This window comes from Siphateles boraxobius, unplaced genomic scaffold (genome assembly GCF_051911475.1).
Source record: "Siphateles boraxobius isolate OS27281-9 unplaced genomic scaffold, OSU_SipBor_1 89, whole genome shotgun sequence".
NCBI classification, from domain to species: Eukaryota; Metazoa; Chordata; class Actinopteri; order Cypriniformes; family Leuciscidae; genus Siphateles; species Siphateles boraxobius.
The window spans coordinates 445,230-516,874 of record NW_027509218.1 but is presented as its reverse complement, the minus strand read 5'-3'; the positions used below and the strand labels follow the sequence as shown (position 1 = coordinate 516,874).

At 42.0% G+C, this 71,645-nt stretch overlaps 3 protein-coding genes and 1 long non-coding RNA gene across 9 annotated transcripts; 2 read left to right on the top strand and 2 right to left on the bottom strand.

Moving 5' to 3' along the window:
* Window positions 1–24,473: 24,473 nt before the first annotated feature.
* On the top strand, window positions 24,474–25,222 carry LOC143731960 (uncharacterized). Its single transcript, XR_013201019.1, has 3 exons — window positions 24,474–24,549; window positions 24,827–24,925; window positions 25,128–25,222. It is a non-coding gene; the product is annotated as an uncharacterized LOC143731960 (long non-coding RNA).
* A 1,097-nt stretch (window positions 25,223–26,319) lies between these two features.
* On the top strand, window positions 26,320–31,947 carry LOC143731969 (uncharacterized). The gene is made up of 14 exons (XM_077222590.1): window positions 26,320–26,406; window positions 26,501–26,679; window positions 26,811–26,907; window positions 27,009–27,118; window positions 27,463–27,588; window positions 27,726–27,840; window positions 28,115–28,177; window positions 29,179–29,233; window positions 29,410–29,501; window positions 29,695–29,812; window positions 29,933–30,040; window positions 30,128–30,285; window positions 30,507–30,671; window positions 31,583–31,947. Exons 1-12 carry the CDS (start codon window positions 26,350–26,352, stop codon window positions 30,244–30,246), a joined length of 1,239 nt encoding a protein of 412 aa, XP_077078705.1. The 5' UTR covers window positions 26,320–26,349; the 3' UTR covers window positions 30,247–30,285; window positions 30,507–30,671; window positions 31,583–31,947.
* Window positions 31,948–45,495: 13,548 nt separating this feature from the next.
* LOC143731966 (uncharacterized) lies at window positions 45,496–63,209 on the bottom strand. 6 transcript variants are annotated; one of them, XM_077222583.1, is made up of 17 exons: window positions 63,048–63,209; window positions 62,742–62,831; window positions 62,521–62,595; window positions 62,178–62,264; window positions 61,731–61,805; window positions 61,496–61,570; window positions 61,265–61,339; window positions 61,034–61,108; window positions 60,800–60,874; window positions 54,418–54,492; window positions 54,184–54,258; window positions 53,953–54,027; window positions 53,721–53,795; window positions 53,594–53,620; window positions 53,279–53,355; window positions 49,366–49,409; window positions 45,496–45,665 (listed from the first exon to the last, which is right to left on the bottom strand). In XM_077222583.1, the coding sequence occupies exons 1-17, from the start codon at window positions 63,058–63,060 to the stop codon at window positions 45,629–45,631; spliced, it is 1,125 nt and encodes a 374-aa protein (XP_077078698.1). In that variant the 5' UTR covers window positions 63,061–63,209; the 3' UTR covers window positions 45,496–45,628. The 6 variants fall into 6 exon arrangements, with proteins under 6 accessions (XP_077078698.1, XP_077078701.1, XP_077078700.1 ...); XM_077222586.1 differs by lacking the exon at window positions 53,721–53,795; XM_077222585.1 differs by lacking the exon at window positions 53,953–54,027.
* Window positions 63,210–65,903: 2,694 nt separating this feature from the next.
* LOC143731953 (sentrin-specific protease 1-like) lies at window positions 65,904–70,608 on the bottom strand. Its single transcript, XM_077222566.1, has 11 exons — window positions 70,275–70,608; window positions 69,148–69,407; window positions 68,358–68,473; window positions 68,170–68,211; window positions 68,024–68,095; window positions 67,870–67,935; window positions 66,935–67,023; window positions 66,741–66,849; window positions 66,544–66,652; window positions 66,136–66,206; window positions 65,904–65,963 (listed from the first exon to the last, which is right to left on the bottom strand). Exons 1-11 carry the CDS (start codon window positions 70,319–70,321, stop codon window positions 65,904–65,906), a joined length of 1,041 nt encoding a protein of 346 aa, XP_077078681.1. The 5' UTR covers window positions 70,322–70,608.
* Window positions 70,609–71,645: the final 1,037 nt, after the last annotated feature.

Here is a 71,645-nt window from a genome sequence, read left to right as displayed (position 1 = left end):
AGATTGCATTTCACATCTCTTAATGCACTACGGAATTAGTTAGTTCTTGAATGCATTGCAATGTAAAAAAGTGCATATCGCTTATATTTTATTCTAACGCTTTTTCATGTAGGCAATGCAGCAGCATTTTTAAGCGTGAATTTTTTCATTGAACAAAGGAATAAGTTAGTCCTTTTATGCACTGGAATGAAACAACAAAAAATTATTAAAACAGCAGATTGCATTGCCCATCTCTTTAATGCACTACAAACTGAGTTAGTTCTTGAATGCATTGCAATGCAAAAAAGTGCATATTGCTTCTAGATTATTCTTCAATGCACAACACATGATCGCATGTGCAATGCAATGCAACAGTAGATTGCATTTCACATCTCTTAATGCACTACGGAATGAGTTAGTTCTTGAATGCATTGCAATGTAAAAAAGTGCCTATCGCTTATATTTTTTTCTAACGCTTTTTCATATAGGCAATGCAACAGCAGTTTTAAGCGTTAGTTTTTTCATTGAACAAAGGAATAAGTTAGTCCTTTTATGCAATGGAATGAAACAACAAAACGTTATTAAAACAGCAGATTGCATTGCCCATCTCTTTAATGCACTACAAACTGAGTTAGTCCTTGAATACATTGCAATGCAATAAAGTGCATATTGCTTATTTACTTAAGTTATTCTTCAATTCACAACGCTTGATCGTATGTGCAATGCAATGCAACAGTAGATTACAATTCACATCTCTTAATCTACTACGTAATGAGTTAGTTCTTGAACGCATTGCAATTTAAAAAATTGCATTTTGCCTATATGTTATTCTAACGCTTTATCATATGTGTGTAAGAATTGATAAATTAGGAAATTCCAGACAGTCTGTTTCGGGGGTGACCAGACACTGAGAGGACAAAAGGACCTCTCTGGAGATTACCATTTGAACTGACCTTCATGCACCATTGAGACGAAAGTCTCACCTCCGAACCAACTTCATCTACATCTCCCCTCACCCCCACCTGAATGCACCCAAGAAAATGTAGTTTTAATGTGAATGATTATCACAGAGTATTTTCATGTTTAGTATTATTTAAAACGTCACAGTGCGACTGGTACAAATGTCCTATTTCCAAATAAGTAAAACAAAGGGTAATAAGGTTTTTGAGATTTTATGGATAACTAGCACACAAGGAGGTGTTGGCCTCTAGACAAAGGCTCTCCCTACACCCAGAGGTGCTACCTCTGAATGCAAATGTCTCACTGTTAGCAAATGGTTACTAGCAGGTAAATTTCCACTGTGAATGATGTTTAGATCTGAAATGAGGTCTGGGTATATAATGAAACGCAGCGAGAGCTCGGGGCCTTTTCTGTACTTCAGATCGGTCCGTGAGGCTGAGAGGAAGACCTCTCAGCCTCATGTTTATTTAAAGTCGGGTTTGCATCTTCTCTCTATTCCAGAGCATTTGATGTTTTGTATCGATTATCTTTGAATTGATTATGAAATTGGCATGATACATTTACCTGACATAATAAATTGTTACATTTGATTATTTTAACTGACTCTGACATTGTTTTCATTGAAGAGTTAAACGGAATAGTCAAACATTCGCTCACTTTTAGTGAGGCACAGATATTATTAAAACCTTTCATTTATGGAGTCAGATGAAGTAACGAGTAAATACATATGAGAAAATGTATTGCATTTAACCAAAAATACTTTGCCACGAGAAAAGACAGTAACACGCAAAGACCTTCACCGCTAATTCGAATACCGCCATTGGATCGAGTTAGACGGCCTTACATGTGCAATGCAATAGCAGTTTAAATGTTAGTTTTTTCATTGCACAAAGGAATAAGTTAGTCCTTTGCAATGGATTGAAACAACAAAACGTTATTAATACAGCAGATTGCATTGCCCATCTCTTTAATGCACTACAAACTGAGTTAGTCATTTAGTTCATTGCAATGCAACAAAGTGCATCTTGCTTATATGTTATTCTTCAATTGAAAATGCTTGATCGTATGTCCAATGCATAGCATTATTAGATTCCATTGCACATATCGTCAGTGCATTACAAACTGAGTTAGTTCTTGAATGCATTGCAATGCACCAAAGTGCATCTTGCTTGTATGTTTTTCTTCTCTGCACAACGCTTTATCGTACGTGCAGATTGCATTGCAATCTCTTTAATGCACTAAGAAATGAGTTAGTTATTGAATGCATTGCAATGCAAAAAAATGCAAAAATCGCTTATATTCTATTCTTTATCATATGTGCAATGCAAAAGCATTTTTTTAAGCGTTAGTTTTGTCATTGCACAAAGGAATAAGTTAATCCTTTTATGCAATGGAATGAAACAACAAAAAGTTATTAAAACAGCAGATTGCATTAATCTCTTTAATGCACTACAAACTGAGTTAGTTCTTGAATGCATTGCATGTTAAGGGCTGAGAGATGGAGGACCAAAAGGCGAGATTCACAATAATACAGTCTTTAATGAAAATGAGGAGAGAATCACTGAATCAATAAGGAACATAAATCTTCTTAGGACTCTCAGGAAACAGTCAAAACAGAAAACGTGGCTTGTAGAAAATAGAACATAAACTGCGAGTAGATTGTCACAGGATCTCCTGATGCGCAGCAACGCGTTAGGCGAAGTTGAGGTCCCAGTGGAGACTGCAGAGGGAGAATAGACCCGCCGAGAGCGAGGGTACCGTCGACTGGATACAACGTCTGGTCAGGAACTCAGCGTCTGAATTGGCAGGGCATAGTGCAGTGAGCGTTCAAGAGTACAGATAAATATACCGGCTCGAGGAGAGGCTTCCACACGAATCTCACAGGACAGGACAAGACAAGACACGACTCGAAGGTAAGAGGAATGTATTCTGCATGAATAGCTTGCAATAAACTGACAAAGAGACAGACAAAGAGAGGGTTAGAAATAGTAAAAGGCATTAGGGGAAAGGAGGAACAGGTGAGCGGAGATTAAGGTAAACGGGAACAGCTGAACCTGATGAGACTAAAGTGATAGTGTAGAGAATGAGTGTGTAATGTGACCACAAGAGGGAGACAGAGAAGGGAGGAACCTGGATCATGACAGTACCCCCTCCTCAACGAGCGCCTCCCGGCGCTCCCGAGGAGGAGGACTGGCGAGAACGGAGGAAATCTTCAATGAGCGAAGAGTCCAAGATGTCCCGGGAGGGTACCCAGCTTCTCTCCTCCGGCCCATACCCCTCCCAATCGACTAAGTATTGGTGACCATGACCCCGGCGGCGCGTGTCAAGGATGTGACGAACCCTGTAGACAGGAGAATCATCAATATGAACAGGTGGACAAACTGGACGAAAGGGCGCGCGAACGACGGGCTTAATATGCGAAACATGGAAAACAGGATGGACCCGACGGAGATAGGATGGAAGGCGAAGCCGTACCGCGACAGGATTAATGATCTTAATAATACGAAATGGCCCGATAAAACGGGGCGACAACTTACGGGACTCAGAATGTAAGGGTAAATTAGCGGTGGAAGGCCACACACGCTGCCCACGAACGTAGCGCGGACTCTTGACCCGACCCTAGATGGACGAAGTGCAGTTCTTACCCTCCTCCAAGTGCTTTAACAACGGCCAATATAGGCTTGGACCGACGGTGAATTGGACGCAGACTCCTGAGACGCAAACAAAGGAGGTTGGTAGCCGAGGTAACAGTGGAAAGGCGAAAGACCTGTAGCAGAGGATGGGAGGGAATTGCAGTAGCACCTCAATGCAGTACATGAGATCCACGGGGAGGAGTCGGATCAAGATCCAAGGGGTGGAGATGGGTAGGATTAGGGTTGGGTTTAGGGATTAGGGGTGTGTTTAGGGATCAAGGGGCGGAGTTGGCTAGGTTTAGGTGTATGTAAGGTGGGAGGAGTTGGATCTGGATCCGACTCCTCCCCGTGGATTTCATGTTCCGCAGTGAGAACCATCTCGGGAATTGTGTGCGTACTCTGCCCAGGCCAGTTGTTCAGACCACGACGTGGGACAACGATGAGCAAGGCTGCGAAGAATGCGGGCAACAATCTGATTGGCGCGCTCGGCTTGCCCATTGGTCCGGGGGTGAAAACCCGATGAGAGGCTGGCAGTGGCCCCAATGAGACGGCAAAATTCTTTCCAGAAAAAGGCGGAGAATTGCGGACCTCTATCAGAAACCACGTCAGTGGGCAGACCATGTATCTTAAAAACATGATCCACCATTATCTGGGCTGTCTCCTTGGCAGAAGGAAGCTTAGAGAGTGGGATGAAACGTGCTGATTTAGAAAAGCGATCAACAACTGTTAGGATAACCGTATTGCCAGCCGACGGAGGAAGCCCGGTAATAAAATCAAGTGCAATATGAGACCAGGGTCGAGCAGGAACAGGTAGTGGTCGAAGCAAACCAGCCGGGGGAGAATTACCGGTCTTGGTTTGTGCGCAGGTTACACAAGAGGCGATAAAGCGACGCGTATCGCGCCCCATAGTGGGCCACCAAAAGCGCTGACGAATAAAAGCAAGAGAGCCCCGCACGCCGGGATGGGCAGACAATTTGGACGAATGTCCCCATTGGAGGACAGCGCGGCGAACGGGCGCGGGAACAAAAAGGAGGTCCCTAGGACAGTTACGCGGCGCGGAAACCTGAGATAGTGCGCGTCTGACCAACCTCTCGACTCCCCACATGGTAGCACCCACGACACGACCGGGAGGAATAATAACCTCAGGGGTTACACCTGCGGTGGGGGAGTCAAAGAGGCGAGAGAGGGCATCAGGCTTGACATTCTTGGAGCTCGGGCGATAAGAGATGGAAAAATCAAAACGCGTAAAAAACAGAGCCCAGCGAGCCTGGCGGGCATTGAGTCTCTTAGCCGAACGTATGTATTATAAATTTCGATGATCTGTCCAAACGACAAAAGGAACGGAGGAGCCCTTCAACCAGTGTCTCCATTCGCCTAGCGCTAAACGAACGGCGAGCAGTTCACGGTTGCCAACATCGTAATTTCGTTCGGCGGGCGCGAGGCGGTGAGAATAAAAAGCGCAGGGATGCACCCTTCCGTCCGTAGAAGAGCGTTGAGAGAGGACGGCCCCGACCCCGACCTCTGAGGCATCGACCTCGACTATAAATTGTTCCGAGACGTCAGGAGAGAGTAAGATAGGAGCGGAAGTAAAAAGAGTCTTTAGCTGAACAAAAGCCGCTTGAGCTGCCTCTGACCATCTAAAGCGGGACTTGACAGACGTCAGCGCAGTGAGGGGCGCAGCAACTTGGCTGAAACCCTGTATGAAACGACGATAAAAATTGGCAAAACCAAGAAAGCGTTGAAGCGCAACCCGAGCGTCAGGAACGGGCCATTCGGTGACCGCTCGGACCTTCGCCGGATCCATACTAATTCCTTCAGCCTAAATGACTGAACCCAAAAACGTAACCGACGGGACATGAAACGAACATTTCTCCGCCTTGACAAAGAGTCGATTCTCTAATAGACGCTGGAGGACTCGACGAACGTGTTGGACATGAACCTGCAGCGAGGGAGAGAAAATGAGAATGTCATCGAGGTAGACAAAAACAAAAATATTAAGCGTAAGACATCATTGATAAGGGCTTGGAACACGGCGGGGGCGTTGACCAAACCGAAGGGGAGGACCCTATATTCAAAGTGACCGAGGGGCGTGTTAAAGGCGGTCTTCCATTCGTCACCCTCTTTAATACGAACTAAATGAGATGCGTTACGAAGATCAAGTTTGGTGAAGATCTTAGCTCCCTGTAGGATCTCAAAGGCTGACGACATTAAAGGCAACGGATAACGGTTCTTGACCGTAATCTCGTTCAGCCCTCGGTAATCAATACAGGGACGTAACGAACCGTCCTTCTTTTTGACAAAAAAAAAACCCTGCTCCGGGGGATGACGAGGAAGGCACAATAGTACCAGCATTGAGAGAATCGGACAGTTAATTCTCCAGCGCCTCCCTTTCGGGAGCCGATAGAGAATATAATCTACCGCGCGGGGGCGTGGTCCCTGGGAAAAGATCGATACTACAATCGTACGGACGATGGGGAGGAAGAGAAGTGGCCCGGGCTCGACTAAAAACCTCCCGCAGATCATGGTAACCCTCCGGGACTCCAGACAAATCACCAGGCTCCTCCTGAAAAACAGACACAGAGGAAACAGGATGAACAGCAGAGGTTAAACACTCAACATGACAGGACAATTTCCATGACAAAATGGATCCGTCGGACCAGTTTATGTGGGGGTTGTGTTGTACTAGCCACGGATGACCAAGCACCACAGGAGAAAAGGGAGAACGAAAAATAAAAAAAGAAATTGTCTCTTTATGGTTTCACGAGACGGTAAGCGTCAGAGGCACCGTCTTTTGCATAATCCTAGGAAGGAAGCTACCATCTAGGGCATAGAGAGGGGTAGAGTCTTTTAAGTCTATGAGGGGAATACCTTGCTTCCGAGTCCACAACTCGTCGAGGAAATTCCCTTCCGCCCCCGAGTCGACCAGAGCTACGCAGAAGACAGATGAGACGGGCCACCGAAGAAGTGCAGGAAGAGTAGTACAGGACTTGGATGGAGAGTTCCTAGACATCGCGCTCGCCAGTAACCCTCCGCCTACTGACGAGCTCTGGCTTTTACCGGACAGTTAGTGACAAAGTGCCTAGCCGAGGCACAATACATTCACAAGCGATTGGCAATGCGTCGCTCACGCTCCTTGGAAGAAATTCGGAGACCACCAAGCTGCATGGGTTCAGGGTCCATGTCAGAAGCATGAGGAGAAGCGACGGTAGAAGAAGTCGGGAACGAAGCGGCTTCGGACCGACGTGCTCTGTGGCGCAAGTCGAACCGCTTCTCAATCCGAATCGCCAAATCGATGAGGGCATCAATTCGAGCAGGCACCTCGCGCATGTAGATCTCGTCCTTGAGGTCAGGATTCAACACCTCCAGAAAGCGTGCAACCAGAGCCGGCTCGTTCCACCCGCAGGACGTGGAAAGGGTGCGACTCAATGGAAAAATCAGTAACAGAACGTCTCCCCTGGCGGAGGGATGAAAGGAGTCGTGAAGCTTCCTCCCCGTGTGCTGACCGGTCAAAGACACGGATCATCTTTTGCTTAAAGAGCGTAAAGTCGAAGACGTAATCACCCTCTGCCTCCCAGTTGGCCGCTCCCCACTCTCGAGCCCGTCCCGCGAGGAGGGAGATTACATAGGCGACCTTGGCTCTGTCCCGAGCGTAAGTAGCAGGCTGTAACGAGAAAACTACCTTGCACTGGGTAAGGAAGGAGTGGCATTGAGTAGGCTCACCGGAATAGACAGGAGGGTTGTTGATACGTGGTCCGGAAACCTCGCGGGTCTCAGAGGTGGGCGGCTCGGGACGAATCTGATGCACCCGATGAGAGAGATCAGCCATCTGGTTAGCGAGTGAGTCGACACCCTGGCGAGCGGTGGAAATCTCCCGCTCGTGTCTGCCCAGCATGGCACCCTGAAGTTCGACTGCCGCTTGAAAGGGATTGCTGCTCGCTTGGTCCATAACTGGTCAGTTTATTCTATTAAGGGCTGAGAGATGGAGGACCAAAAGGCGAGATTCACAATCCACAATTGTGGAATGAAACAACAAAACGTTATTAAAACAACAGATTGCATTGCCCATCTACACTACAAACTGAGTTAGTTCTTGAATGCATTGCAATGCGAAAACAGTGCATATTTCATATCATAAGTCCATATCACTGAACAAAGCTTAATCATATGTACAATGCAATGCAAACAGCAGATTGCATAGCAGATTGCATTGGACATCTCTTCAATCCACTGCTGAATGAGTTAGTTCTTGAATGCATTGTAAAGTAAAAAAGTGCATATTGCTTATATGTTATTCTTCACTGCACAACGCTTTATCATACAATGGAATATAACACCAGACTGCATTGCAATCTCTTCAATGCACTTCGGAAAAAGTTAGTTTTTGAATACATTGCAATGCAACAAAGTGCATATTGCTTAATACTATTCTTCCTTGCAAAACGCTTGAGCTATGCAGTGCAACAGAACGCTGCATTGCACATCTCGTATGTACAAAGGAATGAGTTAGACATTTTATACAATAAATAAAACAACAAAAATAGCATATTGCATTGATCATCTCTTTAATGCACTACAAAATGAGTTAGTTGAGGAGCCTTTTTGACCAGAAAATTATTTTTACTGGCCTACTTGACTTTTAACATCAGAAAGAGCCCATAAGGATACAAAGCTCTTTTGAACCTTTTGAGGAACCTTTTTGACCAGAAAAAATGTTCAAACCAGAAAAAAGGTTCAAACAGTCCGATATGGACTACTGTCTGGCGGAATTGACTTTTAACATCAGACAGAGCCCGTAAGAAGGATACGAAGCTTTTTTTAACCTTTTGAGGAGCCTTTTTGACCAGAAAAAAAAGTTCAAATGGACCCGATATGGGCTACTGTCTGGCGGACGTGACTTTTAACATCAGAAAGAGCCCAAAAGAAGAATACAAAGCTCTTTTGAACCTTTCGAGGAGCCTTTTTGACCAGAAAAAAAGTTCAAATGGACCGATATGGGCAACTGTTTGGTGGACTTGACTTTTAACATCAGAAAGAGCCCATAAGAAGGATACAAAGCTCTTTTGAACCTTTTCAGGAGCCTTTTCGACCAGAAAAAAAAGTGCAAACGGACCCGATATGGGCTACTGTTTGGCGGACTTGACTTTTAACATCAGAAAGAGCCCAGAAGAAGGATACGAAGCTCTTTTGAACATTTTGAGGAGCCTTTTTGACCAGAAAAAAAGTTCAAACCAGAAAAAAGGTTCAAACGGTCCGATATGGACTACTGTCTGGCGGTCTTGACTTTTAACATCAGAAAGAGCCCATTAGCAGGATACGAAGCTCTTTTGCACCTTTTGAGGAGCCTTTTTGACCAGAAAAAAAAGTTCAAACCAGAAAAAAAGTTCAAACGGTCCGAAATGGACTACTGTCTGGCGGACATGACTTTTAACATCATAGAGACCAAAAGAAGGATACGATGCTCCTTTGAACCTTTTGAGGAGCCTTTTGACCAGAAAAAAAAGTTCAAACGGTCCGATATGGGCTACTGCCTGGCAGACTTGACTTTCAACATAAGAAACAGCCCATAAGAAGTATACGAAGCTCTTTTAAACCATTAGTGGAGCCTTTTTGACCAGAAAAAAATTTCAAACGTCTCTCTTTTGAACCTTTTGAGGAGCCTTGTTGACCAGAAAAAAAGTTCAAACGGCCCAATATGGGCTTGCTGTCTGGCTGAGTTGACTTTTAACATCAGAAAGAATCCACAAGAAGGATACGAAGCTCTTTTGAACATTTTGAGGAGCCTTTTTGACCAGACAAAAAAGTTAAAACGGCCCCGGAATGGGCTGCTGTCTGGCGGACTTGACTTTTAACATCAGAAAGAGCCCATAAGAAGGATACAATGCTCCTTTGAACCTTTTGAGAAGCCTTTTTGACCAAAAAAAAAGTTCAAACCAGAAAAAAAGTTCAAACGGTCCGAAATGGACTACTGTCTGGCGGACATGACTTTTAACATCATAGAGCCAACAAGAAGGATACAATGCTCCTTTGAACCTTTTGAGGAGCCTTTTTGACCAGAAAAAAAGTTCAAACTGCCTGATATGGGCTTGCTGTCTGGCTGAGTTGACTTTTAACATCAGAAAGAATCCACAAGAAGGATACCAAGCTCTTTTGAATCTTTTGAGGAGCCTTTATGACTGAAAAAAAGTTCAAACGGCCCCTATATCGGCTACTGTCTGGCTAACTTGACTTTTAACATCAGAAAGAGCCCATAAGCAGGATACGAAGCTCTTTTGCACCTTTTGAGGAGCCTTTTTGACCAGAAAAAAAGTTCAAACGGTCCGAAATGGACTACTGTCTGGCGGACATGACTTTTAACATCATAGAGCACGCAAGAAGGATACAATGCTCCTTTGAACCTTTTGAGGAGCCTTTTTGACCAGAAAAAAAAGTTCAAACTGCCCGATATGGGCTTGCTGTCTGGCTGAGTTGACTTTTAACATCAGAAAGAATCCAAAAGAAGGATACGAAGCTCTTTTGAACATTTTGAGGAGCGTTTTTGACCAAAAAAAAAAAAGTTCAAACGGCCCGATATGGGCTTGCTGTCTGGCTGAGTTGACTTTTAACATCAGAAAGAATCCACAAGAAAGATACGAAGCTCTTTTGAACATTTTGAGGAGCCTTTTTGACCAGAAAAAAAAGTTCAAACCGCCCCGATATGGGCTACTGTCTGGCGGCCTTGACTTTTAACATCAGAAAGAGCCTATAAGAAGGATACAAAGCTCTTTTGAACCTTTTGAGGAGCCTTTTTGACCAGAAAAAAAGTTCAGATGGTCCGATATGGACTACTGTCTGGTGGAATGGACTTTGAACATCAGAAAGAGCCCATAAGAAGGATACAAAGCTCTTTTGAACCTTCTGAGGAGCCTTTTTGACCAGAAAAAAAGTTCAAACCAGAAAAAAAGTTCAAACGGTCCGAAATGGACTACTGTCTGGCGGACATGACTTTTAACATCATAGAGCCCACCAGAAGGATACCGTGCTCCTTTGAACCTTTTGAGGAGCCTTTTTGACCAGAAAAAAAAGTTCAAACTGCCCGAAATGGGCTTGCTGTCTGGCTGTGTTGACTTTTAACATCAGAAAGAATCCACAAGAAGGACACGAAGCTCTTTTGAACATTTTGAGGAGCGTTTTTGACCAAAAAAAAGTTCAAACGGCCCGATATGGGCTTGCTGTCTGGCTGAGTTGACTTTTAACATCAGAAAGAGCCTATAACAAGGATACAAAGCTCTTTTGAACCTTTTGTGGAGCCTTTTTGACCAGAAAAAAAGTTCAGATGGTCCGATATGTACTACTGTCTGGTGGAATGGACTTTTAACATCAGAAAGAGCCCATTAGAAGGATACGAAGCTCTTTTGAACCTTCTGAGGAGCCTTTTTGACCAGAAAAAAAGTTTAAACGGCCCCGATATCGGCTACTGTCTGGTGGACTTGACTTTTAACATCAGAAAGAGCCCATAAGAAGGATACAAAGCTCTTTTGAACCTTTTGAGGAACCTTTTTGACCAGAAAAAATGTTCAAACCAGAAAAAAGGTTCAAACAGTCCGATATGGACTACTGTCTGGCGGACTTGACTTTTAACATCAGACAGAGCCCGTAAGAAGGATACAAAGCTTTTTTGAACCTTTTGAGGAGCCTTTTTGACCAGAAAAAAAAGTTCAAATGGCCCCGATATGGGCTACTGTCTGGCGGACGTGACTTTTAACATCAGAAAGAGCCCAAAAGAAGAATACAAAGCTCTTTTGAACCTTTCGAGGAGCCTTTTTGACCAGAAAAAAAGTTCAAATGGACCGATATGGGCAACTGTTTGGCGGACTTGACTTTTAACATCAGAAAGAGCCCATAAGAAGGATACAAAGCTCTTTTGAACCTTTTCAGGAGCCTTTTCGACCAGAAAAAAAAGTGCAATCGGACCCGATATGGGCTACTGTTTGGCGGACTTGACTTTTAACATCAGAAAGAGCCCATAAGAAGGATACGAAGCTCTTTTGAACATTTTGAGGAGCCTTTTTGACCAGAAAAAAAGTTCAAACCAGAAAAAAGGTTCAAACGGTCCGATATGGACTACTGTCTGGCGGTCTTGACTTTTAACATCAGAAAGAGCCCATTAGCAGGATACGAAGCTCTTTTGCACCTTTTGAGGAGCCTTTTTGACCAGAAAAAAAACTTCAAACCAGAAAAAAAGTTCAAACGGTCCGAAATGGACTACTGTCTGGCGGACATGACTTTTAACATCATAGAGACCAAAAGAAGGATACGATGCTCCTTTGAACCTTTTGAGGAGCCTTTTGACCAGAAAAAAAAGTTCAAACGGTCCGATATGGGCTACTGCCTGGCAGACTTGACTTTCAACATAAGAAACAGCCCATAAGAAGTATACGAAGCTCTTTTAAACCATTAGTGGAGCCTTTTTGACCAGAAAAAAATTTCAAACGTCTCTCTTTTGAACCTTTTGAGGAGCCTTGTTGACCAGAAAAAAAGTTCAAACGGCCCAATATGGGCTTGCTGTCTGGCTGAGTTGACTTTTAACATCAGAAAGAATCCACAAGAAGGATACGAAGCTCTTTTGAACATTTTGAGGAGCCTTTTTGACCAGACAAAAAAGTTCAAACGGCCCCGGTATGGGCTGCTGTCTGGCGGACTTGACTTTTAACATCAGAAAGAGCCCATAAGAAGGAAACAAAGCTCTTTTGAACCTTTTGTGAAGCCTTTTTGACCAAAAAAAAAGTTCAAACCAGAAAAAAAGTTCAAACGGTCCGAAATGGACTACTGTCTGGCGGACATGACCTTTAACATCATAGAGCCAACAAGAAGGATACAATGCTCCTTTGAACCTTTTGAGGAGCCTTTTTGACCAGAAAAAAAAGTTCAAACTGCCCGATATGGGCTTGCTGTCTGGCTGAGTTGACTTTTAACATCAGAAAGAATCCACAAGAAGGATACCAAGCTCTTTTGAATCTTTTGAGGAGCCTTTATGACTGAAAAAAAGTTCAAAGGCCCCGATATGGGCTACTGTCTGGCGGAGTTGACTTTTAACATCAGAAAGAGCCTGTAAGAAGGATACGAGCTCTTTTGAACCTTTTGACTAGCCTTTTTGACCAGAAAAAAAGCTCAAACGGCCCCTATATCGGCTACTGTCTGGCTAACTTGACTTTTAACATCAGAAAGAGCCCATAAGCAGGATACGAAGCTCTTTTGCACCTTTTGAGGAGCCTTTTTGACCAGAAAAAAAGTTCAAACCAGAAAAAAACTTCAAACGGTCCGAAATGGACTACTGTCTGGCGGACATGACTTTTAACATCATAGAGCCCACAAGAAGGATACAATGCTCCTTTGAACCTTTTGAGGAGCCTTTTTGACCAGAAAAAAAAGTTCAAACTGCCCGATATGGGCTTGCTGTCTGGCTGAGTTGACTTTTAACATCAGAAAGAATCCAAAAGAAGGATACGAAGCTCTTTTGAACATTTTGAGGAGCGTTTTTGACCAAAAAAAAAAAGTTCAAACTTCCCGATATGGGCTTGCTGTCTGGCTGTGTTGACTTTTAACATCAGAAAGAATCCACAAGAAGGACACGAAGCTCTTTTGAACATTTTGAGGAGCGTTTTTGACCAAAAAAAAGTTCAAACGGCCCGATATGGGCTTGCTGTCTGGCTGAGTTGACTTTTAACATCAGAAAGAGCCTATAACAAGGATACAAAGCTCTTTTGAACATTTTGAGGAGCGTTTTTGACCAAAAAAAAGTTCAAACGGCCCGATATGGGCTTGCTGTCTGGCTGAGTTGACTTTTAACATCAGAAAGAGCCTATAACAAGGATACAAAGCTCTTTTGAACCTTTTGTGGAGCCTTTTTGACCAGAAAAAAAGTTCAGATGGTCCGATATGTACTACTGTCTGGTGGAATGGACTTTTAACATCAGAAAGAGCCCATAAGAAGGATACGAAGCTCTTTTGAACCTTCTGAGGAGCCTTTTTGACCAGAAAAAAAGTTTAAACGGCCCCGATATCGGCTACTGTCTGGTGGACTTGACTTTTAACATCAGAAAGAGCCCATAAGAAGGATACAAAGCTCTTTTGAACCTTTTGAGGAGCATTTTTTGACCAGATAAAAAAGTTCAAACGGCCCCGATATCGGCTACTCTCTGGCGGACTTGACTTTGAACATCAGAAAGAGCCTATAAGAAGGATACCAAGCTCTTTTGAGCCTTTTGAGGAGCCTTTATGACTGAAAAAAAAGTTCAAAGGCCCCGATATGGGCTACTGTCTGGCGGAGTTGACTTTTAACATCAGAAAGAGCCTATAAGAAGGATACAAAGCTCTATTGAACCTTTTGACTAGCCTTTTGGACCAGAAAAAAAGTTCAAACCAGAAAAAAAGTTCAATGAATTTTAACATCATAGAGCCCACAAGAACGATACGATGCTTCTTTGAACCTTTTGAGGAGCCTTTTTGACCAGAAAAAAAAGTTCAAACGGCCCGAAATGGGCTTGCTGTCTGGCTGAGTTAACTTTTAACATCAGGAAGAATCCACAAGAAGGATACGAAGCTTTTTTGAACATTTTGAGGAGCCTTTTTGACCAGATAAAAAAGTTCAAACGGCCCCGATATGGGCTACTGTCTGGCGGACTTGACTTTTAAAATCAGAAAGAGCCCATAAGAAGGATACAAAGCTCTTTTGAACCTTTTGAGAAGCCTTTTTGAACAGAAAAAAAGTTCAAACCAGAAAAAAGGTTCAAACGGTCCGATATGGACTACTGTCTGGCGGACATGACTTTAAACATCAGAAAGAGCCCATACGAAGCTCTTTTGCACCTTTTGAGGAGCCTTTTTGACCAGAAAAAAAGTTCTAACCAGAAAAAAAGTTCAAACCAGAAAAAAAGTTCAAACGGTCCGAAATGGACTACTGTCTGGCGGACATGAATTTTAACATCATAGAGCCCACAAGAAGGATACGTTGCTCCTTTGAACCTTTTGAGGAGCCTTTTTGACCAAAAAAAAGTTCAAACGGCCCGATATGGGCTTGCTGTCTGGCTGAGTTGACTTTTAACATCAGAAAGAATCCACAAGAAGGATACTAAGCTCTTTTGAACATTTTGAGGAGCCTTTTTGACCAGACAAAAAAGTTCAAACGGCCCCGATATGGGCTATTGTATGGCGGACTTGACTTTTAACATCAGAAAGAGCCCATAAGAAGGAAACAAAGCTCTTTTGAACCTTTTGAGAAGCCTTTTTGACCAAAAAAAAAGTTCAAACCAGAAAAAAGGTTCAAACGGTCCGATATGGACTACTATCTGGCGGACTTGACTTTTAACATCAGAAAGAGCCCATAAGCAGGATACGAAGCTCTTTTGAACCTTTTGAGAAGCCTTTTTGACCAAAAAAAAAGTTCAAACCAGAAGAAAGGTTCAAACGGTCCGATATGGACTACTGTCTGGCGGACTTGACTTTTAACATCAGAAAGAGCCCATAAGCAGGATACGAAGCTCTTTTGCACCTTTTGAGGAGCCTTTTTGACCAGAGAAAAGTTCAAACGGCCCCGATATGGGGTACTCTCTGGCGGACTTGACTTTTAACATCAGAAAGAGCCCATAAGAAGGATACCAAGCTCTTTTGAATCTTTTGAGGAGCCTTTATGACTGAAAAAAAAGTTCGAAAGGCCCCGATATGGGCTACTGTCTGGCGGAGTTGACTTTTAACATCAGAAAGAGCCTGTAAGAAGGATACGAAGCTCTTTTGAACCTTTTGACTAGCCTTTTTGACCAGAAAAAAAGTTTATCGCTTGTATCGCTTTAAATATTCTGAGTTTACTTAAAGTACTTTACTTTAAATATTTAGTTTTAAAGTGATTTTAACTTGCATTGTTCTGTCGTCGTTTGATCGCTAGGATAACGTCTGGTCACCCTGAATTCCGTGACCGTACCACGGAATATTCAATGGTCGCCACAGATTTTTTTCACCTTCACTGGACGAGATTACCTATTGCTGATTTTGACACTTTCAGTAGGCTATTCAAGTTGTCTGTGTTTGTGATGCATGTAGCCTAATTAAACTGTGAACCTCTTATCTCCCCTGACCAGTTTCTATAGCCTTTTGTTTATTGACAAATTCTGTGATGGCACCACGGATTCTTCCGTGACTGGACTACGGAATTCTTCCGTGACCGTACCATGGAATATTCATCGGTCGCCACAGATTGTTTCACCTTCACTGGACGATATAGCCTATTGCTGATTTTGACACTTTAGGCTATTCAAGTTGTCTGTGTTTGCGATGAAATGTAGCCTCATTAAACTGTGAACATATTGTCTCCCCCGATCAGTTTGTAACAGTTTTTACTTATTGTCAAATTCTGTGATGGCACCACGGATTCTTCCGTGACCGTACCACGGAATATTCAGTCGTCGCCACAGATTGTTTCACCTTCACTGGACGATATAGCCTATTGCTGATTTTGACACTTTAGGCTATTAAGTTGTCTGTGTTTGCGATGTTGCCTAATTAAACTGTGAACATATTATCTCCCCCGATCAGTTTGTAACAGTTTTCCTTATTGTCAAATTCTGTGATGTCACAAAGGATTCTTCCGTGACGGGACCACGGAATTCTTCCGTGACCGTACCACGGAATATTCAGTCGTCGCCACAGATTTTTTTCACCTTCACTGGACGAGATTGCCTATTGCTGATTTTGACACTTTCAGTAGGCTATTCAAGTTGTCTGTTTTTGTGATGCATGTAGCCTAATTAAACTGTGAACATATTATCTCCCCTGACCAGTTTCTATAGCCTTTTGCTTATTGACAAATTCTGTGAGGGCACCACGGATTCTTCCGTGACGGGACGATAACTAGAGGCAGGCTTGATCAATCAAACTCCCCATCCATCATCTTGTGTAAATAATATTTGGACTAATTTACATTTTTTTTTATGTTTACTCAATTGACAGATAAGCATATACAGACAACGAAAAAAAATGATAAAGACTAATTATAAATTAATGTTAAATCGGACGAGTCTGTAGCCATGACGGCGACCCCACTTTCGCGGTTTTTCCGTCATTGCGAGGATCCCCTCTACAAATCGGTATAATGGTAAAAATGTATCTCAGACCTGCTACATATTTACTATCTATAAATGTTGACTTATAAGTTTTAATGCGTTTTAGATGGCTTTTATTGTTGATTGCTAAATAGTTGACATGATATCGTGTCTGTAGTTGTTTTTCTCTAAAAAAAAGTATGCATTTTTACATTACAAATATTTAATGTTTTCTCAAAATGAGTTTATTTTTTTTCATCCATCCAGTAACGTTACCAACATCTCATCCTATGTAGCACCATCATGTACACCAAAAAAATATAGAGGAAATCGATTTTTTTCCTCCAGTATTATTTCCTAAGTAATGAAAGCATATAGGCCCTATACTGAAATCCGTCTGATATTTTTTTTCCATCTTGTGTAAACAAAATGAAAAAATAATTTTGCACCTGGCTTTATCATATGCATATGTTCAGATTTATGTTACCGAAAATATAAATGCAAAATTGCACATATTTAATGAGATAATGCCTACTTTGCATAATTAAACATACACATTTCAAAAACTTATAATACACTGTTTTTATATACTTAATTGTGTAATTAATCAACTGAGGAAGTTTCATGGTGATATCGATTATTTTAAAAGTTTACCCTATTCACCTGTAGTGTCTCGCTGTCACGGATCACAGAGGAATCAGACAAGATGGTAAGTTATCAGTGTTTATTTTGCAGAAGGATTGCGGTCGGAGATAACAGGTGAGAAGAAGTAACATAGAAAGTTCAATGAAGCTTAGCTGTGGTATTAAGTCTCTCTCTTTCTTTCCCTCTCTTGCAGGTGGCGTGGCGATGGCTGGTACGGATGGGTTGATCCAAGATGAGTGAAGCGACGGTAAGTAGAAGGTAAGTGATCGAGAAGTCTGTGAGCCATGGAATGACGAGACCAGACAAGTGACTGCAGTGAAGGTGAGTGTTTTATAGTCCATATGGTTGATGGGACACAGGTGACGGTGCTCAGGGGATAATGAACGGGGAAAAGTCTGGTTGGGTGAAAGGGAACAAGTGGGCGGAGATGGTGATCTGGATGATGTAACCTTGACAGTACCCCCCCCTCCCGAGGCGGCTCTTGACGCCTGAGACGGGCGCTGCCGGCGGCGAGGTCGACCACGACCCCTGGGAGCCGGACGATCCGGATGATCACTGTGGAACTGGGTGAGTAGCGTTGGATCCAAGATGTCATCTCGCAGGACCCAGGAACGTTCCTCTGGTCCGTAGTCCTCCCAGTCCACCAGGTACTCCAGCCGAGGACCTCGCCGCCGAGAATCCATGATAGAGCGGACTCGATAAATGGGCTCCTCTTCAGCTGGAACGGGAGGAGGTACGTCAGTGGGAAGGTTATCTGAGGGAACAGGGGTGACAGGGTCAGTGAAGGGTTTAAGTAAGGAAACATGGAATGAAGGAGCAATCCTGAAATGAGGGGGAAGATTGAGCCTGTAGGTCACTTCGTTCAACTGCCTCTGGATGGTGAATGGTCCGATGAATCGAGGACTCAGCTTACGGCAAGGTAGACGGAGACGGATGTCTCGAGTCGACAACCACACCTTTTGACCTAGCTGATACTGAGGGGTGTCGAGTCGGTGACGGTCCGCTTGTTACTTGTGTCTCCGTACTGCCTGCTGTAGATGCACATGAGCTGAGTCCCATACCCCCTCGCTCTGATGGAACCAGAAGTCGACAGCTGGAACCTCCGAGGGCTCACCCGACCAAGGAAAGAGTGGAGGCTGGTAACCAAGGATACACTGGAAGGGGGTGAGCCCGGTGGTGTTCTGCCGCAGAGAGTTTTGGGCATACTCAGCCCATGGGAGGTAACGGTTCCAGCTGTCCTGGTACTGATGGCAGTACGTCCGCAGGTAACGTCCAATCTCCTGAATCTTCCGCTCAGTCTGGCCGTTAGTCTGCGGATGGTAGCCTGAGGAAAGGCTGATGGTGACCCCGAGGAGTTTGAAGAAGGCTTGCCATACTCTTGAGATGAACTGAGGTCCTCGATCCGAGACGATATCCTCTGGGAGGCCGAAGTTCCTAAAGACGTTGTGGAATAGAGCTTCAGCTGCTTGTAACGCAGTGGGAAGACCAGGTAAGGGAATCAGCTTACAACCTTTAGAGAACCTGTCCACAACAACGAATACGCAGGTAAAGCCTTCTGAATTGGGTAGATCAGTCATGAAATCGACACCAATGTGTGACCATGGTCGCCTGGGAAGAGGTAACGGCACGAGCTTGCCTTCTGGGACTCTCCTCGGGGTGTTGGTGATGGCACAGACTGAACAACCGCGGATGAACCTGGAGACATCTATGGAGATGGACGGCCACCAGTACCGTTGACTGAGGAGCGAGAGGGTACGCTTGCTACCCGGATGTCCAGAGCCCGGAAGGGAGTGAGCGGAGTCCAGAAGGGGAGTACGTAGATGTGGAGGTACGAAAATACGCCCTTCTGGACCTCCCGGCGGAGCGGGTTGACGTGTCAGTTCCTGGGCGATCTGTTGGTCAACCTCCCAGACGATTGGACTGAGGATTACGGCTGGAGGGAGGATAGGTTCGGGATGAAGATCTTCAACAGAGGTGTGATGGAGTCGTGAAAGTGCATCAGCCTTGCAATTCTTACTCCCGGGACGATATGACACCACAAAGTTGAAGTGTGTGAAGAATAGAGCCCAGTGGGCTTGTCTAGGGTTCAGTCTTTTAGCCTCCCTTAAGTACTCCAAGTTGCGATGATCGGTGATTACTGTGAATTGATGGTTAGCTCCCTCCAGCCAGTGCCTCCACTCCTCAAGGGCCAGTTTGATGGCCAGCAGCTCTCGGTTACCGACGTCATAGTTCCGCTCCGCCGGGGCTAATTTCTTGGAGAAGAAGGCGCATGGAAGGAGTTTGGGTGGCTCACCCTGCCGCTGAGAGAGAACTGCTCCTACTCCAGTAGATGAGGCATCTACCTCTACCACAAACGGAAGGTCCGGGTTTGGATGAATGAGGATGGGAGCAGTGATGAAAGTTTCCTTTAAACGCTGGAAGGCCTGTACTGCGGAGGGAGATAGGGACAGAGACTTGGGCCGTCCCTTGAGGGAAGAAGTGAGGGGAGCACTGATATGACTGTAGTTCCGGATGAATCGTCTATAGAAGTTCGCGAACCCCAGGAATCGTTGCAGTTCCTTTACGGAGGAGGTTTGTGGCCAGTTCTGGATAGTTTCCACCTTCCTCTGGTCCATTTGGATGCCCTGTTGGTTGATGACATAACCCAGGAAGTGAACGGTAGAGGTGTGAAATTCGCACTTCTCCAGCTTCAGATATAACCTGTGTGCTCTCAGCTTCTCGAGGACCTGGATGACATGTTGATGGTGCTCAGACATAGAAGAAGAGTATATGAGTATATCATCAATGTAGACGATTACAAAACGGTTGAGGAACTCTCGAAGGACTTCATTCATATGACCTTGGAAGACGGCAGGAGCGTTGGACAGTCCGAAAGGCATGACCTGATACTCGTAGTGGCCCGAGGGGGTCACAAAGGCAGTTTTCCACTCATCTCCATGCCGGATTCGGATCAGATTATACGCACTTCTAAGGTCCAGTTTGGAGAAAATGTGTGCACCACGCAGCTGTTCCAGGGCGGCAGGTACCAGAGGAAGGGGATAGCTGAATTCGACAGTCTGAGAGTTAAGATGACGGTAATCGATACAGGGCCGCAAGCCTCCGTCCTTTTTGGCCACAAAGAAGAAGCTCGAAGCGGCAGGGGAGGTAGATGATCGAATAAACTGCTGATGTAAAGCTTCCTTCACATACTCCTCCATGGCCTTCTGTTCCGGGATGGACAGAGGATATATACGACCTTTGCGAAGGGTGGCTCCGGGTAGCAAGTCGATGGCGCAGTCCCATGGCCGGTGTGGAGGTAGTTTGGTTGCCAGTTCCTTACTGAATACGTCCTGGAACGCCTGGTACTCCACTGGGATTTCGCCTTGAACTTGGACTTCAGGGCTTTCCACCGAAGTAGAACAGACAGGAACTCTGGTTTCCCCCGCGGGTGACTTGGAACGGGACGAAGAATGAACCTTCTGGATGGAACTGAGGCAGGATCTATGGCAATCTTCACCCCAACGGAGTACCTCTCCAGTTCCCCAGTGGAGTACCGGCTGATGTTGTACTAACCAGGGACGTCCCAGGATGATATCCGCGGTGGACTCCTCCAGCACCATAAGAGAAATTTCCTCAGAGTGTAAACAGCCGATACGAAGAGTTAGAGTGGGTGTATAATGGCGAATTCGACCACGACCTAATGGCTTGCCTTGTATGGTTTGGACGGGAAGATCTCGGCACAGACGGCGTCGCCGAATATTCAACTTTTGGAGAAACTGGGTGGATATGAAGTTCCCCGCAGACCCGGAGTCAATGAGGGCTTGCGCTGGGAGACAAACACAGGAGGTTAATACATGTACTCTGGTACGTGTGAGAGGCTCAATCGTCGGGGAGAGTTGAATGGCACTTACCGCCTGTCGCGGAGGTCGTACAGGGCAAGAACTGAGGAGATGCTTGTCGGAAGCACAGTATAGACAGAGGGAATGTTGAAATCTGCGCTGGCGTTCAGCTGTAGAAAGGTGGGTGGAGTCTACTTCCATTGGAACTGGTGCTGGAGGAGTGACTGAAGGCGCCGGAGGCGGAGAACTTACAGTGGGTACAAACCTATCACAAGCGGTGAGACGCTGGGCTGTACGGATTGTCTGCTGGATCAGATTCTCTAACCCCATGCTGTCCTCATACACCACCAACAGCTGGCGGACGTTGGAATTCAAACCATGACGAAAGGCGGTGATCAGGGCGGTTTCATTCCAGCCGCTAGCTGCGGCTAGTGTGCGGAACTGAAGCGTATACGAACTCACTGAAGAATTTCCTTGACGGAGGTTATAGAGTTGGTCGTGAATGGACAGTTCTGATATTGTTTGCCCAAAAACCTCTTTAAAGTGCTGTTTAAAACTTGAGAAGGATTTGACCACCGGGGCATCTGAATCCCACAATGACTGTGCCCATCGAAGTGCTTGACCAGATAACAGTGAGATAATGAAAGCCACCCGGGCGGTATCACTACGGAACTGATGCTCATTCATGGAGATATACAAGGATACCTGGAGAAGAAACCCACTGCAGTTCTCCGCCTCACCAGAGTAGGGCGCTGGCCGGGCCATGGGACTCGCAGAGGCAGTGAACGAAGCAGCGGGAGGTTGCGGAAGTGGAGGTGGTGGAAAGAGTGCCGCGGCGACCGGAGGATTAGCCGCTGAGGAATCCTCTTCTAAATCCGATTGATTCTGCATAATTACTCCTTTCTGGGTTCTGGTCTTCTGTCACGGATCACAGAGGAATCAGACAAGATGGTAAGTTATCAGTGTTTATTTTGCAGAAGGATTGCGGTCGGAGATAACAGGTGAGAAGAAGTAACATAGAAAGTTCAATGAAGCTTAGCTGTGGTATTAAATCTCTCTCTTTCTTTCCCTCTCTTGCAGGTGGCGTGGCGATGGCTGGTACGGATGGGTTGATCCAAGATGAGTGAAGCGACGGTAAGTAGAAGGTAAGTGATCGGGAAGTCTGTGAGCCATGGAATGACGAGACCAGACAAGTGACTGCAGTGAAGGTGAGTGTTTTATAGTCCATATGGTTGATGGGACACAGGTGACGGTGATTAGTACTCAGGGGATAATGAACGGGGAAAAGTCTGGTTGGGTGAAAGGGAACGAGTGGGCGGAGATGGTGATCTGGATGATGTAACCCTGACACTCGCATTAATGTGGACATTATATTTTTTTCTCAGAGATACTGTATATCTAATTATGCTTTCTTGTGTGTTCTACAGATTATTTGGTGTTTTACATATTATCTCCATTGCTCTATCTCTATCGTTTAAAAAAACAAAGGCACTTTTAAGAGCCACTCTTTCAATCTCTCTCTCACTCTGTTTCTCTTTTAAGTCTCTCACACTTTCTGTCTCTCTCTCTCTCTCTCTCTCTCTCTCTCTCTCTATCTCCACCCCCTCCTCTCTCTCTCACTCACACACACACACACACACACACACACACACACACACACACACACACACACACACACACACACACACACACACACACACACACACACACACACACACACACACACACACACACATCTTCATATCTGTATTGTGTGTCTATTGTCTGTATTTCTGTATTGTATCTGTGCATGCACCATGTCGGAAAACCACCCAGGATTCTTTGAAGATCCCAATGAGGTCAGGGGCCATATGGCTGCTGAAATTAGCAAGGCTCTTCTCCGTGAGGCCAGGGTGAGAAGTTTTGATAAACTTACACCCATGTCTCTGAAAATCACTATTTACATATTGTTTGTTTGTTGTAGTTGCTGTTGAGGTATGATGTTCTAGACATTTAATGGACATTGGAGTAGTGTAGTATTTTATATCTTGTAGTTTTAGTTTTGTGTTTTTTATTGTTAGTTACTTTGGAAAAAAGCGTCCATCAAACATAACCATAAGTCTGATATTCTATCAGAAAACATTAATATTTTATTTTCATTTAGGCTGCAATGGCAATGGGAAGCCATGTCCCTCAAAAAAGAAAGAGGACTAAGAGAGGGAAAGCAGTCGCAAGCGCAGCGGCCACAAGTAACAGACGTAAGAAACGTCAAAAAGCAGAACGCCGTTCATTAGGTTCGTTGTTTATAGCACTGTTATAGTTTAATAATGAGAATTATCTAAATGTTGGTGAGTGAAAAGATGGTTTGAGCTCACTGAGCCAGATGTATGATGGAATATTGTTAATTTTCTGGACTAAAATATATGATGCTTTACAGTAAGACCCTGATAGAATAGATAACCTATTGTATTGGCCTTTGCAGCTTCTGAAGTTCAAGTGAACACAGTGTCTGAGGAAGTCCCTCAGATCAAAGAAGAGATTACTGCAAGTCTTGGTGAGTATGTCTGTATAATCCCTATAACTACCTTTCCTATTCCTCCATATCAACAACTTTTCTAATGACCCTGTAAACTTTTCCTCGATTCATTGTTGTTGATGTCTCACGCTTCTTCTCCACGCAACTACATTAAAAGTGGTTTGTGTTTGTATTTTGTTGTTGTAGACAGAACATGTGCATTATATTCTAATTTTTTACAATTCTGCACTCATTGCTTTTGCATAGCTTGCTTTTAGAAATTCTTGCCTATTTTGGGAAGTGATAGACACTCCAACTCTTCATTTCAAACTGGTCTATTATCGGAAGCATATTACACGGTTTGTGAGACCATTGTGATACAATGGTTCGTGATACCATGATCCGGTCCATATACAGTACATTAAACCAACATTGAATGGACACTGTCGTGTATGGCTTGGTCAAAGTCAGATTTTAAGTCATAATTATTGTCGTACCATTCAGTATTAAGTCATTTTTATCTATTGTGCCTTCACTCAATCGAAGGGTTGTTTAACAGTTATTTATTTATTTTCATTTATTTTCAGAAACGTGTCTTCAACAGCTGAGGGACACTCTTGACTCAGTTGAGGTTAATGTGGCAGCTGAAAAAACAGCATGGGCACAGCGGCAGCTACACGCTGATACAAGGGCAAAAGCAGCAAGGCCAGCGCTGCTTGATGCTAAACTGTCCGCTGAAAGAGACTTCTACCAAAAATGTTACAAGTGCGGTGCCGGAGAGGCAGTAATTAGGTGCCTGGATTGTGTGCCACTGGACATGGAGTATCTATGTGGAGGATGCGACATGGAGGCTCACAAAAAGAATGTGTTCCACGGCTACCTGGAGCCTATTCCCCCCACAAAGGCTGTGGTGATGGGTGAAAACGGCCAGCCTCACTTTTGTGAGCAGGGTATGTGTTTATTAACAATTTATGTTGACTAGTAAAGGGTAATTACTAATTACACAAATATTCTTTGTTGATATACTTTGTCAATGGAAAAGTTTTAAACTCTTAATTTGAATCACTCTTTGACTGAAAATTTTTTTTTGTTTGTCTTTGACTATGAAACGTGCTATTAGTAAGCAAACAGTGATAATGACATGGTAGAGTTGTCTATTTTCACTGATATGACAAGTGATATACCTTCTCGATTGAGGAAGAATGTAACAACCTCTTTGCATTGCAGTATGTCAGTTGCCATTGCCCGCAAATAGGGCAGTATGTGAGTGCACCCATGAGATTGAGGTCACCTCTGGCAAGCATATTTCTGTGGTCACCATGAATGGTAAGTTTGGAAAGTCCTGCTTTTTGTTTCGTAGTACCGCAGAAGTTAACAATTGCAATCAAGGCAAAGCTTTTCTCTTGAGAAATATACCAATTGCCAAATGTTAATGCCATATCAAATACTACAGTGAATTAATAAGGGACAGTTGAGTTGGAAAAAGTTGATTCTGTGAAACACTTTTAATGTGTCTCTTTTTTCACAGGACGATATGATGTCTGTTTGCCCCGTAAAGTTTGTCCTACCTGCCATGTGGAATGGACCCCAGGGGTGAAAGAGCTCCTCAGGTACCGTTACTGGTAGGGATGGGCATTCGATTAAATTTTCTTAGTCGATCGTCGGGAGAATTAACGATCGACTATCGATTAATCATTAATATTTTTATATTCAAATTCATTATTTATTTAACTTTTTATAAATTAAAAAATGCAATGAAAATACAAACATACAGTGTGTTTTTCCTCGATTAGATCTTTATTACAAGATGATCAACTTGTGGCAGTAAAACTGGATGTTCGGTTAGGCTAAACTTGAAGATATATGCGCGGCGGTGCTCGAAAGCAACGGAACCTGCAGCTGCGAGTTGGCGTTCTTAAACAGAGACCCTCGTTTGTTCCAAAATAATAAATAATAAAAAAAAAATCATGTTAAACAATAACTTAACCAAAAACATAATAATTCTTAGATCTGACAGGTTTTGTCAAAATGTAACTCAAAACTATTCGAGAACGGAGTCGAGAAAGAGGGTGAGAGATTAGCCTACCTACAGTAACAATCAATTAGGCTAGGCTACTTAACAAAGCCTCATAAAAAATAACTAGTAACTCACATACAACTTCTACACCAGTCTACTGATTTTTGTTGAGAAAGATCATTGCATTGCATCATTGATGACATGATCTGGGGTCAGACGCGACCGCAACCTGACCGTCAAGCCTCGTTTACACTTTCGCCTGGCTCTGCAGCGCGAGTCTCCGCAGACTGCTCGCGCACCTCCCCAAACAGACGAGGCGTTTATACTCGACGCGCTCGTCTGTGAAACACCGAATACCGCAATAACGTCATTTTTGCAGCGCTCACCTTCTCGCTCGTGCGGACGCGTCGAGTGTTAACAAGGCTTCAGTCCAGCCGCTGAAAACACCCGGTCTGAGGGGACTGACGTTGCCGGATGCACAGGTACCTCCGCACTAACTTGACCAGCCCGGGGAACACGTTCACTTTCCACTCACACTACGCAACGCAGCAGCATTAGTTTAATGATAATCGATAACAAATTAACCTGATCGACGAAATTCTTAATGATCAATAATCGATCGTCGATTAATCATGCCCATCCCTAGTTACTGGCCAAGCACAACAAACTGCCAGACACTATATAGTTTTGATGTCTTGAAGCTTTTGCTCACATCAAAGTATCGGCTCCTTCGATGTCAAGGCATGCCTTTTTAAAGCTACTGGAGCACCGTTCTGTTCAGGCTGGAAGGGTAAATCTGCTTGAATCATTGTTACACACAATCAAATTACTGTAATATTGTAATATTTCTCTTCTGTAAACACAATTTTTTTTTTATGTCATAGCCGGGGAATGTCTGTGCAGATACGTTCCAGAAATGCTTTTTCGAATATTGTTTTTGCAAGCATACAGAAGAGGTGATGTGTGAAGTAAATGACTTTTATTGTCCAGCATGTCACCCAGACATGTTGGCAGTGTGTTGCGATGGCAATCGCAAACATTATCGCTTCAAAAAATCAAGGGGGTATGTTCATATTACACAGGCATTAATCTCAATATCAAAACCACAGCATTGTCATAGAAATAGTTGCATGTAGAGTCATGTTTGGTCAGTTAAAAGAGGATTTTTTTTTTGTGATCAATTTTAATGGACAGGAATGAGGAACCCTCTCTGTACAAGGGGTTATTTCTTGCCAAAGATGAGGAGGTATCAGCCTTTCTCAACAATGTCAGAGGGAGCAGCATGACAAGAGTATGTCTAATATTGCATATTAAGACAGTATATCTACTGCTTATGTTTGAGTGTCTTTTCTGTTTTGTATTTGTTAAGACGAGTGATATCTGACTTTACAGGCAGATAACAGTGGAACATGTGACGTTTCAAGGTTCAGGGCGAGTAAGGAGACGTCAAAAAAATCATCGTCCAAAATAGATGAAGAGGGGATACAAGTGGCAGTCTGCAGGTATGTGGGTAGATCAGAAGTGTGCAATTGTACAGATGCCATTTGTTACACGTTGTGGAAACTCATTTGTGGATAAATGTATCAGAGTCATGTTTAATTTCCTTATGGGAAGTAAAGTAAATCCCCTTAACAGATTTTTTTCCCTAGAAGATTGTTTTAAAGCTCAGTTAGTCACATATGTAGAGATTGATGGGGAAATGTGTGTGTGTGTGAGAAAGAGAGAGAGAGAGAGAGAGAGAGAGAGAGACTGAGAGGCTTTGAATAGAGGGTTTTGATTAGCTTTGTTTTCCACAGGTCTCATTGTGTAAATTGATCATTAACCATATTGTCCTCTTGTGTATCAGACACGGGATATTGCTGCGAGGACTGAACCACTACCGTGGCGAGGTCTTCGCCTACCCAGTGTTTTTACAGAGGGAATTGTCAGAGAGGGCCAATGTCACTTTCTTCTGCATGGATGTTGTCTGCAGGTAATTTTTCTCTGTCATATTGAAACTCGGTCAACCTACTGTACATTGTGTCAAGTGCCTGTTTTTTTTCAGTTGTTTTATATTGATGGCCAGGCAAAGTGTTGGTTAATGCTTACTAATGCTGTGCTTCTTTTTAGGTACTGGCCATACCTAAGCAAAGTGACTGAAGAATCATCAGATCTTCAACCGCTGATGGAAATGAGGCCATTTCTCAGTGTGATGCATGCCAAAGCTCATACAGCAAAATGCGAGGTACCTCAAATTACTGAAATTCAGATGCAACAGTAGCCAGCAGGCAGCTAATGCGAAAAGCCGAGCAATGATTGTTTTTTATTATTTTAATCTGGTATTAGTGGCAATATACTAAATTGTAAGACTTTGATTATGATATCTTGTGTAGTATATTATGCAGATAAAATATGACACCTTTAATGTGAAAGTGATTTTAATGTGCACATAATCCATGATTGCATAACATTAGATTTTTAAAGTTATGGAATGAAATTAATCCAACACTATGTTGCAGGTGAGATGGGGCGGTAGGAATCAGGATGGAGCAGGGAACTCTGTTGGAGAGGAAGTTGAGCAAGTATGTTATCACCGACATTATTGTAACTATGTAGATATAGGAGACTTCACTGATACATTTATGTGTGAGATAAGCAGAGTGTGAAGGATAAAGTACATCAGGTATTCAAACAAAGATCTATGCTTGCTCGAATGACCATCAGAGCACAACACACATTATGTCACAAGTGCAAAACACATTATGTCTCCTCTGAGTAAAAAGTGAGTAGTGGTGGTGTCTGCATGATACATCACTATTTCAAGTTATGTTCCCTCTGAGCTGCACTATTTAAATATATTATACACTCTTTTGATCCTGTTAGGGAAATTCAGTCTCTGCATTTAACCTATCCGTGAATTAGAGACGCACATACACAGCACACAGTGAGGTCACACACACTAACTCCTAACCAGTAGAGCAGTGGGCAGTCAGCTGATGCGGCGCCCGGGGAGCAGTGAAGGGTTTGGTGCCTTGCTCAAGGGCACCTTAGCCGTGGATGTGGACAGGACAGCGATGTTCAACAACTTTCCCCACCCACTTTCACTTTCTACACAACCACTTTCCTCCTGGTCGGCATTCGAACGAGACACACGCCCAAGGCCCTAACCAGTAGGCCATGGTAGACTTTTTCCAACCTACCAGTAGGACCCCATTTGACACACCAGGCTGGTGACAGTGCAAAATCATCACCCAGTTTCATGGGATTCTATGAAAATGCCGATTGTCACAGCTCTGGCATGTCATTGTGATGTTTTAAAATGTAGACCCAGTTGGCAAGACCCAACTTTGAAAAATTGGGCTTGATCTTTCCTATTTTGCTGTCTATGGCTATGGCTGAAAGGGCTTGGTCGCTTTAGTTTCCATGGCATTCTGAGGTGGAGAGCTAGTTGACGATAAGATATTAGTTCAACAATAAGTATGGCTGCATGTTCACATATACATACAGTATGTTTTTGTTTATTTGTTGTTGTTTTTTGGTAATATAAAATAGGAATACATTAATTTCTGTATTGTTTATCTAGGTAAACAGCTTTCTCTCCAGGGCAGCTCTTGTCACAAAGTACATGACAAAGGCAGGTTGGTATGACACATTACAAACCATACTCTGTGATGAGGTATTTCTGACTTGTAAAATGTCATTTTCCTGTTCTCCTTGCACTAAAGTATTTGTTGTGTTAGGTTGTGTCTAACTGCAATGGTCTTTCCCATGTAAATTGATCCAATCATGCATGCATATTTATTTTTTTAATCAGGGAGAGAGAATATGCTCACTCAACAGGCCATGGGGTGGAACAGAAAAAAGACAGAGAACCTTCACAAAGTCTTGGCCCGCAGATACATCAAAGTAAGGACATTTCCCAATGGTCCTCTTGCCTGACACAACATACATTTTAACAACAAACAGCAGAGCTGGAGTCCATCCATCTGTAATAAGCTCATTCATTCATTCATTTATAAACTGTAGATGAAGGAATTTCTTGATCCCGGGATTGGCTGAAAGCTTGCCTGATATTTTTTTAATTTTGTGTGATTTAAAGATCTCCGAGAGGGCAAAGCTGGAAGCTGCTAGCTTCAGTGATTTCTGCCAGAAGAATGACATCACTGAACAAACAGCACAGCAGTGGGTGGGTGATGTTCAGCAGTGGGCAGTCACAGGTAAATCATGCGTAGATTTTTCACAAATACAACTGTTAATTACTTTGTTCAAATATGAACTACATAAGGTGATCAGACATTTTTAAATGAAACAATCGTTTAATTGTGTTACCTATTTAGAGCCAGTTAGCACAACAGAACAGGGAGCAACAGAGGATCTCAGGGCTGAGATGGAGAGCATCATAGTGGCCCTGCTACGCAAGAAGCATGACCTCTATCGTCAGAATGGTTGGTTGACTAATATTCAAATGGCACATTGTAAATGCAAACAAACAAAAACTGTTTTCCTGAATTTTTTCTTATTTCACTTTGCAGATAGCAATCAAACAAGACAAAGAAAAATAAGAGAATTAAAAAAAAAAACAAAAAAAATATCCTGCTGTACAATGCAATTGCAGAGGATACAATTGACGAGGAGTTGGCCTCCAATTTGACAGAGGACGACATCCTGCCTTGGGAGAGACGTGAGGATGGTATGGTAGTCCTGACATGTTCTCTAAAATGTATGCCTGTCTTTTTTTATTTTAAGTATTTTATTGCAATGAAAATCTCTCTCTCTCTCTCTCTCTCTCTCTCTCTCTATATATATATATATATATATATATCTTTCTCTCTCTCTCTTGTGTGTTTGGGTTTATAACTTAATCATCATAAATACTAAATCACTTTTTCAATCAATTCCCTCTTCTTAAAGGTCGCTCCTTCAGGTTAAAACGGTCTATTTTTGACCAAATGATGCTAGTTAGACGCCTTGAGGAGGAGCAGAGTATCCTGGTGAAGGAGATGTCTCAGCACATCACGTCTCTTCGTAAGGAGATAAAGGGAGTGGAGAAGCTGAAAGAGAACATCAGAATGGGCTGTAAGTCAAATTTGGAGTTTTTTTCTCACTAACATATGTATAGTCCCTTTTCTACTGAATGGTACCAGTTCAACTCACCTCAATATGACTCTACTTGGTTTGGTTTCAAAGTTTTGGTTTCATTTTCCACTGCATAAAAGTACCATTTCATGTAACTGGTTTCTATAGCAACACTGAAGTAAACTATCTTAGCATCACCATTGTGTAAAAGTTGGTAACATCGATCACTACAGAAGAACAAATAAAATCAACAGTATTCTGAATTCATCACAATACAGACATGTTTTTGGGGAGATGGCAATATTTACTCTATCGGCCGTCCTGTCTTGCTAACACTAAGCTGCTGCTGAGGGCCTGCTCAGAACGTTAACATTATGATGCTAGCGATAACAATGACCACAGAGATAGCTGCTACACATCATTGTTGGAACTTCAACAGACGTGGAACCAAAAGTGCTTGGTACCAGAGTCAAGTGGATCTGGTACCAGTCCGTGGAAAAGAGCCACAAGTTTTGTTTTTTCTATATTAGTCATACCACTCTGCTCCACCCTCACACTTTGTTTGCCCTATCCTCACCTCAACATAGCCCCCCCCCCCCCCAATCACACACAGACAGTCACAGCTTCTGCAAACCCCCATCCCTCCCCGACTGCACTTTATACCCCCAATTTATGCAAAGTATAGGATGTCAAACACATACAATTTCTATGAATTTCTTACATACAATAACTATGCATATGACAATAAAATGTCCTTGTATTCCGTGTTTAAGTTTTCTTGCAAAAAATAACCAAAAAATCTGAACAAAACAAAAAACAAGAAATTGAGTAACATCTTTCTGTCATATGTGGTTCTACATGCTATAATTTTGGAACAATACTTGTTATTCTTATGTTTATGTATGTTACAGATTTTGGTGACATGTCAGAGGATGCTGCAGCTGGTTTCAAAAGTGTCCTCATGCGGAGGTCCTCTGCACTGGAGAGTTTATGCCAACAAGCTGTGAGCACGTATAGTGCTATAGTTGATGACCTCCAGATACAGGACACAGAATGCAGAACGGACACTGATGACGAATATGACTTTAGTAGTCCAGAGTCAGAAGAAGATTAGAAAGGAGTCCACTCTGTTTTGTTTTGTTTTTAAAGGGGTGGTTCGGAATTTTGGACATCGGGGCTCATTTCCAAGTGAGCCTTAGTGTTATTTATCAGTAGAGACATTTTTCACAGATTTTCTTCCAGTCGTTCAAGTTGCATAGTTCGCCTGTGCTAGGCTAGCGCGAGCAGAGGTGTCAAAAGTATTCACATTCGTTACTCAAGTAGAAGTATAGATACTAGGGTTTAAAAAGACTTCTGTAGAAGTTAAAGTATCAACTCAACCTTTTTACTCAAGTAAAAGTGTAAAAGTAACTGGTTTCAAAACTACTTAAAGTATAAAAGTAAAAGTAATGCAAAGAAAAAAATGCCATTAAGGACAAAAGCTTAGGCCGCACCACAGGGGCACTACCACCTCCTCAAAACAACATGTTTATAGCCATGACTATAACGTTATATTAAAATGTTAATGTTGAAAAATTTGGGATCCACTACCTGTTTCAGCCGCATATATGCCCATAGAAAATGAATTTCATTCCAATTTCCATTTTAGTAAAATGCAAATACATTAAAGAACCATATGTGTGTACTACTGAGCATTAACATGTGTTTCATGGAGAGGAAGATATGATGACTAGTAGCCTATAAGTATTGTAATGGTGCAAAAAGTCAAACTTCAGAGGCATGTTATCATCGAAATGGTTTATGTTTATACTTCTCTTTAAGGGCTGGGGACATCCACAGAAGTGGAGGAATCAGGAAATTAATAGGATAATGTATTAAAGTTTTTAGTCTATATTGACCTTAACAAATACGTTAATTCATTAATTCTGTAATGTTAAAGGTAACTAATAAGACAAGGAGTCAGTTTAACAGAGACTTAACTTTACTCCGTTCATAGTGCAATGCAATAGTGCAATACTGTCTTTTTCCTTGCTTTTTAAAGAAGCCAAACACGTCGGCATCTTTCATTAAAAGGATATAGTTCACCCAAAAATGAAAATCATTTAGGCTACTCACTCTCAAGTTGTTTCAAACCAGTTTCTTTCTTCTGCTGAACACAAAAGAAGATATTTTGAAGAATGTCTATAACCAAACAGTTGATTGTAGCCATTGACTTCCATTGACGGGAAAAAAAAAAAATACTATGGAAGTCAATGGCTATCATCAACTGTTTGGTTATCGACATTCTTCAAAATATCTTCTTTTGTGTTCAGCAGAAGAAAGAATCTGGTTTGAAACAACTTGAGAGTGAGTAAATGATGACAGAATTTTCATTTTTAAATAAGTGAACTTATCCCTTTAACAGAAATTTACTGTTGGCATATATGTTTTGCATCAATACTGTCAAGTTTGTCCTGTTGGACACGACACGCAGCAATACTGTCAAGTGTCATCGTGACCACAGGGCTGCCAACTCTCACGCATTGAGCGTGAGACACACGCAATTGACCCAATTCTCACGCTCTCACGCCACACCCCCGATTTCTCACGCTTAAGTGTCAACCCGGTAGGTAAAATGCCTGAAAGATGAGTTTATCTATATATCTACCTGTTGAGCCACTCGCGATCGACTAGTTATACCGCAAATTAGTTAAATATCCCGTAATCTAAAGTAAAGATATTGTGCTCCAAACCGCGCGCACGGCAGAGGTAAGCGAGCGAGAGACCTTGCGTGTGCAGACCACCCCCCCCCCCCCCCCCCCCCGTTGGAGTAGTCTCACGCCAAGCTAAACTCAAAAGTTGGCAGCCCTGTGACCATTGCTCTGAGACATGTTCTCAGCGTCTTAAGTGCACTGAAACTTCTTTCAGTCCAGCTGATGAAATGGGATGACAAGGTTTCAACTTGATCAAACAGGCCTCTCATTTCAACAGACCAAGCAATGTTATTATCATGTTTTATAGGGACTTTCCATACAATGATTTTTATACGGTACAAACTGTGTATTCTACCCCCCTACACTAACCCTGTCACAGATAACTTTCTGCATTTTCAAAAAACATCACTTAGTCTGATTTATAAGCCGTTTTCAAATAAAAATTTTAAAAAATCCCGACAAGGATTTCGGATATTGCTATCTTTATGGGGATATTTTGATCCTATAATGTAGGGTTACTCTCTCTCTCTCTCTCTCTCTCTCTCTCTCTCTCTCTCTCTCTCACACACACACACACTCTCTCTCTTTCTCACACACACACACACTCTCTCTTTCTCTCTCTCTCACACACACACACACACACTCTCTCTCTCTCTTTCTCACACACACACACTCTCGATTATGTTTGCCACTTATCCCGCGATTGTCTTACAGTACTATTGTAAAAACGGCTGTCCCCAAATCAATATTTGACGCGATTTGCCCCGTATTCTTGAGCATAAAACTGTTGATTTCTCCGTCACTTACCGCATCTAGGTTTCCTAATTCCTTCGGATGAGTTTTGCCGCTTCACACAACCAAATGTAACAGCCTCTCACAAGTTAGAAAGAAAACACAGAGCCAATCAGTTTGTCGATGTTCAGGAGGCGGGACTCAGATCTATTAAACGTTTGTGTAATTGGCCATTTTTTGAACGATGACAACCCGAAATGAAAACAACCCGAAATGAAATAGGAGTAACGAGGCTATTTATAAAATGTAAGGAGTAGAAAGTACAGATAATTGCGTGAAAATGTAAGGAGTAGAAGTAAAAAGTCGGCTGAAAAATAATTACTCAAGTAAAGTATAGATACCCAAAATTTCTACTTAAGTAATGTAACGAAGTATTTGTACTTCATTACTTGACACCTCTGAGCGCGAGTCAACGGTAACTGCTAGCCTGCCATTAAAAACAGTTTTACCCACTCCACAGTACACCAAAAGCAAATAAATTATAACGCCAGACTGTCGATGTAAATGTCTGTTGAGAGAATAATGTTAGAAATCAAACTACTCTTGCATCTCAATGATCTCATTACATTTACAGGAACTAGTTTCTCAGCAGCGGCGGAATTTTACTTTGCTCCGGTTAGTAGTACTGCGCCGAAAAGTAAACACAGAACAGAAGCGGACTACAGTCGGGGACGTCTAGCTAGCTAGTTTTAGTCTCGGTTGCCTAGGTAACTGAATATCACTCCGCCACTGCTGTAGACTGTGCTAATAAATTCAGGGAACAAAGTATAACTATTTCAATGCGATGAAAGGGTAATTTGATTTCTAACATTATTCTCTCAACAGACATTTACATCGATAGTCTGGCGTTATAATTTATTTGCTTTTGGTGTACTGTGGAGTGGGAAAACGTCTCGGTTACGTATGTAACCCTCGTTCCCTGAGTAGGGAACGGAGACGTTACGTCGGATGACGACGAATGGGGTTTCGCTTAGAACACCTATCGACTTTGAGTATTACAAAACGAGCCAATGGCAAAGAAATGCCATGGGTCTGCGGAATTTGCATAGCGTATCTCCGCCTAACCTCGTGGGTATAAAAGGAGGACGCCGGCAACAGGCAGATATGTTTCTTCGCTGAGGAGCCAAGACTGAGCTCAGGCGATCCCCGCGGTATAGCGGAAAGTGGCAGGAAGACGTAACGTCTCCGTTCCCTACTCAGGGAACGAGGGTTACATACGTAACCGAGACGTTCCCTTTCGTTGTCACTCCGAGTTACGTCGGATGACGACGAATGGGGTTACCAGTCTAATCACGCCACCTTCTCAGCTGTCTTCCAGTGCCCTGCGTAAATCTGAGATCCCTGTCGTGAGACTGGCACGGACGAAGGACTCCTATTTAGCACAGGAATACCAAGGTACACTGGGGAGCATATCCCAAAGTTTAGGGGAAATATGCAATTACTGCCAACCCAGAGGGGGGGACTTAGAGAATACACATATGACCCGAAGGAGACATATGGAGAACACTGGGGTGTCCAGCCGCAGGTGGAATATTTCAACCCCAGGGGTGGCAAGGTGGCTTGCCAAGGGAAAGACACATGCTCAAAGAGGCTTACAGTGGAAATACACATGTGGGGGTCGCTCAGAGGAGGGACCATGCACACGGGAGGCACCTAGCCGACACGCAGGCAATAGACACTGGCGCCGACGTCAGGAGTGCTGGAGGAGCTCAGGGCTTTCGGGGAAGCTCACCTGAGGAGAATATCGCACGTATCCAGTCCGTGGAGTGGAATGGCGAGCAAGCGAAGACACCTGAGCGGGTCCGGTACTAGCTGGTTGAAGCGAGTACACGAGAGGACACTGGCTCCACTCGGAGATTATAGAATCTGGCGAATGTGTTAGGTGTCGCCCAGCCTGCAGCTCTGCAGATGTCTGTTAGCGAGGCGCCATGCGCTAGAGCCCAAGAGGATGCCACACTCCGGGTGGAGTGGGCAGTCACACCAAGGGGGCACGGTCGACCTTGCTGCTGGTATGCCAAAGCAAAGGCGTCCACTTTCCAGTGAGACAACCTTTGCTTTGAGAGAGCCTTTCCCTTCAGCTTCCCACCATAACAGACAAAGAGCTGGTCTGAGGTCCTGAAACACTGCGTCCTGTCTACATAGGCGCGGAGAGCGCGTACTGGACAGAGCAGTGCAAGGCTGGGTCTGCCTCCTCCAGGGGCAGCGCTTGCAGGTTCACCACCTGGTCCCGGAAGGGAGTGGTAGGAACCTTGGGCACGTATCCAGGCCGGGGTCTCAGGATCACGTGAGAGTAAGCCGGCCCGCACTCCAGGCACGCTTCGTCAACGGAGAATGCGTGTAGGTCCCCTACCCTCTTGATGGAGGCCAGTGCAACCAGGAGCGCTGTCTTCATAGACAGGAATTTAAGCTCGACTGATTGCAGGGGCTCAAATGGAGCACTCTTCAGGGCAGTTAGAACCACTGAGAGGTCCGAAGAGGGAACGAGAGGAGGGGGGCGGATTTAGTCTCCTCGCTCCTCTAGGAACGTGATAACCAGGTCGTGCTTCCCCACCGACTTACCTTCGATGAGGTCATGGTGTGCGGCAATAGCGGCAACGTAGACCTTCAGGGTGGAGGGAGACAGCCTTCGCTCCAGCCCCTGTTGAAGGAAGGAAGGCACAACGCTGATCGAGCATCTCCGGGGGTCTTCTCGGTGAGAAGAGCACCAGCTGACGAAGAGGTTCCACTTCAACACATAGACGTGTCACGTGGACGACGCCCTAGCGGAAGTGATGGTAGCCACCACCGCTGGTGGTAGGGTACTCAAACCTGCCTCGTCCCATCGAGGAGCCACACGTGGAGGTTCCAGAGATCGGGACGAGGGTGCCATAGGTGGCCCCGTCCCTGAGGAAGAAGGTTCTTCCTCAGAGGGATCGGCCAGGGAGGTGCTGTCGCGAGGAGTACTAGTTCGGAGAACCAGGTCTGGGCGGGCCAGTACGGCGCGACCAGAAAGACCTGCTCCGCGTCCTCCCTGACCTTGCGCAAGGTCTGCGCAAGAAGGCTCACTGGGGGAAACGCATACTTGCTGCCCTGCGGCCAGCTGTGCGCCAGAGCATCCGTGCCGAGCGTGCCCTCGGTCAGGGAATAAAACTGGGCGCAATGGGTCGAGTCGTGGGAGGCAAACAGATCTATCTGTGCGTCCCCGAACTGGTCCCAAATCAGCTGAACCGACTGGGGATGGAGTCGCCAATCTCCCGGGAGGGGCTGAAGCCGTGAGAGCTCGTCGGCTGCACAGTTCAGGGCTCCGGGGATATAAATGGCATGAAGCGACTTCAGATGCTTCTGACTCCATATGAGGAGCGGTTTCATATGAAGCAATCTGAGCGGCGAACCGCGGCTGCAGATGCCATATGCCCCAGGAGCCTCTGAAGAAACTTCAGTGGAACCGCACTCTTGCGCTTGATAGTCTCAGGCAAGTCAGCAATGGCTGAGTGGAGAAGGCGACCAAGTCCATACCGAGAAAAGAGCTCCTCTGCACGGGGCAAAGTTTACTCCTTCACTGGATCACTGTATCACTGGAGCACTGGGTCCCTGTATTCGCAAACCTGGTCTCAGGAGTGAGCTTAAGACAGCCAGTCACCGAGATAGTTCAGGACGCGAACCCCGTGTTCCCATGGAGGAACAAAGGCAGCCTCAACAACCTTGTGAAGGCACGAAGAGACAGGGCTAGCCCGAATGGGAAAACAGCGTACTGATATGCGCACGCCCTGACAGCAAACCGTAGGTATGGTCTGAGTCGAGGGAGAACGGAGACATAAAAGTAGGCGCCCTTCAGGTCGATCGCTGCAAACCAATCCTGTGGCCGCACACATCCAGAAGTGCGTTTGGCCAGGAGCATCTTGAACGGCAGCCTGTGAAGGGAGCGGTTCGGACCAGGATTGGCCGTAACCCACCAGACTTCTCTGGGACAATGAGGTAGGGGCTGTACACCCGGACCTCCTTTCGGCTGGAGGGACAGTCTCAATCGCACCCTTCGCCCGTAGGGTAGCAACCGCCGCTCTCATGATAGGGCATAGCCATCGACCAAAGTGGAGCGGACTCCCCAGAAGTGGGGAGGAGACCGTGCGAACTGAATCGCATAGCCGAGCCGATGGTTCGCGCGACCCAGCGGAACAGAAGGGAAGCTCTAGGCAGGCTCCCAACTGTGCCAGCGGCGTCGAGAACCACAGACGTCCCCCCGGTGGTGCAGCGAAGCGGAATGACTGGCCCAGACGTGGACGGCATAGCGGCCCGGTGTGGGGGCAAGGTCAAAACCGCACCCTGACAGAGGAGGCCAGGGAAGGACCAGCGTTCCACGGGGGCCTGCTCTGTCAAGGGTCTGGCGACAGAGGGGGACAGGGGCAAAGCGGTCATGGACGGCACGCCGTGTCAACCGACTCCGAGACAGAGGGGGACGAGGAGAGCACGGCATGTGGGCGGCGCTCTGTGACGTCCGAACTCTCTGTGCTCAGAGACGGGAGAGTCAGTTTTTTGGAGAATAAGGATTCTTCCCCGGCCCTCACCCGGGGAAAGGAGTGGTCCTGCTACCAGCTCCTGGAAAGAACTGAGTCCCATCTCTGAGGAGCCCATCCCAAGAGCGCCGATTAACCCGGCGTGTAGCGGGGGGCGGGGCTGGAGAGGACTGTTTTGGCATCCGACGGCGGCCTCCAGAACCGGCCCGGCTGAGCGGGCGGGGTGGGAGCCGCGGGGGGGCGCCCACGGCGGTGGGCAGACCGAGGGACCTGAGCGGACGGCGGGGCCGTCGGGACAGAGTCAACCTCAGTCTGCTCCATCCCCGAGGAGCCCGTCTCAGGAGCGCCTCTTAACCCGGCGTGTAGAGGGGGGCGGGGCTGGAGAGGGGCTGTGGCGTCCGCCCGCGGCCCCCAGAGGGGGGGCGCCTTCGGCGGTGGGCAGACCGAGGGACCTGAGCGGACGGCGGGGCCGTCGGGACAGAATCAACGTCACTCTGCTCATGAGCGGCCGAGAGCTGTTGGTCAGCCCTCAACCGCACCGCCAGAGAGGCCCGACCTGGGATATGGGAATGTCGGACAGACGGGTCCGCGCGACATCCAGCACATCAGACAGGTTCAGCCACAGAATGGTGAGCATCACCTGACCCAGGGAGCCAACGGCCACTTTCGTCGCTCGGAGAGCAAGGTCAGTGACGGCGCGCAGCTCAGTGAAGAGCCCTGGGTCAGCCCCGCCCTCGTGCAGGTCCATGAGCATCTGGGTCAGGTGGACCAGCAGAATGACCATGGCATGCAGTGAGACGGCTGCCAGTCCAGTGGCACTATAGGATCTCGCCACAAGCGTAGACGAAAAACTACAGGCCACGGTCGGGTGCTTAGGATTGCGCCGAGAAGAAGCACTCTGAGGACACATAGCATCGCAACAGAGCGTTCAGCCGGGGGAACCCCAGTGTACCCAAGGGCAGCGGCCCCATCGAGGGGAGGAAAGGCGGATGAGATCAGCGAGCGGTCCTGAGAAGACAAGGGGGTCTTCTAGGACTTTGAGATCTCATCATGCACGTCCGGGAAGAGAGGTATTGGGGTTTGCCACGGACGAGGGTCGGCGGCCTTACCCAAAAACCAATCGTCCCAGCAAAGCATGGCCGTCATCTCCGGATCAGACTCAGGCACAGCCGTATGCACACCGGAAGGTGGCAGCTGTGACGAGACCTCACTTCCAGAAGACTCAACCCCACCTAGTGATGCTGCAACAGACATGGCATCTTCCTCTGTAGCTTCAACTGAAACACGCGGGCCACCAGAGGGTAGACTCGCGGGAATCAGCAGTTCACTAGCGGGCACCGTCATTGAAGAGGGGGGCTGGGGTCACGGACACATAGTCGGCGCCTTGTTCCAGACCGTAACCCTCAGGTCACCCTGGCCACCAGCCGAAGATCGGGGGGTGGATGAGGGGACTCTCACTCTTGCGAGTTCACCGAGTCTCGACCTATATATGACGCGATGATCACGTTCCCTTGCGAGTCACCCACGAGCGCTGTTCAAGCATGATCAAACACACTAGACAGCGCTCGTGCCCATCAGAGTCCGATACCAGTCCGCTGCAACCAGAAATGCACGGGCGAGCCGTCTTTAAAAAGACGTGCCGCGTGCGAGCTCTTTTATGAGAGGAGAGAAAAAAAAACTCCGCGATGTTGAAGAGCACAGGGAGACACACACACTGGCAGATTACTGCACAGATCAGCAGGCACTGTGAGCTCGCTGCAGATCGCCGTCACACCAACACCGGAGAGAGAAGCTCGTCTCGTAGAGCGAAGTCAGAGATGACTGTGGAGTGAAAAAATACTCTTGGCTCCGAAGCGAAAACATTTCTGCCTGTTGCCGGCGTCCTCCTTTTATACCCACGAGGTAAGGCGGAGATACGCTATGCAAATTCCGCAGACCCATGGCATTTCTTTGCCATTGGCTCGTTTTGTAATACTCGAAGTCGATAGGTGTTCTAAGCGAAACCCCATTCGTCGTCATCCGACGTAACTCGGAGTGACAACGAAAGGGAACTGTTTTTAATGGCAGGCTAGCAGATACCGTTGACTAGCGCTAGCCTAGCACCGGCGAACTATGCAACTTGAACGACTGGATGAAATTTTTTGAAAACTGTCTCCACTGATAAATAACAATAAGGCTCACTTGGAAATGAGCCCCGATGTCCAAAATTCCGAACCACCCCTTTAAAATCTGTGAACTTTCCATTATCTCTCACCCTTCCTGAATAATAACAACTACCCAGAACATTGCTTGTTCATTCTTCACACATCAGGCAAAAGATACAGAGGCATCACTAGAAGGAACATTATTGGTTGATGATTAATGATTCAGGGATAGTACTTACCCCAGGATGCCTGGCCACGCCTTCCTATGCACTTCCGCTCGATTATCATCTCCCTACAGTGCTAGTTTGGATTTGATTCCATTGAGCTGGTTGTCTCCGGTGGCAAGGAGTTGTGAACACTGAGCTAGAATACTATCAGCCAAGACAAGCTATCAGTCAAGGGCTGATCCTATCTTTTTAAACTTCAACAAGCTCCAGCAAGCTATAATTTATCGCTACCGAATGGCCAGACTCAGGCTAACTTTTATTACCAGGCTAACCCCCAAGCTTTCAGACACGTAAATATGCACTATGATAATTCAATTATCAACATTAGGTGTTGTTAAATGTGAAATTATTTTGCACTGCAACTTCATATACTACAATCATGAGTGTGTACATTAATATCAATGCAATATCTACTAAATGGATTGGCCCTCTGCATGGACTGTTGGACATGGACTGTTTTATGCATTCTGGACTGTGACATTTCAACCTCAACTTTAGCACTTAAAGGACAATATGGAGCTCATTTATGCTCTATTGAATTTTCTTGTGTGTTGGATGTGTGTTGTGGTACATGTGAGCACACAAAGATAGATTTCTTCAACTGTGGAAATGGCTACAATAAACTTGAATGTGAATTTGAAAATGTTGTAAATTATTTGTGATTGTAATTGAAGTGCATAAAGTACATAATTGCCTAGTAGTCTTCATTGAAAATCTACATTTTACAGTATACTGTCACAATATAAAAACTCCTCAGGATGCTGAAGTGGCACTGGTGATATCAAAAGTCAATAATTGTCCATGGGACCCGGTGTCACTTGGCAGTACTTAACATGCTGTGTTGACTTGACAGGTTAGAGCTTTGATAAAAAGCCACGAATCTTGTTTTTCATATATTCAAAACCAATGTATTTAAGCAGGATAGTATTTAAATTAATATGAAAAAAAGTGATCATTTCAGTAAGGGTGGTGATAGGTTCAGAGTTGGAAACGGGACAACAAGATCGTAGCCAGTGTCTGAAAGTATAATTAAGCTGCATGCCAGATGTCCACCAGCACTGTTGTTTTACAGCCTCATATCTCTCATCCCTGGACATTGCTCAATTTACGAGTCGACCAACTCCTGATTGAGTAGGCCTATACCTGCCAGACACCCTCTTTTTTCAGAAAATGGAAAGTAGAATGTGTCTTTAAAAGCTATGATATGCTTAAACTCCAAGTTGATTATGATTTTACTTGATTTGGATACAAAAAAATGTATTGACTTGATTGGTCTGCATTCAGGCTACACACCATTGTATCATCACTCATGGATCCCTATCAGTTTGCTTACCAGGCTGTGGAAAATGCCATCAACCTGGCTGTTTACTCTGCTACATTTGGAGTCAATTAACACCTATGCGTGCATAGCTTAGCATATAACATGATAGATCCTCTCAATCTGTTCTCCAGCCTGCAAGTCATGAACACAATATAGCTCTGTGTCACTTGATACTTTCATATAATTAATTTGGTCAATTTTAATAATATGGTAATACATGCCCTCAATACGGATAGGCCACCACAAGGCTGTAGAGAGGTAGTAGGAGCAAAAACTGTATTCTACTGTCGCTGGTGGCTCGTGCTACTCGCCTACTGTCCTGTACACTGTCCTGCGCCACTCACTTATTGTCCTGTGCCACTGGTCTATGGTCCCGCACCACTGTCCCGTGAGACTTATAAATTGTTAAAAACCTAAACCTAATCCGAAACCTAACCCATGGACAGTGACAAATGACTAGGGACAGTAGGCACATCAGATGGGATATTGAGTGAGTGCCATGTGAGAGTAGGCAAGTGTCACAAAACAATATGAGTTGTGCAGGACAGTGCATGGGACAGCAAGTCAGTGGCACAGTGCACAGGACAGGTGGCACAAGACAGTTGATGGGTGGCGCAGGACAGGTCACGAGACAGTGGATCAGTAGTGCAAACCACCAACAACAGTACAGTACAGTTATTGCTCGTACTGCTGGAGGAGAAACGACCGAGATAAAGTTTGCAGGTGACATCCCCATCATCAGTCCCATCAGATACAGTATGAGGCTCAGTGCTCCATGGAGGTGAATTGGGATGTAGAATGGAGTACAAACAGCAAATTTCATCCTGAGAAGGAGGCCAAAGTCCCAGTTATTATAGTTGAGCCCTGATACTCTTACATTTATGGCGTCTCACATCAGACATAATGAATTGAATTGAAATGGGATATTAACATCCCACCTTATGAACAGGCACAAAAAAACACATTAATCAGACATGATCTGGACATGTTATGTGTAAACAAACTCTTCTATAATGCCATATATCTTATTCATCACTACCTGGTATGGAAGGTCTGACAGACAGTCGCACTGGATGGAAATTAGAGAGGACTGACACAAAAGTCTCTGTTTATTTAGAAATAATTAATATATGCATAATTTCCAGTGAATAAAATTAAATAAAAAAAGGATATTTAAAGGTCTTCTTGTTGTAATCCCCCTTCCCCCTAATTAAGTCTTATTTCATTGTATATTATTTTGACCCAGCCCTCCCCTGGATACACATCATCTTAACCACTATCATGCAAGGACAAATTCAATATTTTTTCAGCATTTACAATACCCATGTTAAAGTGTAGATTAAGTCTAGTTTGTGATTTCTATAAAGATGGTCTGCTGAACATCAAGAGGAAAAAGGACATACCTGTGCACCAGCAATAGACTGGCCAGTTATAACTACCACTATGATGAGGAAACTGATGGGACAGGACAGTGAGGACACTGTAGGAAGGATGAATAAGAACCTGTAGAAGATACACTATTGTCCATAAGGCAGATTCTGTCCATTATGGCTGGCATTAGCAAACATCCCTATTTAACAAATGAATGGAGGACAGAATCCATATTAATCACATCTAGAGTGCATTCACCTCTGGCAACTACTGTAGTGTATTATAGTTAGAAATTAATATGAAGATTCATTGTATACAACAGCCTGCTTTGTCTTAGTAGATTACTGTATGACATTTCATCACATGACCTGGAGCATTTTGCTTTGTTGTTTAAAGTCATCGCAATTCAGCAATGACTGACTGTTATTGAGCTGAGCCCCATTTCATCCATAACTTGAACCCTGTTTGAGAGACAATGGGCCCTATTATAACATCCGAAACATCAAACGCGAAACGCAAGTAACTTTGTGGGCGGATCTTGGGCGCTGTTGCTATTTTAGCCTACCAGCGAGATTCTTGGGCGCAACGCAAATCTAAAATGAAGTAGCTACATTACTCATAGGTGTGGTTTGGGCCTAACATGAAATAAACCAATCAGAGCGACATCTCACATTCCCTTTAAGAGCAGGTGCGCTTGTTCCATTGATTATAATAGAGGATTTGCCAGATGTGCGCCAGGAGCGCTTCACAACCAAGGAGAGCAACGTTCTCGTCAGGGCCGGAAAAAGACGTGACATTGTATGGGGCCCATCTTCCATAGTAACCCACCCAAATTAGCCTTATTCAAACAGGCGTTTAAAAATTTGGATAAATGTGTTAGCTAGATTTATGCCTATTTTTTTTTACATCTTCATGGACACAACAATGATTCCCTCGTATGTGAATATCTTCCCTTGTAAAAATGTACATGGTTTTCTAAAAATGAGAACTGCTGCATCTGTGTGCAGATGAGAAAAGCAAAGTGCATGCGCGTTGTGCACACGCATTGATTATGGCCAAGCAGGCGCCCTTAAAATAGCATAACATGCCCAACGCGCCACTGACTTTAGACTAGGTTTTTCCTGGTCAGTGGCGTGATTATTATCTAAACCTGCAAAATAGCACCAGGGAACGTTTGCGTCTGTGGAGGGAAAAGTCCGCTGTGTGTGGGTGCAAAATAGGAATGATACATGCACCGAGGTACAAAGTCAATTGCGCTGGGTACAAGATAGTGCCCCAAGTGTTACTGTCTGTCAACTGCCCACAGCCTGGTTGCAGTGTCCTTTTTTACCTGGCAACAGAACCGGGCCCCAAGTTCCCATTTTAGAGACTAAAGTAAACGTTTGTTACTTAACAGCCCAAACTCTTCTGCAATGCAACCATTGGTACCACAATGAAGACTGGTGCGCGACTTGAACGGGACTTTATATAGTGTGTACCAGTCTTTGACAGCAAGAGGAAGGAATGAAATGAAAAGGAGTTCCAGTACTCCTGACAAACTGATAAGTTGTACAAACTGTCAACATACAAGAGATTATAAAATAAACTGTCATGTTTAATACAAATGTCCCCAGTCCTTCATACCAACAAGCCCAATGCTGTTAGTATGATGCCTACTAAAGGAAAAGCTTAGTATATTTATTCAAATCTTCATGTACATCCTATTATTAAAATGACTACACAATGATCTCTGCTAGGTCACTTACATGAGTGTGAGAGATGTCTGTTAGACATGACATAGAAAAGCTTAGTAAATACAAATCTTTATTAAAACAAAACAAACCAACCAAAAATGAACAAATAACATAAAAAACAAACTAGACAAGGATCAAATTGCATTGTGTAGGTTTTATGACAGACAAATAAAACTGGGGTGAATATCAAGCCGTCTGCCAGGTTGGAGGCCAGGTTTTCCCGCTAAAAAAGACAAGAGATAGGTGGTTAGTGAAAAAGGTTGTGAAAAAGTGAATAATGACTCAACATTCAATGCTGTAACGTCTACACTACACTATTACACAATATTAGAGTACAGTAATTAAGATGTAAGACAAGGTATTCAATAGGAGTGATGTTAAGATTAACCATAGGCCTAAAAATGAAAATAGCATCTAGAGATTTTAATAAACAAAGAAAAATTTCTAGACAACACCTTTTACAACTGGTAACTGTTAACTCATAACCTAATAAAATAAAGATAGTAGTACATAGAGTATACAGTAGTATAAAGTAGATTGCAAAGACTTAAAAACAGAATTTTGATAATGCAATCTTGTCTGGCCTCGCTTAAAGCCAATGTAGCACTCAGTGAGAGTAGGGTTGGTAATGAATAGTCAAGGGTGTGGTAAACACAACTTTAGGTATATCCATTACAACTATCATGATCACAAGCTACGGCTATAAGTCAATAGTTCTTATTCAGCAGTTCCCCTTGAATCTAAATGTCAAAATTAGGGCTGCAACTAACGATTATTTTGATAATCGATTAATCGGACGATTATTTTTTCGATTAATCGATTAATCGGATAGAAATTAAATTAGATTTTTTTTTTATTATAACTAAATAAAACCGTAAATCAGGGTATTTATGTGTAAAAGTGTACTTTAAAAAGTGCAAAAGCCACACATTGAGTTTTACTAATATCAATATTTGCATTGTTTTTAATGATAATTGCTGATGGCAAGTTGACAAACATGATTATTGTTAAAAAAATGATATCCAACATATTATGTTTTAACACAATTTTTGTTAAAACAAATTTACACAGACATGTTGTTCAGATGTGAATATCTGAACTAAAAACAAACTAAAAACATCTAAAATATATAATTCATTTAATTTTTATTTTAAAATTAATTATATATAAGGAATATAAGGATAAAGAATATAATATATATAATATATAATATATAAAAGAATAATATAAGGATAAATTGATTAAATAAATATAGAAAGACTGAAAACAATTGTGTGAATGTAGAGCCGCAGTAGATCGCGTTTGAAAAAAAATTAAAACTTAGTAGACAAATGCTATAAAAAGAGAACGGAATGGAGGTAACGTTACCCAGCAAGCTAACAGGCTTGAGTAAAGGACAGGAGAAATTATGCATTAGTGCACAAGCATTCGCTGAAAACCACTGAGTACAGTGTCTAAAAAACAATATTTTACTGCTGCTGTTATTAACTGCCTTTATATTTAGTGCTTCGCTTTGTAAAGACCGTTTTAATTTAACCTATTTCTGCGGTAGCGCTATTTTAATCCATCACTTACGTTGCGAGCGAACTGATTGCGCAACCTGATGCTCGAGACAAAATACAGACATCCCAAGATCCCGGAAGTCCCGGGAGTCTCCCGCATATTGATTGCGGCTCCCTGATGCCCGCGAATTAGTTCGAACTCCCGAAATGAAATCTAGAGCGCGCAAGCAAGAGCGCGCATGCGAGACAGAAGAGACTGCTCCAAACCATAGACATCATATAGATAGACGCCCTATCGACCGCTACTGCCTATTGGCGCAGGCGAGCCGTGGGGCCGCCATCTTAAACCGGTCACCCGCTCCGCTCAGTGTAATCTGTTTGGCAGGTGCAATCATAGATATCATATAGAGACTAGATGCCCTATTGGCCGCTGGGGCGCAAGAAATGCGGCCGCCATATTAAGCAGGTCATACTCCTATTTGCGTTGCATAGCAGCAGTAGATTTCAGAGCACTGTGCAGTATATTCCTGCTCAAATCGGCGGACCATCACTCGGGGATTACTTACACAAGTAAGATTTAACATTTAACATTACCGAACTATTAGTTGTATTTTGTGAACAAAATATTCAATGTGTCCTGTATCGTAGCTACGTGTATGACCTTTGCAGCAAAAAAACCCGCGTGAAAATCAGTTCGGTATTCAGTGAGATATGATTAATTAAATGCGCTGCCAGCTCATTGCACCTGCCAAACAGATTACACTGAGCGGAGCGGGTGACCGGTTTAAGATGGCGGCCCCACGGCTCGCCTGCGCCAATGGGCAGTAGCGGTCGATAGGGCGTCTATCTATATGATGTCTATGGGTGCAATGAGCTGGCAGCGCATTTAATTAATCATATCTCACTGAATACCGAACTGATTTTCACGCGGGTTTTTTTGCTGCAAAGTTCATACACGTAGCTACGATACAGGACACATTGAATATTTTGTTCACAAAATACAACTAATAGTTCGGTAATGTTAAATGTTAAATCTTACTTGTGTAAGTAATCCCCGAGTGATGGTCCGCCGATTTGAGCAGGAATATACTGCACAGTGCTCTGAAATCTACTGCTGCTATGCAACGCAAATAGGAGTATGACCTGCTTAATATGGCGGCCGCATTTCTTGCGCCCCAGCGGCCAATAGGGCATCTAGTCTCTATATGATATCTATGCTCCAAACCGTGTAGCGCGCGCGGTCGGCAGAGCGCCTGAGGGAGAGAGACCTTGCGTGTGTGTGCGTACCAGTAAACGCTCCCCGTGACGTAAGCAGACCAACTAATCGATAATGACATTCGTTGACAACGATTTTCATAATCGATTATAATCGATTTTATCGATTAGTTGTTGCAGCCCTAGTCAAAATACACTTGAGACATGTTTATTTTCCTTTTTTTGTTTTTTGGCTCAATGTCATCTGTCAAACACAGTAGTTCTAACCAACTGGTTTAGTTGCTTGCCATGCAACGTGTTGTCTTTGAAGTTGCTGGAAGGTTTGTGTTGTGCATTGGAATGTAAAAAATGTGGTATACTAAGGCTACGTTCACACTGCAGGCTGAAACGACCCAATTCCGATTTTTTTGCCCCACTTGTATCTGATCTTTTCATGACAGTCTGAACGACACAGATCCGATCTTTTCAAATACGTCCCAGGCCACTTGAGTATGTGGTCCAAATCCGATACGTATCCGATCTTTTGAAATGCGACTTCAGTCTGAACGGCCAGGTCACATGTATCCGACCCGCACGTCATTGATACGCGACAAACGTCATAATTCTGCGTTTAATTAGGCGGGAATGAGAAGATAAACAACAACTATGGTGGACGATGTGAGACCAGTCAATGGAAGGGAAGCGAGGTTTCTGATTTAATTAATGGTAAATAGACTGCATTTATATAGCGCTTTCACAGACCCAATGGCCACCAAAGTGCTTTACATTTAGCCTCACATTCACCCATTCACTCTCTCATTCATACACTGACGGCGGTGTCAGCCATACAAGGCACCATCCAGCTCGCCGGGAGCAGCTGGGGTTAGGTATCTTGCTCATGGACACCTCGAGACTTGGTCAGGTGGAACCGGCGATTAAACCACCAACCTTCTGGCAAACTCTATTCAGGCCAAACTCGAGGGCTCTTATCGGAACTTCCGCAAACAACAAGTGACGTTGTTGACCGTTGAGTACACTTCTGCGCATGCGGGTCACTTCTGGGTCATTTCACGTTCACACAGGAGATCACAAAAGGTCGCATTTAATTGGAAATGTAAACGGCCTTGCAAAAAAATATTTTTTTTTCAAAAAAATCGGAATTGAGCATTAGGCCCCTGCAGTGTGAATGCAGCCTAAGGGTGAACTGTCCAAGCAAGGGTACCATACCATAGATCGCAGGGCATCCAGTCATACAGGAGTTCGGTCTTCCCCTGTGGAAGGCAAAAAAAGACATGGAAACGTGTTACATGAAATATTGCTTACAGAATTACAATGCAAACTTAAATTGAATGATTTGGAATGACATTAGTTGATCAGTTTTCAAATAATTTCAGTAATTATTGTAAGAGGAAAACCCCTTGAGATGTGACATCTAGTTTTCGAGGGGGCCTCTAATGCATGATTGTTTTAGAGAATGCACCAATAAAAAATTGTTTCCCTGCCTACACAAACAATTTCTCACTCAATTAAGTGTGCTTTTCAATAATTGATCTAAAAAAACCTTTGCCTATCTTCCTTTGTGTGCCAGTTTTCTCCAAACTTAAATACTCAATGATAATCATTCACATTAAACCATATGTATTCTTGAGAGAGAATGAAATGTAGATTAGGTGAGACTGTATGAGGGGAGGTCAAATGTTCATTTCCAGCAAGGTCCTTTGTCTTACTGAGCAGTGGTCGTTCTTTAACCAGTTTTTCCAGTCTTGCACGATTACCGGTAAAGATAATAGGTACGAGAATATTTCGCAGAACAACAATCTGGTCCATATTCTGATTACTTGCAAGCAATAGCCTGTCAGGATAGCAAACATCATGTAGTTAACGGGGAAGAGGGTTCCCACCCTTTCTCCGCATCAAATACTGTATAAGGACCTTTAAATAATATTTCCAGGCATTTAAAAATAAATGTTTAGAGATATGGATCAAGGGCAAATTTTATAGACGTGACAACAAAGAATTCCCTGGTGATACAATTGGTACTAAATTTCACTATGGACATGCATTCGAAATTTAGCAATAGGACACACTCCACTGTGACTACAGGAGATACTATCACGGTGTGGGTTCTGTCATGTTTCCTGTCTGTGTTCCCCTGTCTTTTTTCATGTTTAGCAGTTCCCGTTATGTCTATTATTATAAAGGCAAACAAGCTAAACAAGATAATGAGGGGAGTGGCTAATCAGAGACACCTAGGAAGACTAGAGCTGAGTCCCAATGTGCATACTATGCCCTAAATAGTATTTAAAATTACTAATGTCACATACTATTTAGGATGGATAGTATGCACATTGGGACGCAGCATAGGTGTCTCTGATTTAGCTTGTAAACATTATCTTGTTTACAAGCTAAACTTGTAAACTGTCAAACTTGTAAACACTGTCTCTGATTAGCCACTCCCCCTCATTATCTTGAGGGGCGTGGCTAATCTGAGTGGCTAATCAGAGACACCTAGGTGTCTCTGATTAGCCACTCCCCTCATTATCTTGTTTAGCTTGTTTGCCTTTGTATTTAAGCCCTGTGTCTAGCTCAGTCTTTGTGAGTTCTTGATGTTGTTCTGTTGCATGTTGTCGGGTCTGTTCTGGAGTCTTAGCCTTTGTCATAGTTCAAGTTTATTCTTAGTCTTTGTCTTTGTTCTAGTTTATTTAATAAAAAAACTGCTGGATTCGGATCATAACAGATACAGTGGTTAGCTTTGCTGACATCTAAGCAGATGATGCGGGTCTCACCTATTATGGTACACTTTAGTTTAATTTATGATGCTAAGTAACTTGAACATGTCATGGTTCAGTGGCATGCCACTGGGGTACCTGAGCCTTGAGTAGTGTGCCCAAGAAGGAGCACTAGCACTCAGTTACTCACACCCCGTGATGCAGGACAACTTCTAAATTGGCACTGCAAGAGCCTTAAGGGTGTTTTTTTGCCAAGATTTTTTTTAAATCAAATATCTTTTCACAGTTTTATATGATGTTAGTTGTAGTTTAAACCTTGCAGAAAAATTATGCTGGTTGCTGGATGGTCTAAGCTAGAGTGGGCTGGAAGAGAAAATGGTGCGTTCCAGCATGTAACATTGGACCAAGTAGCAATTGGTTGAAGCAGAAAGTATCTGCCCACCAGGAAGCAAATATCCCAATGGATAGGTTTCTGGGGCCTCATTTATAAAACTGTGCGTAGGATCCTTACTAAAAGTGTACGTGCGCCCGAAAGCCAGACTTATAAAACCGTTCGTACGCCAGAATCTGCGCAGAATTCACTTTATCAATCCCAGCCACCAGAAGATTGTGCGCACATGCGTCTCCTCCCCGAAATAACCATAAATGAGCTTACAACGCCTAGTTTTACTATGCATATCCTCATCTGCATATCATTTGCATATGATTATTCATCCACGTGATAACATGTTTAACGGTACAAGACATTAGGAAAATATGAAATACGGATGTGCCGTCACATTACATTAATAAAAACCATTTAGTAGCCTATCCTTGCCTTGTTTTTGAATAAATAAATCAAATAGTGTAAAATAAATTTCAGAGAAAGTTTTTTTCAATCTTTTCCACTGGCCAAATAGTATTTTAATTGATTTATATTTTTAATGGAAACAGATAGACCATGTTGTGCATTAGGCTATATTTGCACAATCTGCTAGTATCATGGTAAGCAATTCTCTCTGTAGTTAAAACATTAAAAGATAGCATGCCGGAGGCAAAATTTTCAAAAGCATTACATCCACGACAAATATTTATATTTATTGAATATAAAAAATGTTTGAACTCCTCAGTAAATTTCACGTAGTTTATGTGTTTAAATCCATTAATGAGAATGGCATATTTAATCAAAATGTTTGTGTGACAATCAGCGGCTGGAGTGCCCGCATGAGCCACTGGAGGGCACTCTCTTCCTGTGTTATGTTCCACCATGGACTCATTATGTTTGATTATGGTTTCATCAGTTTCACCTGTGCACCCTCAGCAACCCTTAATCTTGACTGTTCTGTTCTGTGCCCATTTGTGAAGTATTGTTTTACCCAAACTCGGTCTTAGTTTGTACCTCTTGTTTCTCCGTGCTTGGACTTGATCTTTTGTGTTTGAACTTGGACTCTCATATAGTTTTGTGAACCTTTGCTGCCTGCCTCTGACCATTGCGTGTTTGACTACGATTCTGGATTGCCCTTGACATCTTCTTAGTTTTTGTCTGCGTGTTCTCAGTTTGTCATTTCCTTTAATAAATATCTGCGAATGGATCCGACCGCCTCAGCCTCTACGTGACAGTTTGTATCAGAAGTAAAACATAGTTTAAATCATTTTATTTAAAATATTATTGTGAACATGCACTGTATGATTCATCCACGTGATAACATGTTTAACGGTACAAGACATTAGGAAAATATGAAATACGGATGTGCCGTCACATTACATTAATAAAAACCATTTAGTAGCCATAATCATAATGAAGATTTACGGTTTTACTTCATCCGCCATTAGATATGCTTCAGTTTAACTAAACGGCCCAAAGCGTTCGCTGGCGCTCATTTAAGGTGTGGATATTTGCTTCAAGTGACAGGCTTTGTGAGTGAAATTATATTTGTATTATCTTTCTGTATATGTATAATTTTCTTTAGATTTTCTCTCTAAAATTAACAAAAAAAATATAACTCCATCTCACCATCGGTGTCGCCAAACTGCTCCGTCTCCAAAACGTTCGTATGCATGGGTCAGAGTTTGTGTGCAGGTGCGCACATTTTCCCATCAAATTTGTTTTTATAAATCACAATTTATGCGTCGGAAGTGGCGTACGCCTCTTTCAGGGCCTGTTTTGTACGTACACAACGGTTATAAATGAGGTCCCAGGTGCTTTACACAAAGTGAAATAATGTGAAAGCGTTTGGTGTATCAGGCTAAGAATGGACATCATAAGATGGTCAAACCAACTTAACCATCAAATCTCATGCAAAAACATGAACTGGTAAAAAAAAATGGCTGATCAAACCAGTTTCAAAACATGCTTAGGCTAGCCAAGATGTATTTTCTGTAGGGAAGACATCATATCAGATAACACAATCTAACTACCTCTCCAATCCTACCTTTCTCTGCCTTGTCCGTATTATCCCACGGTATGGGAGCACATCCCGATTGTTGTGGGGGCAATCTTTTGTTCTCACTGTACAACATAAGAACATAGAGTAGTGAATGATAGATGATAATCCAAATGCAAATGTAGCCTTAGAAAATACTTAATACTTGAAAACTTGCGTATCTACAGTATGAACACTATGCATACAATTCATTTGGAAATTAATTAAACCAATAATATCAGGAAGACCTGCACAACAATTCAATTGATACTTTTGTGCTGATAATGTAAAAGATGACAGAATATCAGATGTCAGATTTCAGACCTCTCTTCCTCTGATTTCGTCTTTTCCCTATATAAACAAATAGACTTGGTTCAGTAGAGTACAGATATTTGAAGCTTAAGCATATTCTTTTAAAGATAAAGAACAGAAAAGTTGAAATGTTTAAGACCTTGTCCAGTAGCAGGTTGATCAGCCACAGCCACAGTCCCAGCCCCCTGGTCCACAGATACTGTGGCTACTGAATCTAAAATGAGAGAAGAGATAGCATTGTCTATCATAATATACAATTAGGTAAAAACAGAGACCTGAAAAAAAGAGATTAAAGCAATACTACAGAGCACATCCAACCATAGCACTGTTTTAAAGATAAAGAACAGAAATAAAGCTGAGAAGTTTAAGACCTTGTCCAGTAGCAGGTTGATCAGCCACAGCCACAGTCCCAGCCCCCTGGTCCACAGATACTGCGGCTACTGAATCTAAAATGAGTGAAGAGATAGCATTGTCTATCATAATATAAAATTAGGTCATAACAGAGACCTGAAAAAAGAGCTTAAAGCAATACTACAGAGTACATCCAACCATAGCTCTGTTTTAAAGATAAAGAACAGAAATAAAGCTGAGAAGTTTAAGACCTTGTCCAGTAGCAGGTTGATCAGCCACAGCCACAGTCCCAGCCCCCTGGTCCACAGATACTGCGGCTACTGAATCTAAAATGAGTGAAGAGATAGCATTGTCTATCATAATATAAAATTAGGTCATAACAGAGACCTGAAAAAAAAAGAGCTTAAAGCAATACTACAGAGTACATCCAACCATAGCACTGTTTTAAAGATAAAGAACAGAAATAAAGCTGAGAAGTTTAAGACCTTGTCCAGTAGCAGGTTGATCAGTCACAGCCACAGTCCCAGCCCCCTGGTCCACAGATACTGCGGCTACTGAATCTAAAATGAGTGAAGAGATAGCATTGTCTATCATAATATAAAATTAGGTCATAACAGAGACCTGAAAAAAAAAAGAGCTTAAAGCAATACTACAGAGTACATCCAACCATAGCCCTGTTGTTTGAGCTTCCCAAGTGCTGTTGGTACACAGCAAAATCTGCAGTGTTAATTTGAGTTAAATTCCCAGTGTAAATTATTCCGAGTGAATGGGTGTTGATTTGTGAGTTATTTTAACACTTGCAGTGCTGAAAAAGCTCTGTGGGGGACGTCATTTCAAGGAGTCAGGAGTATACACTAATTTTGAGTTACTTTCCACATCCGGTTTTTTCGCGGTCATTGACGAGCGGGAGAATCACTCGTCTCTTCACTTACCGATTGGGATATTCGGCTTAAAAGGTAAGAACCCCATTTATCAATTTATAAAGGCTGTTAACGTTAGTCGGTATTTAAACCATGTTTTAACGTTTAGTGGAGTGTGATGCAGTCGATTTGCAACGTGTGGTGGCGGTCGTTGTCGTTTTTTTTTATTTATTTTTTATTTAAATTAACGTTAGTTGATGGTTGAGAGAGAACATGTGTGAGAGGACATTTCTGTTAGGAATATTCGGTGAGAAGGGTGAGAACCACATTTATCATTTTATAGAATGTTAGTCTTAACGTTTGCAAATCGACAGTCAAATTAGGCTAGTTCAGCAACTGAAAAACTGTAAAATTACGCCAGCGCGTTTTAATATAACGTTAACAACATGTGCTTAACAGTGTTTGTAACGTTACATTTAAGAAAACCACTGTATGGTCAGTGTGCTTATAAGTAACGTTTAATCAAAATCATTTTATGTGGCGTCGTCGCATGTCTGCGTGCAGGGATAATTCAAATTTTTCGTCGGCGCCAACGTTATTTGAGGTTCAGATTTAACTGTTTTTTTTTAATTGCAATAAACTGATAAAACTAAGCCGAAATACAAACATCGTGATGAAGATTTGTAAAACGTTTGAATTCATACTACGGTAGCCTATATCAGGTCCATCCGCAAGACAACAAGCAAACAACTAAAATGTTTGTTCTCTAAATAGAGTTTTGGGCTATGGTGGATGCATGCAAGTGGTATGAACCCAAAATAAACTAATTCTGCCGTGATTTACTTTCTTAAATGGGTAAAACGTATGCCGAAGCCGCAACCTCATGATCCATATGAAAAAGAAAATCAGGTCTGTTCGCAAAATGACAAGCAAACAACTTTTAATAATGCTTGGTTTCTGAATGAAGTTCAAAAAAGTTGCCAGGGCATCATGTTTCAAACCAGAATATATTTTTAATACGTTTCACTGCTTATTAGCACTTTTCACTGCTTGTTTGCCACTTAAACATAAGCTAACATATCGGTATATCCTTGCAGTTAAAGGGTTAGTTCACCCAAAAATGAAAATTAAGTCATTAATTACTCACCCCCATGCTGTACCAACCCCGTAAGACCTTCGTTCATCTTCGGAACACAAATGAAGATATTTTTGATTAAATCTGAGAGGTGGATCACTGCTACATAGGCTGCCAGAGGGAATGAAACTTGACGGCCCAGAAAGTCATTAAAGAACGTTTAAATATTCCATGTGCCTACAGTGGCTCAACTATAAGTTTATCAAGCGACGAGAATACTTTTTTTCTGAAAAAAAACCCCATAAATAACGACTTTATTCGACTATTCCTTTTCATCCTTGTGGGCCTGAGACGAGAGTTCAAGAGATTTCCACGACGCATGCGCGAGAACTGAACAAGAAGTATTAGAGAAAGAACGTCCTCTTCTCAGTTCTCGCGCATGCGTCGTGGAAATCTCTTGAACTCTCGTCTCAGGCCCACAAGGATGAAAAGGAATAGTCGAATAAAGTTGTTATTTATGGTTTTTTTTTCGGAAAAAAAGTATTCTCGTCGCTTGATAAACTTATAGTTGAGCCACTGTAGGCACATGGAATATTTGAACATGTTCTTTAATGACTTTCTGGGCCGTCAAGTTTCATTCCCTCTGGCAGCCTATATAGCAGTGATCCACCTCTCAGATTTAATCAAAAATATCTTCATTTGTGTTCCGAAGATGAACGAAGGTCTTACGGGGTTGGTACAGCATGGGGGTGAGTAATTAATGACTTAATTTTCATTTTTGGGTGAACTAACCCTTTAAGATTAAACCACTTCTCACTTTTTCTCCACTAGGTGCAGTTTCAGGATGTTACCATGTTGCTGAAGGTGAAATACCGTTGTGTCAAGAAGTACATCAAATTGCACTCAGGCTTCACCTATTCAGAACTCACCAGGGAAGGTAAATAGCCATCCTTTAAAGGCCAAACAAAATATGTAGCCACTTTTGCAACAAATCACAGTACCTGATTATCTGTGGCTGACCTATTTAAATACTTTTGGCTGTATTTAACATTTTATTAAAATGTTGTCATTTTATTTTAATTGCAGGGCTTTACTTTTAATGACAGTTCATAGTGTAATCATCAACATTAGTTAGTACATGGCAGTATACTTTTGCTGCAGATTCTTTAACATTTGCAAGTCAAGAAAATAGTTAAGTAGGATGATTTAAAACTTGCTCCAGGTGACTTTATCTTGTTACACTCTCTCGTTTTATAGTCAAAAACAAGTTTGGGCTTCCCGATGAGGCTCAACTTGACATTTTTGATGAAACTGCAGTGTTTCCTCTAGGATTTTTTCCAGCCGTGGTGGCAGGCCCATTTCGCCAGGGGGAGGGGGCATGGCCCATGAGTGATATTCCCATTGGCCACACCCCCTTATCCCAGGTGTTTAAACCTCCCCTAAGCATTATAACATGAAAGGCGCCAATAAGAGCGGCAAAGCGATTATGCGCATCCCGTGCGCAGAATGATGCACTTGAAGCAACGTGAAGTCACAGCGTGCAGCGCTTCGCATTGAAAAGTTCAAAGCACAAAGCGAAGAGATTATATCTATCTATGCTTAATGTATTATATCTATGCAACAGTTTATTGAGCCTTTTCTTTTAACAGTTTTAAATTTCAGTTAACTTACAGTGCGCATGAAGAACAATTCATAGTGCTCTCTACTCTAGTGCTGTAGTAACAGACACCCGGGAGAAAGGAATATGATTTGGAAAGCACAACAAGCAGAAATGTATCCAGCAAAGAACACATGAGCAGTTCTGCAACAAAGGCTTCCGTGTCAGAGGCGGCAAAGGAGGTAATTGAAAGCTGAAAACTTCTTAAAATTGATGGTAAATCAAATTAAGGTGTCATGCTAAATTAAGATTATCAATAATTGAAGCATTTGGTTCGAAACTCTTTATCAAAGAAAATGTTATTACTTTGCCCCTTCCTAGATTTTTACCATACAGACATGTTGTGCTATGTTTTTTCTGATTTTATTTAATAGAAAGAATTGAACACTAAAACTTAAATTTCATTTTCCTGTTATGCGAGTAGATGGTAGAAAAGGCCTTGCTTAAGAAGCCTGGAGGAGAGGATATCCTTGAAGAGTACAAGTCAGAAAATTCACTAATGCATTGCACTCGGAGACCGCTTGTCAACCTATTGGCGAGTGATATGACTGAGAGACATGGGTAAGATTTAAAAAGGTTTTTATTACAAAGGAATTAAAAAAAAGGATGTAATCTTGTAATAATATAACTAATGTTTATTGTACTATATAAAGAGGAATTATTAAAGATTGACTTTCTTCACTCTATAGCAGGTTTCCTTCCTGTCAGCAGAAGTATGCCCTGGGAATTATTACTCTCTTTCCCTCACTGAAGGATCCTTTTTCTCCAAATGGCTATGTAAGTTTAAAACCTTAAGAAAACACAGCACCCAATTTACAGAAAAGGGCTTTGGTGTTGTAGTTTTCATTATAAAGTAATTACAGTTGCTTATAAAAGTGAAAAGATTTGATAATTCAACAACAATATCGATAGTAGTGCTCTGATTTGAAATTACTTGGGTTATAAGGATATTGCAAAGTAATTTGAAAAAAGAAAATCTATTAAATAAGTAATTGTTCTTTTGTTTCACAATGCTGCATCTGCACTTTCTGTAAGATCATTTTGTGATTTATTTGTGTTTATTCATTTAAATGTAACGGGAGCATTTCTATGATGGGATATTTAGCATGGTGCCTCAAAACCATTTCCAGGACTGCAGGAAAACGGCCAGTCAAGGAAGCCTCAGTGTATCAACCACAAGGACCAAAGCGCCGAAGATCAGCAACCACACTGCCTGAGCAACTAGATGGAGATGCCTGCAGGGAGGCCATTTCATTTCTTGTTCACTCTCCCGATGAAGCAAGTGTATTTCAGAAGATGAAGATGACATTTCAACATCATCAGGACCTAGTGCATGACCCACAAAGAAGAACAGATGTCTTCAAAACATATCCATGCTTTTTGGATGTCAAAGGACTGGTGAGTTGTATATTTCTTTTATTTAAACTTAAGTATTCAATAACCAGTGTTTTGTGGGATGTTAGCCTTGAAAACACACAATCATTTATCTTCCTGGCTTATTTACTGTATTCTTTTTTTCCAAAATATTTATTTTGATTTAAACTGGTTTAATATACCACACACAGATATAAAATAAATAAAAAATCACTAAGCGCACCAATGCACTGAGCTCTAGCCTCATATATATGCTTGTGTGTGTATAATCAACAGGTGAATCAAGAATTCCTGCTGCTGTTTGGTGCTGAAATGGCCTCCAATATGCTTGAGAAGTGGGACACCTCATTCAAGTCATCAAAGAGGCCAAACAACTGACTCCGACAAATGAGCTGTGCCGACTTCTAAAAGCTGCTGAGAAACTTGAGAACACTTGTATCCAAGTAGGAATCTGATTCCTAAACATCATTTTATGTTACATTACCAGTCTTGTATTCGAAAAATTGAACCATTAATAGATATGTGGAGTATGAGATTCGAGGCAAAACACAGGGTTTTCAAGAGCACACTTAAAAACTTCAAGAACATCACAGTATCACTTGCCAAAAAACATCAAATGTCCATAGCATCTAATTGGGAAACATCTCCTTTGAACGATGTTGAGTACGGACCTTTGAAAACATTTAATGTGGACAATGAGGAAAATGGTGAAATGTTTGCCCAATCTCTGCCCGCTGAAGCAAAAGACATTTTCTCTACTAACTGGGTAAAGATCAGTGGGGTAGAGTACAGAGCCGGGTTAGTCATTTGCAGTAGCACAGAACAGGAAATGCCTGTTTTTTGCAGAATTAAAAAAATGCTTTGTCAACAGTGTGATCTACTTCATAGTGAACAAGCTTATGGTTGACCATTTTAATGAGCACTTTCATGCCTACAATGTGTTCGAAAGTGATGAAATGGATGTGATGAAAGCAGACTCTCTTCAAATTTATAAGCCTTTTGACTTACAAAGTGCTTATGGTAAAGATGATAGCCTTTACATTGTACCATCATTTTCTATGTAAATGTGCATAGAGTTCAATTGTATGGTGCTTGGATATTTTGCCTTTATTAAAAAAAAAGTTGAATTCTTTGTACGTTTATTTTTTCCTATGGTGAAAAGGCATTTTCAGAACATTGTATGTAACAACTATCTTGAATACACTAGTGTTATTATAATAACACAGAATTATTTAAATTAACACTTTTAAGAGTAAGGGAGTAACACGATTAAGAGTTAAAAATACTATTAAAGTGTGACTGAATGTTAGGAATTAACACCAAGGAGTAACACAAGTGTAGTGTAAAAATTACTCATAAATGTGTTAAGAAATAACACTCTGAGTGTTACATTTTTAACACTATTATGGAGTTAAAATATTATCACTATCCAAAGTGTTAATTTAACTCTGGACGGGTGAGAATTATATAAACTCTGTGAAAGTGTTAAATTTAACACTATGGGAGTTGAAATAACACTGACGTTTTTGCTGTGTAGGAAGAAGAACAAGAGAATTTGGTACAGCATAGACTACATTGCAAACCATCTGAGACCATGAGCTCACTTTTAGTTTAATTTCTCATGGTACCATTCAGCATAAAGTTCCTGTTCTCTGTTTGGTCTATGTTGTACCAAATTCTCTCGTTCTTGTTCCCACTGACAGCATACAGTGAGCTCAAATAACAGGGCTGTGGTTGGAAGTACTCAGGACACTGTAAAACCTTGTACTGTAGGAGGAGGGCTAAGCAACCATTCTAACTACAAAATAAACAAATAGACTTGGTTCAGTACAGTACAGATATTTGAAGCTTAAGCATATTCTTTTAAAGATAAAGAACAGAAAAGTTGAAATGTTTAAGACCTTGTCCAGTAGCAGGTTGATCAGCCACAGCCACAGTCCCAGCCCCCTGGTCCACAGATACTGTGGCTACTGAATCTAAAATGAGTGAAGAGATAGCATTGTCTATCATAATATACAATTAGGTCAAAACAGAGACCTGAAAAAAAAAGAGCTTAAAGCAATACTACAGAGTACATCCAACCATAGCACTGTTTTAAAGATAAAGAACAGAAATAAAGCTGAGAAGTTTAAGACCTTGTCCAGTAGCAGGTTGATCAGCCACAGCCACAGTCCCAGCCCCCTGGTCCACAGATACTGCGGCTACTGAATCTAAAATGAGTGAAGAGATAGCATTGTCTATCATAATATAAAATTAGGTCATAACAGAGATCTGAAAAAAGAGCTTAAAGCAATACTACAGAGTACATCCAACCATAGCACTGTTTTAAAGATAAAGAACAGAAATAAAGCTGAGAAGTTTAAGACCTTGTCCAGTAGCAGGTTGATCAGCCACAGCCACAGTCCCAGCCCCCTGGTCCACAGATACTGCGGCTACTGAATCTAAAATGAGTGAAGAGATAGCATTGTCTATCATAATATAAAATTAGGTCATAACAGAGATCTGAAAAAAGAGCTTAAAGCAATACTACAGAGTACATCCAACCATAGCACTGTTTTAAAGATAAAGAACAGAAATAAAGCTGAGAAGTTTAAGACCTTGTCCAGTAGCAGGTTGATCAGCCACAGCCACAGTCCCAGCCCCCTGGTCCACAGATACTGCGGCTACTGAATCTAAAATGAGTGAAGAGATAGCATTGTCTATCATAATATAAAATTAGGTCATAACAGAGACCTGAAAAAAAAAACAGCTTAAAGCAATACTACAGAGTACATCCAACCATAGCACTGTTTTAAAGATAAAGAACAGAAATAAAGCTGAGAAGTTTAAGACCTTGTCCAGTAACAGGTTGATCAGCCACAGCCACAGTCCCAGCCCCCTGGTCCACAGATACTGCGGCTACTGAATCTAAAATGAGTGAAGAGATAGCATTGTCTATCATAATATAAAATTAGGTCATAACAGAGACCTGAAAAAAAAAAAGAGCTTAAAGCAATACTACAGAGTACATCCAACCATAGCCCTGTTGTTTGAGCTTCCCAAGTGCTGTTGGTAGGAAGAAGAACAAGAGAATTTGGTACAGCATAGACTACATTGCAAACCATCTGAGACCATGAGCTCACTTTTAGTTTAATTTCTCATGGTACCATTCAGCATAAAGTTCCTGTTCTCTGTTTGGTCTATGTTGTACCAAATTCTCTCGTTCTTGTTCCCACTGACAGCATACAGTGAGCTCAAATAACAGGGCTATGGTTGGAAGTACTCAGGACACTGTAAAACCTTGTACTGTAGGAGGAGGGCTAAGCAACCATTCTGGACCATCCTCAGTCCCAGCCCCCTGGTCCAAACTCATGCCGCTTGTCAAATCTGAGGATGAGAATGAGTGCAAAGAAGATGTTGTCTCTCTGAAGTGTATACACAGATTACATAATATACAGTACAATTAGGGTCTGTATTCACAAAGAATCTTAGGGATGAAAGTATCTCAACATTTTAGGAGAAAAAAAATTGGGCTAAGCCCTAATGAGGAAATTTTAACATCATTTAGGAATTATTTTGTGCTAAAATGAAATTCTTTGTGAATTTTGTGAAAGAACATAAATAAACCTGAAGAGCTTAAGACCTTTTCCACTAGGAGGTTTGTTAAAATCAGCCACAGTCCCAGCCCCCTGGTCCACGGATATTGTGGCTACTGAATCTGAGGATGAGTGGAGAGATGGTGACATTGTGTCTTATAAAAGTTTAAATAGGTGTAGTGAAAAGACATCTGCTGCTAAAGCATATTTTCACAAAAATCTCAGAGAACACAATAAAGTGAAGGCACCAAATCTGGGCCAAAAGCACCTTGTTCTCTTAATGGGGTTATCTCAAAATTTAGAGTGACAGTAGCCTCCTCAGGCTCATGGCTACTGTCTGTTGCCTGTTCTGTATTCACTAGAAGAATACAAACACAAAAAATTTACTATACGCAATTAGGTCAAAATGTGAAAGCCAAGGCAAAATAATACAAAATCCACATGCCTCATATAATCAGAGAAGCACAGTTGCCCTTACTATTTCCAATCATTGCTTAACACCATCTACCCCTAAATAATAATATATATTAAAAAATACATATATAAAGTTTATAGTATATAAATATAGTCTTACCTTCAACCATCATTTAAAAAATTTCATAAATGTTTTGCACACAGGTCTGTGCACTTTTGCCCAACACTTTATCTTTAGGCAAGATCATTTTGGCCTTCTTGTGTGGATATTCCACCAGGAGCAAAGGCCTCCAGCCGACTGCGTGCAGCTTCTCTATCTAAAGTTTTAAAAAAAACTAGTGCTGTCAAACGATTAAAATATTTAATCGCGATTAATCGCATTAATGCCATAGTTAACTCGCGATTAATCGCACATTTTTATCTATTCTAAATGTCCCTTGATTTCTATTTGTCTCATTATTTTTTCTAATTTTAATGCTCTTATCAACATGGAAAAGTGGATCAGCAGTAAGTTTGTTCTTAGCTGTGGTATCCATGTGCTTCTGTCTGAAGTCATCCATTGTAGAGCTTAGATCGGGCCCAAAATATCAAGCCCGACCCGAGCCCGTGCGCATTGTGTCCGAGCCCGGCCCGGCCCGACACATAAACTGTAATTATGAGCCCGAGCCCGATTTAAACCCGTCCATTTTTTTAATACGTGGGTCGTTTTAACTGACGTTCTCAACTACTTTCTATGTTACTTTCTCCCGCCCGCAACATTTTTGTCCCGCTCCCGCCCGCAAATACACTCTTTTTTTTGTAGGCTACCTCCAAATACTTTCGCCTACGTGTCGCCACAATACACATAAGCATAAATGCTCCTGATAAATTATTTGTTATTAAAGCATTAACACACAAACCACTGTTATAACATAAAAGCAAGCAGGCTACTGAGTGCATGGTTTGGCATGACTGAATGCGCGCAAAGTGCGCTCCCTTAATAATTCCTAAAAAGCTGACATCAGTTCATCGCAATCTCACACATCTGTTATTATCAATGAAGCTGACTGCACAATGCATATTTCATAATATATACACTTTGTTTGTTATAATTTGAGGATTTGCCAGCATACAGAATTCAGCACTGAACAAAAAGTCTGTTTTGAGCGGTGAGGGGAGTCTATTTTAAATGCTTCTGATTGGCCATTGCGTTCAAGAAATCAACACATATGTCTGTGATTGGCTACATCCCTCAACGCTGCAAACATGTTATAAAAAGAAACTCTGCCCTGTAAATCGTTTCTATTTTGTTTTAGTTGTTCTTGTTGCTTTTCTGCAACATGAATAAAAATGTATTAGTTTTTATGTTTTATTCATAGATATTTCTAGTTTGCGGGAGTCCCGCGAATCGTTTTATTCTCCCGTATCCGCACACAGAGTGAGTGCATTACTGCTCGAGCCCGCCCTCGCACTCGGCCATCAAATCTAGTCCCGCGCCGCACTCTATTGCGTTGAGAGTGCACGACTCTAAATCGGCGTCTCGCGCTCGCGCCATCCAGTCAAAACGTAACGTTAGCCTACTACTATTTGGCCGGTGTTCTGTCGATCTGTCCTACCTTGTCAGTTTTTCCTACCGTAGCGCAAAATTATAGCCATATCTATCGGTTCATCCTACCACATCGTAAAATCCTACTGCGCGTTTCTGCTTCGCGTCTGTGACTACATAAAATATTTCAGTGTAACTTTGCCGAATATTCTTATTAGGCCATGGTACGGTGATTTTACAGTGCAAAGTAACGTTACCTCATCAGATTGTCCTATGAAATAAACGGGTAGGATGATTTTACAGTGCAAAATACCTCATCAGATTGTCCTACCAGTATGAAATAAACGGGTAGGATGATTTTACAGTGCAAAATACCTCATCAGATTGTCCTACCAGTATGAAATAAACGGGAAGGATGATTTTACAGTGCAAAATACCTCATCAGATTGTCTTACCAGTATGAAATAAACGGGAAGGATGATTTTACAGTGCAAAATACCACATCAGATTGTCCTACCAGTATGAAATAAACGGGTAGGATGATTTTACAGTGCAAAATACCTCATCAGATTGTCCTATGAAATAAACGGGTAGGATGATTTTACAGTGCAAAATACCTCATCAGATTGTCTTACCAGTATGAAATAAACGGGAAGGATGATTTTACAGTGCAAAATACCTCATCAGATTGTCCTACCAGTATGAAATAAACGGGTAGGATGATTTTACAGTGCAAAATACCTCATCAGATTGTCCTACCAGTATGAAATAAACGGGAAGGATGATTTTACAGTGCAAAATACCTCATCAGATTGTCCTACCAGTATGAAATAAACGGGAAGGATGATTTTACAGTGCAAAATACCTCATCAGATTGTCCTACCAGTATGAAATAAACGGGAAGGATGATTTTACAGTGCAAAATACCTCATCAGATTGTCCTACCAGTATGAAATAAACGGGAAGGATGATTTTACAGTGCAAAATACCTCATCAGATTGTCCTGCCAGTATGAAATAAACGGCTAGGATGATTTTACAGTGCAAAATACCTCATCAGATTGTCCTGCCAGTATGAAATAAATGGGAAGGATGATTTTACAGTGCAAAATACCTCATCAGATTGTCCTGGAAAAATAAACAGATAGGATGATTGATTTGACAGTCTAAGTTTTTAATCTGTATAGTCCCTGGACAGATGTTACAAATTTACTCTAAACCAGATGATAATGTAAATTGAAATAAGATTAGTTATTGAGATAATTTATAATCAAGCAGATAGAATATATACAGAAAGGAGATTATTAATCAAATTCATTTCAAAATTCAAAATCATGCAACACAGAGGCACAATACAAGTAAATAAGTAAAACAATAAGTTATTAATATAAATATGAACTAAGACCACACTGTGCTGCAGACTGTTATCAATGCAAATGATAAAGGGACATACACTCAAACTATACTACACACTTTTTGCACATAAACAAATTTAGGCTACTGAATTGCAACATTTAAAATGTGCCCATCTATTGCAGCTCTCACACTGTACCTGAAAATAAAAGAGATGAATATATATGTAAATTAGTACATTTAAAACAATATAGAATCTGAAAACATGAAAAGAAAAATTACCTTTTCATTTAAATAACAAAATTCTACAAAAAAACATGGCACATAAAGTTAAACTATTGCTTTTTGGGTGTGTGCATTATAAGTTGTACCATTTCAATCATGCTTTCGTTGGGGTCGTCTTCCAGCATGCTGCAAAGCACACAGTACTCCTCTGCATTACCTATACATTTGTTAACATTAAAAAAAGATCAATATGAATTCATTGGACAATCATATCATAGTGTACTAAATGTCAACATAAACGCCATGAAAAAAATTCTCAGACCTGTTCTGAAATTACATTAAATCAAATCATTCTTGCATTACTTTTTGCATCCTTCAAGTTATTTTCTACTCTGAAAAATGTATTTAATCAAGTAAGAATATCCAAATATACAGAGGGGATAGAGAAGAAAATTATAGAGTGAAGATAGCATCTACAGAGGTGTACTACATGACACACTGTACATTACAATACATACACTTCTACGGTATTACAGAATTAAAACAGCACTCACCTCGACATCCAAGAAGTGTGCAGGCTACTTTCATGCGTGCTGAGCTGACCGCTTCAGGCGTAGTCTGAACATTGCTGATCGTTCCTGTCAGCAGGTATTGTTCAGCAAACTGAAACATTAATTGACAGATGACTTAATTAAATTCATTATAACATATCCAGACCTGAAGCCACTCTTGAAAATATATGAACACATACATTCAATACCAATACTCCACAACTGCTGGAATCCATCTGCAGGTCGTGCTTCAGGGTCCGTAATTGCCACTGGGCTGTTTGCTCATCACATCTCAGTTTTAAAAAATTCCTAGATGTCGTCGAGACATTTGTACTGTTTAGAATCGAATAGCATAAAAAAATAAAAAAAGATGAAACAGTTCTAAAAAGGTTACCTCCAGTTCCGCAGAATTTTATGTTCATAAGAACGTTCATTTCCCATTGGGTCAATCACAAGGAGTGTTTTTTCAGGCATGTTGATAATCTGGAATATTATGTCATGTAATCATAAATAAGGTTTTAAAATATTTTTAGATCACTACTAACAACTACAGGAAGCTGCTTAAATAAACCTTTAAATTATTGACCTAAAGCATTAAAGAATGTCTGCAGATTATGGAGAAAGTGTCAACACAGTGATTTAGTTATTTGCAGGTGAATATAACACATAAGAATATAAGTGAATGGTAGCAATATTCTGAGGGAAAATTCCAAACGGAAGTGAGCATCCCTATGCCCTACTCCCTTCGAAGGGCAGAGCCCTTGAAGTGGGGACTTTGGAGTGAGCAGGGCACTTGCGTGACATTATGTAGCCGTTTGGAACGCACTTGGTGAAGAGAGCGATGAAAGACAATGTAATTTCCTCATTATCTTCACATGGGAATGTTCCCACTCTAAAAAAAAAAAATATATATATATATATATATAAGAGCCTTTGTTATCTTTATCTCCTGTCTATATATATATATATATATATATAGACAGGAGATAAAGATAACAAAGGCTCTTTGCCTTCGTCATATATAGCCTATTTGTGTGTACTTCTCTGCTCACAACTTTAAAACTTGCAGTGTGTCATCTTTGACCCTGCATTACCTAACACATTTCTTACCTATGAAACTTATTTAAACATAACATGACAAACATTTGTGAAATATCACGAACATGAACAAAACGAAACAACTTGAATTGCTCTGTTGGTTAGTTAACTCGAACTCTCCCACCAGTATTCTGTTTGACAATAGCCCAAGATCACTAAAGAAGAAGAAGAAGAAAAAAAAACATTTTCTATAATCTCACTTGCAATGTACTTTGAAAAATACACATGCACCACAAGAATCCAATGTGCTCCAACGTTCACAGGGCACAGCCAAATGTCCTCAATGGGAAACTTCATCTATGAAAAGTATTTAATAACAAGTTTGTGATGGTTCCAAAACACGTAAATATTATGTACTTTATTACTTTCTGGAAAGCTAAATTACCTTTCCTAGGCATCTGAACTGTCCAGCAAACAACGAACGTGCAACAACTGCACAAAGCTGGTGTATGTGGTTCTGAAAAAAAAAAAAATGTGTAAGTATATACAATTAAATTAGTGTTCCTAAATAAGTAGACATTCTATACATACCTGTTGTTTTTCAACGACCAGGTGCAGGTATGCATCAATAACCTAAATTAAGAAAAATAAACATGAATATAAACAAACTAAACTTTATTTTTGTGAGAAAATAATAAGTAATTTGGGTTTATAAGTCATTTAGACAACCGCCCGATTGGAAAGAAAGGCCACCCATAGCATAAGAATAAATAACTTACTTCATCAGCAAGCCACTCGGCCCCTTGCAGTGAGTGAAAAGAAGAGTCATAGAGCTTATATGGCCCAACAACTGCTTCAACCTGACCAGTGACATTTGCAGCCCAGACCTTCATTACTGAAAAAGAAAGACAAAGTTAGTGTTGTCAATAATTTTTCTAATTAATCAACTTTACAGGGCCAACGAGCCAACATAAAATGAACTTGGCAAATTGAACGTGCCAAACATTCAAGGCCGTAGGTTTGGTCTTTAAGTTGGAAGAGACAACAATCCACCCCCTACCCCACATCGGTAGTATATAATATGTAAAATAATGTGATTGAGTTCGCTGAAGTATTAGGAAGGACAATTCTGCCCTCCTAAAATATATGCAAACCTACGCCCTTGCAAACAGTCATCATGTCAAAAGGGTACAGGACAGCTAGAGGAAGTGGATATAACTCAAAACAATTTATGGTATCTCTATTAAATAAGAAAATTGTAATATTTTGGTGGCCGCAGTTGTGAAGGTTTTTCAGTGAGCTTTGATTTCAAAATACTGTTTGACTTCGTTCATGCATTTTGAATTTTTTAGGCATATTTTTTTTTATGGGGGGGGGGGGTCTGTTTTTTTATGATTTATTGGTTATTATGTCCACTTCCTATAAATAACGGTGACCTGTGACCAACAGGTCAAAATGGCCACCATGATTTAAACACTGCAAGCAAGGAACCATAACAAGAAGACCAAACTGGTCAGTTAGGCCAAACTGGCAACTAAGGATGAACTGAGATCTCTGTAAATATAAAACCTTGTTCCTCTGAGATTTGGTTTACATCTGATGGGAACTTTATTGCTGGCTCTTCATCTGTTGGGGTTAATTTTAGCTCCTTGATGTACCCATTTGTTTGGTCAAGCATTTTAGGAGCAACTTGAATAACAGAAGGTCTTTGTAACGCTGAATCTTGGAGCTTCTCAGAATCATTTACCTTGGTCACAGAATGCGGAGTGCTGAGTGGTGCAACAGTGCAAGGAGGCATCTTGCAAGAACTGTTACTCTCTGTAGACCCACTGATTGAGATAACAGAACAGTCATCAGGCACTTTTCCAGTTTGGCTTCTTCTGTATGGTTTAATGTGACCAATGCTATATTTGGTTTTTAAAGTAATCCCTCCAGGTTTGTTTAATGTGACAAGTTTGCCACTGAGTCTCTCAATGATGTAGGGTCCTGAGAAGTCAGGTTCAATCCTTCCTCCTTTTCTTCCACGCTTCCTCATATTCATCAGAAGAACCTCATCACCAACATTGTAAATCAAGTCTTTGTACTTCTTCTGGACCTTTTTAGCATATGCTTCCTTCTGTTTCTCCTGTGATTTACCAATGTTTTCTTCTGCCTGTTTTTTGGCCTCATCTCTCTTTTTTTTATCGGAAACTACATAATCACTAAAACTTGATTCCACAGGGAGACTGATGGTGGACAGCTAAAAAACAAGGCAATATAATTTAAGCAATATAAATTCATTTGTGAACTATTTAAATTTTCACATGTGCATGTATATTATGAAAAGCCCATGGTAGCATGAGAAGAGGCCCTTTGCTAAAAACATGGTTGTTTACTATTCATAACAAACTGTTAGGAATATTAGTGACCCTTATTGTCTGTTGTGGAACAAAGTCCAAAAAATATGATCATTACCAGTTTAAGATCAAAGGTTTTATAACAGATGTTAAAATTGAATACAGTTAATCAAGTCAGGGTACCAATAATAAAAACTATATTTACTGTATGATTAGTTTTGTAAAAAGAAAAAAAGTTTTGCATCTTCTACTACAGTACCCATTGGAAATTATTTCAAGGCTAAATTTACTTTAAGCACAATTCTTCTGACATAGGCTAGTATGACAAAATTGCTGAAATGACTCCATAAGCACACTCACTGGCATTTCAACAGGAATCTCTGCAGGGAACACTGCCTCTCTCCCATACATTAAAAGAAAAGGGGAGTGTTTTGTGGTGGTGTGGACCTTTGATCTTAAAGAAAACAAGGTGGCATCCAGATAGACATCCCAGTCATTCTGCTGGTCGTTAACCAATTTCTTGAGGGCTCTAAAGTGACACATAAGGGGGAAAGTTTTTTGTTTTTTAGAAGGCTTATAAACTTGGAGTATGAAAGCCTTTTTAGGAATACATTTATAACTTATTTGGTGCCTTGAAGCGGAAGATGGGTCAAAATGTCATGGGGGGCGGGGGTGCCTTAACTTTTCCTGACCTAGGTACATACAATAATAAAACTTACCGTTTAATGTTGTCGTTGGTCTTTTCATCCAGGCCATTAGTTTGAGGATGATAAGCTGCTGTCACACTTCTTTTGATGAACAACATTTCACAAAGCCTGTGGTTAAGCTTAAAAAATAAAGGGGAAAAAAATCACTGTGAATAAATGGGTGAAAAGCTCCTTAAAACATACAGTAGTTGAATATATGTACTGTATGTGCAAAAATATAACAACTCTTGAAAATCTAAAAACAAAGACAATGGGTTTCATTCATGAAACATTCGTAAATATACGAGTAAATATGAGAGTGATTTGCACGTAAAGAGACCTTCCCGAAAACTCATCTCCTGATTCACAAATACTTCGTAAACGTCAGATGTGATAGTGAAATGTGTGTGTGTTAATGAATTCCAATCAGTCGTAAATTGGACGTGCGTGCACGTTCATTCTCAATTACCAAAAAATCCCGCCCATTAAATCCGACTGACAACTATATATGGGCATCATATGACACCAAACGAAGGATTTCAACATGTCTTCTCAAAAGCGAATGAAAAAGAAAAATTTCTCAGATGCAGAAATCGAAGTTTTATTATCAGAAGTTCATTCAAAACTTCAAAAATTTTATTTTCAAGCGTAGGCTACATAGTGGCGTATCGGGTCCTAAAGAAAAGCAAGCTTGGCAGCATATTACAGATGCAGTTAATGGAGTTTCATCTGTTAATCAAACAGTCTCAGATGTAAAAAGAAAAACCGTATAGTAATTACTATATATAATATTTTTTCAAAATGCTGTGTAAATATGTACCCGATTAAGGGGAATTAAAATGCAGCCTTAGTTATTAATGAGCAAAATGTTCGGATGTTAAACGCACTATTTACGCGTGGCTGGGAGCAGGTGTAGATTTCTTTCTTACCAACTAACATTTGGAAAATACGAACGTTTTAATGAATCCGAAAATTTACGCCAGAACCACTTTACACACGATTTACACAAAAATTCGTTCTGCTCGTGTTTCATGAATGAGACCCA

What these genes read in the sequence shown, in the direction of transcription:
- LOC143731969 (XM_077222590.1), top strand. Translation starts at nt 26,350, where the DNA reads ATGTCAAGGCATGCCTTTTTAAAGCTACTGGAGCACCGTTCTGTTCAG. An exon ending in GAGGGAGCAGCATGACAAGA is followed by an intron (nt 26,908 to 27,008) that starts GTATGTCTAATA and finishes CTGACTTTACAG; the next exon opens with GCAGATAACAGTGGAACATG. An exon ending in AAAGTACATGACAAAGGCAG is followed by an intron (nt 29,234 to 29,409) that starts GTTGGTATGACA and finishes TTTTTTAATCAG; the next exon opens with GGAGAGAGAATATGCTCACT.
- LOC143731966 (XM_077222583.1), bottom strand. An exon ending in TCAACCTGCTACTGGACAAG is followed by an intron (nt 61,340 to 61,495) that starts GTCTTAAACTTC and finishes CACTCATTTTAG; the next exon opens with ATTCAGTAGCCGCAGTATCT. An exon ending in TGGATGCCCTGCGATCTATG is followed by an intron (nt 45,666 to 49,365) that starts GTATGGTACCCT and finishes TGTCTTTTTTAG; the next exon opens with CGGGAAAACCTGGCCTCCAA.
- LOC143731953 (XM_077222566.1), bottom strand. Translation starts at nt 70,321, where the DNA reads ATGGGAGAGAGGCAGTGTTCCCTGCAGAGATTCCTGTTGAAATGCCA. An exon ending in CCGAGTGGCTTGCTGATGAA is followed by an intron (nt 68,212 to 68,357) that starts GTAAGTTATTTA and finishes TTCTTAATTTAG; the next exon opens with GTTATTGATGCATACCTGCA. An exon ending in AAAATTCTGCGGAACTGGAG is followed by an intron (nt 66,850 to 66,934) that starts GTAACCTTTTTA and finishes GACGACATCTAG; the next exon opens with GAATTTTTTAAAACTGAGAT.